This window comes from Capricornis sumatraensis, chromosome 2, assembly GCF_032405125.1.
Source record: "Capricornis sumatraensis isolate serow.1 chromosome 2, serow.2, whole genome shotgun sequence".
Lineage (NCBI taxonomy): Eukaryota > Metazoa > Chordata > Mammalia > Artiodactyla > Bovidae > Capricornis > Capricornis sumatraensis.
In genome coordinates this window covers 68,569,628-68,640,741 of record NC_091070.1, presented here as the reverse complement: position 1 = coordinate 68,640,741, position 71,114 = coordinate 68,569,628, and the positions used below count along the sequence as shown (strand labels likewise).

The following is a 71,114-nucleotide window of genomic DNA, read 5'->3' as shown; positions in this document are numbered from 1 at the left end:
CCTCGGTGTGTGTGCCCAGCAGTGGGATTGCTGGGTCATATGGCAGTTCTATTTCCAGTTTTTTAAGGAATCTCCGCACTGTTCTCCATAGTGGCTGTACAAGTTTGCATTCCCACCAACAGTGTAAGAGGGTTAAGAAAATTTTGTTAGAGAATTTAACACATAATAAAACAGCATCCCAAATCAGTAAGAATAGGTTTCAACAAATAGTTTTTGGACTTTTGAATAAAAGTAGCTCTGTACCTTGTACTCTTCATAGAAATTAATTCCAGATGGAAATCTGGATACATATAGAATTAACTTAGAAGAAAATACAGAATATGCTCTATCTATATTTAGAAATAAAAGTCATAAAAATATTTATCAATTTAACTATATATAAATATAAAACATCTGTTTAAAAAAAGACACCAAAAGCAAACTAAAGACAAGTGACCAACTGGGAGAAAATACTGAAATGGATGTAAAAGACTGATATCTATCCAAACTATATGAAAAACTCCTCCAACTAATCCATGAGATAAAAAGACAAATTATTCACAGAAAAATGAGCAGTGTTGGCAAAAGGCAATTCACATGTCGATGTCCATCTTTACTAGTGTTCAGTTCAGTCCCTCAGTCGTGTCCGACTCTTTGCGACCCCATGAATCACAGGACACCAGGCCTCCCTGTCCATCACCAACTCCCGGAGTTCACTCAGACTCATGTCCATCGAGTCGGTGATGCCATCCAGCCATCTCATCCTCTGTCGTCCCCCTTCTCCTCCTGCCCCCACTCCCTCCCAGCATCAGAGTCTTTTCCAATGAGTCAACTCTTCGCATGAGGTGGCCAAAGTACTGGAGTTTCAGCTTTAGCATCATTCCTTCCAAAGAACACCCAGGACTGATCTTTAGAATGGACTGGTTGGATCTCCTTGCAGTCCAAGGGACTCTCAAGAGTTTTCTCCAAGTTTTTCCTAAACATAATAAAAATGACAATTTTTCACATATTAGGTTAATTTTAAAAATTTAATCAAAAATCAAATGTCCTTAATTATATGGAGAGCAGGTACTCATTCACCACTGAGAAGGAGAAACTTTAAACTGCTGACAGCCATTTTGGAAGCCAAGGGCTTCCCTGTTGGCTCAGAGGTTAAAGCGTCTGCCTGCAATGCGGGAGACCTGGGTTTGATCCCTGGGTCGGGAAGATCCCTGGAGAAGGAAATGGCAACCCACTCCAGTATTCTTGCCTGGAGAATCCCATGGACGGAGGAGCCTGGTGGGCTACAGTCCACTGGGTCGCAAGGAATCGGACACGACTGACCAAGCGACTTAACTAACTTAACTCTGCCCAGCAAGTCAAAGCTTAAGCATACAATAGAGAAATCCTTATATGCATATAGAGTCATACAGGATGACACCCTTTTAGCATTGTTTGAAAACAACAAAAGAGGAAACTACCCTAGATTGTGGAACACTATACAAAAGTCAACAGTCTACACCCTTATTCTTAAGGGGTAAGGGGCCAAAGATTTCTTCTTCTGAAACTTCTTCCTGTTGGCCAGGAGGCTCAGACCCTAGCCTATCCTAGAAGTGTAGAAGTCCCTCACTGACTGTTCCAAGGACCTGTAGGGGCCTGGGCCACTTTCTGCTGAAGGGGCTGAATTCCTTGAGCTGTCACGAGCCTTACTTCAAACTATTGGAGCCAAACAAGGACTAAAAAGGAGAAAAACAAGGGCCATTAAAGGGCCTAGAAAGGGAAAGAACCAGGTTAAATTTGGGCTTCCCTAATTATTGACCAGACCAGGAAACCAATATTGCCCCTGCCCAAATTATGAAGCCACTCTGTCTTGTTCTGCCAGAAGTCAATCAAGGGCCAGAAGATTGTAAAGAACCACATCAGCCAAGGAAATGAGAGGTCCCAAGTTCCATTAAGGCTTCAAATAGGAACCAACCCACTACATCATTTTACTTATCTGTTGATGGTGCTTGTCTTTTTATTTCAAAATTCAGCCAAGACTTTACTGGGGCCCCTGCTGCAGCAGGGGAAAGTGAGAACAACCAAGAGTTTCCCTCTGGTGCTTGTCTTTTGAATAGGTATCTCAGATCTTCCACTGGCTCACAGGTATATAATGTTCTTCTGTTGCAACCTGTGGGGTTTCTGGGGATAAAATCTTTATCTGGACAATGTACCCAATTGGATATCCCTTGGAGTTTGACAGCAGTAGGGGAGTGGTTAAAATTACTTTATACATGTCCTTCCATTTTGGTAATAATTGGTCTTTGGAGGATCCTCTTTCCAGGTTTTAAGAAGAACTTGATCCCAGGGCTTTATCTATGAAGGAACTTCTTCCTCTGTAGTTCTAGTGGGACCCAGCAGTGAACATGTCCTAGATTAATAATATATCTCACGGCCTGGTTCATGTCCTTATCCAGTAGAATGTCACTAGTAAGTAAAGACCTCCCATAGATCATTCCAAATGGAATGGGCAAAGTCTTAGATCACTCTTGGGGGCTACATGGACCCTGAAAAGTACAACAGGAAGCACGTTGGTCCAGGGTTCATGAGTTTCTTGACAGAACTTTGCTAAGGTTTTCTTTAAATAATGATTCATCTTCTCTACCTTCCCTAAAGACTGGAGTTGTGTAGCTTGTAGGCTATCCCTAGGAGCATTATGAGCCCCTCTGTGATTTTGGGTATAAAAGAGGACCTATTCTCTCTCTAGAAGAACCTTGAAAGTCCAGATCAAGGAATTGTTTGTTTTAAAAGGGATTTACAGATGTCCATTGCCTTTTCAGATCAGGTGGGAAAGGCTTCAATTCATCCTGTGAAAGTATCAATAAACACTTGAAGATACTAATATCTTGATCATGGGGACATTTGGGTAAAATCTAACTGCCAGTCTTCCCCTGGATATGTCCCTCAGTATTGGATTGGCCTGAGGAGCAAAGGGTGAATTGAATGGGTCTGTGGGTTATTGTCGGCACATAAGTTGCAGGCAAGCATTACATTTATTTTTTTAATTGTTTTAAGCTTCCTCCCTAAAAAAGCTTTTTGCATTGAGTCCCATAGTGCATTCCTCTCATGGTGAGTGGCATCCTGTAAGCTCTTAGTGAGTTTCCATTGTTGGGCCTGCAGGATTTTTTAATACCAGCCTGTGCTTCCTTCTCATAGGCCCATTTCAGATCATCCTCTTGTTCATGTGGGGGCTACTAGGGGTGGCTCGGGAGTTGGGGTGGGGTGGGGCAATCACTAGAGCCATAGCTTGTTCAGGTTCCTTCAGTCGAGCTGCCTGTTTTGCAGTTTGATCAGCTTTGCTGTTCCCTTGGGTCACAAAGATTCCGCCCTCTGATGGCCCCAACAGTGGATTACTGCTACCTGGGTTGGAAGCTGCTCTGCTTCTAAAAGAGCCAGAATCAAATCTTTAGGTTTTATGGGGGAATTCTTAGCAGTTAAAATTCCCCCATTTTTCCTCTTTCCAAAAGTTTCCTCTTTCCATATGGCAGCATGAGTATGTAGTGCATGGAATTCATATTTAGGGATTTTATTCACTGATGGGTTTTATTCCCTGACTCATATTTAGAGTCAGTGAAAACGTTTAAATTCTTATATTTCCCTAATTGTGAAGCCTTCATTAATGCAACTAGTTCAGCTTTCTGGGCTGATGTCTGGAGTGGCAGGCCCTTGGATTCTATGACTTCATTTGGACTAACTATGGCCTACCCTGACTTTCAGGTTCCCATTTCTACAAAACTGCTCCCATCAGTAAACCATTCGACTCCAGGACTGTCAAGAGGCTCAGCTAGAAGATCAGACCTGCTGGAGTAAGTTCATTCTATGGTCTCTATACACTGATGAACCAAGTCCCCACTCTTGATTGCTAGAAGCAGAGTTGCCAGGTTCAGGGTTCGACATACCTTTAATGTCAGAGGTGTCCATTAAGAGGGACTGCTATCTTGTTGTTGTTTATTATTTTTGATTGTGCTGCGTCTTTTTGCTATTTGCTGGTTTTCTGTAGTTGCGGCAGGCAGGGACTACTCTTCGTTGCAGTGTGCAGGCTTCTCATTGTGGTGGCTTCCCTGGTGGCTCAGAGGATAAAGCATCTGCCTGCAATGCAGGAGACCTGGGTTTGATCCCTGGGTCGGGAAGATCCTCTGGAGAAGGAAATGGCAACCCACTCCAGTATTCTTGCCTGGAGAATCCCATGGACAGAGGAGCCTGGCGGACTACAGTCCACGGGGTCGCAAAGAGTCAGACACGACTGAGCAACTTCACTTTCACTTTCTCTTTTTGTAGAGCGTGGGTTCTGGGGTGTATGGGCTCAGTAGTTGTGGTACATGGACTTAGTTGCCCTGCAGCATGTGGAATCTTCCCAGACCAAGGATCAAATCTGTGTTCCCAGCATTGGCAGGCAGATTTTTAACCACTGGATCATGAGGGAAGTCTGGGCCTGATACCTTGTTAACCTTCCTCCAGTCAACCAATGATGTCCTTTGACTTCTGGCACACATCATACCTGATGAGGTGTTAACATCATTGTTAATTGTTGTCCCAGAGTGAGCTTGGAAACCTCATTAACCAACAGGGCTATGACTGCTGCTGCCTGTAGACAGCTTGGCCATCCCAGGGCCATTGAGTTCAGTTGTTTTGAAAAGTAGACCCACTGGTCTCTGATACAGTCCCAGCTTTTGGGTCAGGACTCCTAGTACTATCCCTGCCCTCTTGTGAACGTCTAGGGTAAAGGGCTTGTCCAAAGCTGGAAGTCCCAGTGCTCTGCTCAACTCAGTGTTTAGAGTATGAAAGTCCTGCTAGTGGTCCTTATTCTATTCAAAGAGTTCCTTTTCTCGTCCCTTAAGAGTCTCATAGAGGGGTTTGCTCTAAGGCTATAATCTGAAATCCAGATATGACAGAACCTGGGCTTCACTGGTGGCTCAGTGGTAAAGAATCTGCCTGCCAGTGCAGGAGATGAGAGCTCCATCCCTAGAAGATACCCTGGAGAAGGAAATGGCAACCCACTCCAGTGTTCTTGCCTGGAAAACTCCATGGACAGAGGAGCCTGGCGGGCTACAGTCCATGGGATCACAAAAGAAGCCACAGGACTTAGTGACTAAACAACAACAAAAAGACAGAATCCAACCTTCCTGAGAAGGCCTTAGAGTTGTGTCTTTATGGTTGGAGATGATAACGCACTGATTGCTGTTTTCCTATCTATGGCCAGGGGTCATGCCCCTGGGCTCAAAACAAATCCTAAATACTGAACCTCTCCCTGTGAGATCTGAGCCCTGGTTATATCTCCTTTTTGCCAGAAAATTGAAGACCATAATAATGTTTTGATCAGAATCTTGTTTGGTCTCACTTCTTACCAATAGACCATCAACAGATTATTGCAGAGTTCCCTTCTCAAGGCCCAGTTCCCTTGCCAAGAAGTTCCCTTGCCTTTCCAAGAAGATAGGGAGTCCTGAAAACCCTGCGGAAACACTGTCTATGTAAGTTGGGTAGCCTCTAGGGTATCGGGGTCCCTCCATTCAAAGGCAAAAGGATACTGAGAGTCTGGATGTAGGGGAATAAAGAAAAATCCATCTTTGAGGTCCAAAACAGAGAAATACTAAGGATTTCCTGACCCTTGAGTGAGGCTGGTTAATGAGTTTGAAACCAATCGGTGAAAAGTGATGCCTGCCTTGTGCATGGCTTGTATTATACAGGCCGATACATCCCGCTAGGCTTCTGAAGAGGCAGGATCTGGGTATTCCAATGGGATTGGCAGGGCTTAATGAGTCTTGATGAAAGTGAAAGAGGAGAGTGAAAAAGTTGGCTTAAAGCTCAACATTCAGAAAACAAAGATCATGGCATTCGATCCCATCACTTCATGGGAAATAGATGGAGAAACAGTGGAAACAGTGTCAGACTTTATTTTGGGGGGCTGCAAAATCACTGCAGATGGTGACTGTAGCCATGAAATTAAAAGACGCTTACTCCTTGGAAGAAAAGCTATGATCAACCTAGATAGCATATTCAAAAGCAGAGACATTACTTTGCTGACTAAGGTCTGTCTAGTCAAGGCTATGGTTTTTCCAGTGGTCATGTATGGATGTGAGAGTTGGACTGTGAAGAAGGCTGAGCGCCGAAGAATTGATGCTTTTGACCTGTGGTGTTGGAGAAGACTCTTGAGAGTCCCTTGGACTGCAAGGAGATCCAACCAGTCCATTCTGAAGGAGATCAGCCCTGGGATTTCTTTGGAAGGAATGATGCTGAAGCTGAAACTCCAGTACTTTGGCCACCTCATGCGAAGTGTTGACTCATTGGAAAAGACTTTGATGCTGGGAGGGATTGGGGGCAGGAGGAGAAGGGGATGACAGAGGATGAAATGGCTGGATGGCATCACTGACTCGATGGACGTGAGTCTGAGTGAACTCTGGGAGATGGTGATGGACGGGGAGGCCTGGCATGCTGCGATTTATGGGGTCGCAAAGAGTCAGACACAACTGAGCGACTGAACTGAACTGAATGAGTCTGTGTTTTAGGACTTTGTTGAGCAGCAGTTGGATTCTCCTCAGGGCCTCAAGCTTTAAAGGACATTATTTTTCCCAGGGTTATTTTCCCCAGGCCTTAACCTTTTTTTTTGCGGGGGGGGGGGGGGGGGGGCACAAACACATTTTTGTCTCTTCCAGGCAGCAAGGTATCCCAAACTTCAGGATCTACCTGTTTTCTAATTTCTTGAGGAATGACTTGGGAATATTTTGATGCCCAGCAGATGGGTCATCTGGCATTACTAGTAGATGCATTCTCTGTTTGGGTTCTTCTACCTCCTTGGGTAATATAGTAGCTCCTAATTTATTTAGTATAACTCTTCCAAGAAGAGGAAAGGACATTCTGGCATATACAAAAAAGGAGTAAGTAACAATAATGGACCCGACTCTGCAGGCAAGGAGAGACAGAAATCTCCTTCCTTTTGGCTGTCTATCAACTCCTGTCTCAGTACAGTCATGGTTGGAGAGGGGGCTGGCTGGCCAAGTCAGAACAGAACAGGTGGTTCCAGTGTCTACAGAAAATTCAATTCTCCTATCTGCCATGTTGAGGGTGACCTGATGGGGTAATGAGGATGGGTTGAGTGAGATCTGGAAGTGGGCAGAGACTTGGCCCCATCAGTCAGTGCAAGGGAATCTCTCATTTGAGAGAGATTTGCAAGGAATGGGGGCTGGTTGGGGTTGCCCCTCCAGCATCCCACAGAAGGGGCATTCAAGACATTCCCCCTGCCAGTCCCCTCCTTTCTGACAAAAGACACAATGATTTGGGCCTGGGTAGCTTCTTGGTGGCCTCTCCACCCTTCATCTTTTTCCTGTGTAACCTCTCAGACCTTATCATAATTCACAGACTTGGGCATACACCTTTTCATTTCTTTTGATAGACAAGTAATGTCTCATCCTAGCCTAGCTTGCATGATCTTTCATAGTCCCAGTGTGGGTCATGTCCTGGAATTGTATCTCCACCCCCTTGATAAATTTAATGGGGTGTGGTTTGGGAGCCAGTATTCTTGCCTGGGAAATCTCATGGACAGAGGAGCCTGGCGGGCTACAGTCCATGGGGTCGCAAAGAGCTGGACTTGATTGAGCATGCACACAAAACTTAACTATACCAAGAAAAATATTCTGTCAAAGAGTTGTGTTTACTAGTTTACCTGGGGATTGACAGACAAAGTTGTGTCCTATAGAGCAGTTTGAGTAATGGCGTTGGCTTCTGTTGTGAGAGGGAAAAGGAAAGTCTATCTCTGCTGTTAGGAAAGTACTAATTAAAGAGAAAAAGCTCTTATCTGTCAGTAACTCTGTATATTTGAATCTCTAGACCACGGGAGAAGATTATTCAGAGATGGCTTTTGGGCTGTGATCACACAAGAAAGAAAACGATAGTAACTAGACTCTGGCACTGATAAATCACGTTAATTCTAATAGTCAAGTATATTTATAATATCAGTAGAATTTCTTTTAAAAAAGAAGCATACAGTGAGCCTACCAGCAAGTTTTCTTCAGGGAGAATATACTTGAATGTCATAGGAATTTTTATTGGTCTTCATCCAAAACCTTTGAAAGTAAGCAAGGCTTTTGAGTCTTTAACATAAGGCTAAGCAGTTTGGTGGAGGAAAAAATGACAGATTTTTGTTCTCACAAAGACAAACAAATCATTTCCTTCTGGGAAAATAGACTTTATCAGATATAATCTTTCTGAATTTGTTTTCCTCTCTAATTGCTTGTTAGTGTTTCTCACAAGATACACATCATGATTCACAAAGTCCCTAAGAGGTATGGCAATCTTATAACATTGTCTATGAAGATTTTCTACAGTTGAACCAACACAGAATAGAATACTATCCTTCGTAAAGGCAGCATTGAGATTCGGAACTCAAAACGTTTATGTGCAGTGAGGTAAAAAATATGCTGAAAATGCTTTATATTGCATCATCATGATCAAAATCTTTATCATCATAAATTCTTGAAACTGAAAAAATGAAGTCAAAGCTTACTTAGCATTTTATAGTTGTAGAACATCATTTCTACCATTTAAAATAAGACTGCATTGCTAGCATTAGGTATGGATCAGGAAAAGAGTGTAGGTTGACTGGATAAAAATAATTGCCAGTTAATAACTTCCTAATGTGTGGAATAAAAGAGGGGAAAGTCTGCTTCTAACTTCATGATGTTTTTTTGTAATACCATTTTAAAAGATATTTATTTCTTTTATTTTTGGCTGCCCTGGGTCTTTGCTGCTGCACACGAGCTTTGTGTAGTCAAGGAGAGCAGGGGCTGCACTCTTAATTGCAGCGCGTGGGTTTTTTGTTGCGGTGGCTTCTCTCGTTGCAGAGTGAGGGCTGTAGGTTGCATGGGCTCAGTAGTTGTGGCTCACCGTCTTCAGAGTGCAGGCTGAGTAGTTATGGCACGTGGGCTTAGTAGTTATGGCACGTGGGCTTAGTAGTTATGGCACGTGGGCTTAGTAGTTATGGCACGTGGGCTTAGTAGTTATGGCACGTGGGCTTAGTAGTTATGGCACGTGGGCTTAGTAGTTATGGCACATGGGCTTAGTTACCCCACCGCATGTGGGATCTTCCCAGACCAAGGATCAAACTAGTGTCCCCTGCATTGCAAGGTGGATTCTCAACCACTGGACCACCAGGGAAACCCTGTAATACCATTGTTTATACTTCACGAAATTCAACATAATGTTATTAACAATTGTTTATATTTTCACTGAAAACTATAAGACATTGATGAAAGAAACTGAACAACATATTGAAATGCATGGTAAGATAGTCTGTACTCATGAATTAGAATTAATATTGTGAGAATGTCTGTACCACCTGAAACAATGTACAGATTCAATGCAGTATGTATCAAAATACCAATGGCATTTTTTTACAGAAATAGAACAATCCTAAAATTTGTGTGGAACAAAAGACCCCAAGTAGCCGAAGTAGTAACGAGAAAGAAAAGCAAAGATGGAGGCATCACACTTCCTGATTTTAAACTTGGCTACAAAGTTATAGTAATAAAAACAGTATTGTTGTTGTTGTTCAGTCACCCAGTTGTGTCCAACTCTGCAACCCCATAGACTGCAGTACGCCAGGCCTCCATACCAAAAGCAGTATGGTATTGCATAAAGGCAGACACATAGATCAGTAAAATACAGTAGAAACCTAAGAAATAAACTCATGCATGTATATCAATTAATTATGATAAAATGATTATTGCATATATGTTGTGTGTATACATACATAATGGATAATTGCATCTTTATCCATTGATGGACACTTAGGTTGTTTCCATGTGTTGACTATTGTAAATATGCTGCAATGAACATGGCAGTGCAGATATGTTTCAGAGTTAGTGTTTTTCTTTACTTTGGATATATTCCCAGAAGTAGAATTGCTGGATTATGTGGTAGTTTTATTTTTAATATTTTTGAGGAAACTCCATACTGTTTTCCGTAGTGACTGTATGAATTTAAAATTCTACCGCTAGTACAGAAAGTGTTCCTTTTTCTCCACATTCATACTAGCATTTTGTTATTGCTTATCTTTTTGATGCCTGCCATTTTAAAAGGTATGAGGTGATATCTCATTGTGGTTTTGATTTGCATTTCTCTAGTGATTAGTGTGGAGAAGGCCATGGCACCCCACTCCAGTACTTTTGCCTGGAAAATCCCATGGATGGAGGAGCCTGGTGGGCTATAGTTCATGGGGTCGCTAAGAGTCGGACACGACTGAGCGACTTCACTTTCACTTTTCACTTTCATGCATTGGAGAAGGAAATGGCAACCCACTCCACTGTTCTTGCCTGGAGAATCCCAGGGATGGGGGAGCCTGGTGGGCTGCCATCTATGGGGTCACACAGAGTCGGACACAACTGAAGCAACTTAGCAGCAGCAGCAGTGACTAGTGATATTGAACACTTTTTCATGCACCAGTTGACCTTCTGTAAATCCTGTTTGGAAAAATGTCTTTTCAGGCCTATTGCCTATTTTTTGATTACTATTCCATTATTGTTTTTGGTATTAAGTTGTATGTATTCTTCATATATTTGGAATAATAATCCCTTATCATGTATAGAGATTACAAATATTTTTTCCAATTCTGAAGATTTTGTTTTTTTGCTGTATGGAAGGAAGCTTTTTAGTTAGACATAATCGCACTAGTTCTTTTATTTTTTGGCTTGTGTTTTAGGTATCACATCCAAAAAGTCATTGCCAAGACCCATGTCAAGGAGATTTCTTTCCTGTATTTTCTTCTAGCAATTTCACGGTTTCTGGTCTTATATTTAAGTTTTGAATTCATTTTGAGTTACTTTTTGTGAGTGGTATAAGGTTAGATTAGTTTCGTTTCTTTACGTGTGCATATCCAAGTTCTCCTGGTATGATTTATTGATGGGACTGTCTTTTCTCCATTGAGTATTCTTGGCTCTCTTGTCAAGTATTAGCTAACTGTATATGAATGGATTTAATACTGGGCTGTCAATTGTGTTTTTTGGTCTATGTGTCTGTTTTGATTACTATAGCTTTATAATATAGTTTGAAACCAGGAAATGTGATGTCTCCTGCTTTGTTCTTCTTTTTCAGGATTGCTTTTGGCTACTCAAAGTCTTTTATGGTTCCATATAAATTTTAGGAATGTTTTTTCTACTTCTACAAGAAAATTTCACTAGAATCTTGATAGGTATTACACTGAATTTATAGGTAATCTTGAGTACTATGGATATTTTAACAGTATTAATTCTTCCAGTCTACATAGGATACCTTTATAATTATTCCTGTTTTCTTCAATTTTTTCATAACTATTTCATAGTTTTCAGTGTAGACATCATTTACCTCCTTAGTTAAATTTAGTACTAAGTCTTTTTATTGTTTTTGATGTTATTTTAAATGAAATCATTAAAAAGATTTTTCAGATAATTTGTTATTTATAGTTAGTTACACAACTGATTTTCATATGTTGATTTTTCATCCTGCAACTTTACTGAATTCGTTAATTCATTGAATAGTTTTTAGGTTGAGTCCTGAAAGTTAGTTATGTCATCTGTAAATAGTGACGATTTTACTTCTTCCTTCCCAATTCTGATGGTTTTTCATCTCTCTCTCTTTCCTAATTGCTCTGCCTAGGACTTACAATCCTATGTTAAATAGGAGTGTTAAGAGTGGGCTCCTTTGTCTTGGTCCTGATCTTAGAGGAAAAGCTTTCAATTTTTTACTATCAACCAAGATATTAGCTGTGGGCTTGCCTTACATAGCCTTTTCTTATGTTGCTGTATGTTGACATACGTATGTATGTTCTTACATTTCCTTCTATACCTAATTTCTTAAGAGATTTTAATCATGAATAGATGTAGAATTTTATCAAATGCTTTTTCTGCATCCATTGAGATAGTTATATGATTTTTTCTTTTATTCTAATAATGTGATGTATCACATTTATCAATTTGTATACATAGAACCATGCTTGCACCCTAGGAATGAATTCCACTTGATCATGGTGTATGATTCTTTTAATGGGCTGCTGAATTTGGTTTGCTGCCTTCAAATTTTTGCATCTAAATTTATTAGGAATATTGGCCTATTAGTCCCCCCCCCCCCCCCCGCAATGTTTTTTTTTCTTTTTTGGACTTTGTTGAGTTTGAAAGTGTTCCCTCCTTTTTTATTTTTTGTAAGAGTTTGAGAAGGACTCTAATTTTTCCTTAACTATTTGGTAAAATTCACCAGATCCTGGTCTTGAGCCTTTGTTGGGAGATTTTTGACTACTGATTCAATTTCCTTACAGGCATTTGTTTTTTTATATTTCCTTTTTTTTTTTATAATTATTATTCAGTCTTGCTGAATTTTTCTAGGTTGTTCAGTTTGTTCGTATACAGTTCATGATAACATTGAATGTTTCTTTGCGTATCTGTATGATTGGTCTCCTCTTTCATTATAATTTTATTGATTTAGGTCCTCTTTTTTTCCTTGACTAGTATAGCTGAAGATTTTTCTTTTCAAAGAACTCTTTAGTTTTGTTAATCTTTTCTATTGTTTTCTTGTTCTTCATTTTATTTATTTCTGCTCTAATCTTTGTTTCCTTTCTTATGCTAACTTTTGGCTTGATTTGCTGGTCTTTTTCTAGTTCTTTGAGACACAGAATTAAGTTATTTTACATATTTCTTGTATTCTAATATAGAAGTTATTGCTATGAACTCCCCTCTTCTGCTGCATCCCATGAGTTTTGGTAATTTTTTTTCCATTTTCATTTGTTTCAAGACTCTTTCCCCTCAAAGGCTTTTTTTAAAAGTGAAGTATCGTTGATTATAATGATCTGTTAGTTTCAGGGATTCAGCTATACATATCATACATATATGTATGTATATATATTCTTTTCAGGTTCTTTTCCATGATAGATTATTATAATATATTGAATATAGTTTACTGTGCTGTACAAGAGAAACTTGTCCCCACAGACTTTTAAAGGTGTTGCTTTGTTGTCTTAACCTTCAACATTGCTGTAGATATTTAATTCCAAATCATTTGAATGTAACCTTTATATTTTTAAATTAATTTCTATTGGCATTATAGTTGATTTACAATATTGTATTTCTGCTGTACAGCAAAGTGAATAAGTTATATATGGATATACATATACACACATGTGCACACACACACACACACACACACACATATATCCACTCTTTCTTTTAGCTTCTTTTCCCATATAGGTCATTATATTCAGTAGAGTTCCCTGTCTACATAGTGGGTTCTTATTAGTTATCTATTTTATATATAGTAGTATGTATATGTCAGTCCCAATCTCCCGATTTGCCTGGCTTGGTAATCATGAGTTTGTTTTCTATTTTCCTCTGTGACTCTATTTCTATTTTGTAAATAGATTCATTGGTACCACTTTTTAAGATTCCACATATAAGTTGTATCATGATATTTATCTTTGTATTACTTTATTTGGTTTGACAATCTCTAGGTCCATCCACATTGCTGCAAATGGCCTTTTTTCATTCTTTTTTATGGCTAAGTAGTATTTAACTGTATATATGTACCACGTCTTATTTATCCATTCCTCTGTTGATGAACACTTAGGTTGCTTCCATGTCTTGTCTAATGTAAATACTGCTACATTGAACACCGGGGTACATGTGTCTTTTCAAATTACAGTTTCATCCAGATATGTGCCCAGGAGTTGGGTTGCTGGATCATATAGTAGCTCTATTTTTAGTTTTTTAAAGTGGCAGTCCCCAGCCTTTATGGCACCAGGGATGGGTTTCCTGGAAAACGATTTTTCCACAGATCAAGGTGAGAATGTTTTCAGGATGATTCAAATATATTACATTTACATTTATTACATTACATTTATTGAAAAATTCTACTTATTACATGCCCTTTATTTTTATCATAATTGCATTGTGATACATAATTAAATAATTTTACAACTCACCATAGTGCAGAATCAGTGGGAGCCCTGAACTTGTTTTCCTGAAACTACATGGTCCTATCTGGGGGTGATGGGAGACAATGACACCCAAAGTATGTTGCTTATATCCAGTCTACTCCATAATCTCATTTTGATTGCTATCACTGCAGAAAACCCTGCTTCACAAAGATATTTTGCTGCAAATGGAAGCAAGATTTTCAGTGATTTGTGTCAATCTTGGGATATTCTGCCTTGACTTTAATCCGGAATGTATGGAGATTTGAAATTGATAGCTCAGTTGGTAAAGAATCTGCCTTCAATGCAGGAGACCCCGATTCGAATCTTGGGTTGGGAAGAGCCCCTGGAGAAGGGATAGGCTATGCACTCCAGTATACTTGGTCTTCCCTTGTGGCTCAGCTGGTAAAGAATCTGCCTGCAGTGCAGGAGACCTGGGTTTGATTCCTGGGTTAGGAAGATCCCCTGGAGAAGGGAAAGGCTACCCACTCCTGTATTTTGGCCTGGAGAATTCCATGGACTACAGTCCATGGGGTCACAGAGAGTCAGACACAACTTAGTGACCTTCACTTTCAAACTTACTTTTAAGGCTGCCATCATTTGTAGTTTCAAACAGTTGCTCTTCTAGCACAAAGTCAGTTCACCTGGCTTATTCACAAATGGATCTCGGATATATTCTTCCTAGTTTGGAGGTCTTGTGTGGTTGGGAAGTAATGTTCAAACACTTTTGAAAGCTGACATAGGTGATCATGTACCAGCTGGGAGAAAGAAGGCCCTTGCTCACTCTCTTTCAAAATATGTTAATATTTGAAACATTTCAAAAATCCTAATGTTCACCTGTCACCCTCATAATCCCAGTTTGGCTTTGAATGCAGTCACTTTATCTGCCAACTTATACATAGTTGTCATTCTCCCCTAAAGTGACAGATTGAGTTCATCAAGCAGGTTGAAGATGTCACACAACTAAGCAAGTTTGTGACCTATTCTGTGTCACTGAACTGTGCTGCCAGTGGTAACTGTTTTTCTAAAAGAAATCTCTGGAGTCGCTCTCATAACTCAAAGACTCTGGCCAGAGATCCATCTTTAGAAAGTCATCTCCCTTCTGTGTGTGCTCTGTGTCCATCTCCTCATAGAGCTGCATGAACAGATGTGAGTTAAGGGCATATCCTTTAATGAGGTTGATAATTTTAAATACATCCTGCAAAATGTTAAGTTCAGGTGACATTTTTCAGCTAGCCAGCATTTCTCTATGGATGACAAAAAGAATGAAGAGACAGAGATAAAGGAAAAACAACACCCAGTTGTGGGTGTGACTGGTGATGGAAGCAAGGTCCGATGCTATAAAGAGCAGTATTTCAAAGGAACCTGGAATGTTAGGTCCACGAATCAAGGCAAATTGGAAGTGGTCAAACAGGAGATGGCAAGAGTGAATGTTGACATTTTAGGAATCAGTGAACTAAAATGGACTGGAATGGGTGAATTTAACACAGATGGCCATTATATCTGCTACTGTGGGCAAGAATCCCTTAGAAGAAATGGAGTAACCCTCATAGTCAATAAAAGAGTCCAAAATGCAGTACTTGGATACAATCTCAAAAACAGAATCATCTCTGTTCGTTTCCAAGCAAACCATCCAATATCACAGTAATCCAATCTATGCCCAACAAATAATGTTGAAGAAGCTGAAGTTGAAGTTGAACAGTTCTATGAAGACCTACAAAACCTTTTAGAACTAACACCCAAGAAAAATGTCCTTTTCATTATAGGGGACTGGAATGCAAAAGTAGGAAGTCAAGAAACACCTGGAATAACAGGCAAGTTTGGCCTTGGAGTCCAGAATGAAGCAGGGCAAAGGCTAATAGTTTTCCCAAGAGAACACACGGGTCATAGCATAACATAGCATAACACTCCGGACATCACCAAATGGTCAATACCGAAATCAGATTGTTATATTCTTTGGAGCCAAAGATGGAGAAGCTCTATATAGTCAGCAAAAACAAGACTGGGAGCTGACTGTGGCTCAGATCATGAACTCCTTATTGCCAAATGCAGACTTAAATTGAAGAAAGTAGGGAAAACCACTAGACTGTTCAGGTATGACCTAAATCAAATCACTTACAATTATATGGTGGAAATGACAAATAGATTCAAGGGATTAGATCTGATAGCCTGAAGAACTATTGACAGAAGTTTGTACAGGAGGCAGTGATCAAGACCATCCCCAAGAAAAAGAAATGCAAAAAAGCAAAACAGTTGTCTGAAGAGGCCTTACAAATGGCTGAGAAAAGAGAAGACTCCAAAGGCAAAGGAGAAAAGGAAAGATATACTCATTTGAATGCAGAGTTCCAAAGAATAGCAAGGAGGAATAAGAAAGCCTTCCTCAGAAATCAGTGCAAAGAAATAGAGGAAGACAATAGAATGGGACAGACTAGAGATGTCTTCAAGAAAATTAGAGATATGAAGGAAATATTTCATGCAAAGATTGGCACAATAAAGGACAGAAATGGTTTGGACCTAACAGAAGCAGAAGATATTAAGAAGAGGTGGCAAGAATACACAGAAGAACTGTACCAAAAAAATCTTCACGACCAAGATAATCACGATGGTTTGATCACTCACCTAGAGCCAGACATCCTGGAATGTGAAGTCAAGTGGGCCTCAGAAAGCATCACTATGAGCAAAGCTAGTGGAAGTGATGGAATTCCAGTAGAGCTATTTCAAATCCTGGAAGATGATGCTGTGAAAGTGCTGTATTCAATATGCCAGCAAATTTGGAAAACTCAGCAGTGGCCACAGGAGTGGAAAAGATCAGTTTTCATTCCAATCCCAAAGAAAGGCAATGCCAAAGAGCACAAACTACCACATAATTGCGCTCATCTCACACACTAGTAAAGTAATGCTCAAAATTCTCCAAACTAGGCTTCAGCAAGACGTGAACTGTGAACTTCCAGATGTTCAAGCTGGTTTTAGAAAAGGCATAGGAACCAGAGATCAAATTGAAGATCCACAGGATCATCGAAAAAGCAAGAGAGTTCCAGAAAAACATCTATTTCTGCTTTATTGACTATGCCAAAGCCTTCGACTGTGTAGATCACAATAAACTGTGGAAAATTCTGAAAGAGATCAGAATACCAGAACACCTGACCTGCCTCTTGAGAAACCTGTATGTAGGTCAGGAAGCAATAGGTAGAACTGGACATGGAACAACAGACTGGTTACAAATAGGAAAAGGAGTATGTCAAGGTTGTATATTGTCACCCTGCTTATTTAACTTCTATGCAGAGTACATCATGAGAAATGCTGGACTGGAAAAAGCACAAGCTGGAATCAAGATTGCTGGGAGAGATACCAGTAACCTCAGATATGCAGATGACACCACCCTTATGGCAGAAAGTGAAGAAGAACTAAAGAGCCTCTTGATGAAAGTGAAAGAGGAGAGTGAAAAAGTTGGCTTAAAGCTCAACATTCAGAAAACGAAGGTCATGGCAATCCAGTCCCTTCACTTCATGGCAAATGGATGGGGAAACAGTGGAAACAGTGGCAGACTTTATTTTGAGCTTCCAAAATCACTGCAAATGGTGACTGCAGCCATGAAATTAAGACACTTGCTCCTTGGAAGGAAAGTTATGACCAATCTAGATAGCATATTAAAAAGCAGAGACATTACTTTGCCAACAAAGGTCCATTTAGTCAAAGCTATGGCTTTTCCAGTCATAATGTATGGATGTGAGAGTTGAACTGTAAAGAAAGCTGAGTGCAGAAGAATTGAAGCTTTTGAACTGTGGTGTTGGAGAAGACTCTCGAGAGTCCCTTGAACTGCAAGGAGATTGAACCAGTCCATCCTAAAGGAAATCAGTCCTGAATGTTCATTGGAAGGATTGATGTTGAAGCTGAAACTCCAATACTTTGGCCACCTCATGTGAAGAATTGACTCATTGGAAAAGACCCTGATTCTGGGAAAGATTGAAGATGGGAGGAGAAGCAAGCGACAGAGGATTGAGATGATTGAATGGCATCATGGACTCGATGAACATGAGTTTGAGCAAGGTCCAAGGGTTACTGATGGACAGGGAAGACTGGCGTACTGCAGTCCGTGAGGTCACAAAGAGTTGGATACGACTGAGCGACTGAACTGAACTGATGATCTGTCCTAGGGAATGTTCCATGTGTGCTCAAGGAAAACGAGTTTTCTGTTGCTCTTAGATGGAATATCCTAAATGTTTATTAACATGTCTGGTCTAATGTGACATTTAAGGCAATGTTAATGTACTGTTTTCCTGTTTGGATGACCAATCCATGTAGGGTATTAAAGTCCCCTCATGTTACTGTATTGCTGTTTGTTTCTCCCATTTGATCTGTTAATATTTGTTGATCTGCTTAGGTGCTCTTACATTTGTTGTTCTTCAGTCACTCAATTGTATCTGACTTTTTGTGACCCTGTGTACTGCAGCATGATAGGCCTCCCTGTCCTTCATTATGTCCTGGACTTGGTTTAAACTCATGTCCATTGAGTCAGTGATGCCATCCAACCATCTCATCCTCTGTTGTCCCCTTCTCCTCCTGCCTTCAATCTTTCCCATCATCAGGGTTTTTTCTAGTGAATCAGTTCTTTGCATCAGGTGGCCAAAATATTGGAGCTTTAACTTCAACATCAGTCCTTCCAATGAATATTCAGGACTCATTTCCTTTATGATGGACTGGTTGGATCTCCTTGCAGTCCAAGGGACATTCAAGAGTCTTCTCCAGCATCATGGATTGAAAGCATCAGATATTCAGTGATCAGCCTTCTTTATGGTCCAACACTTACATCCATACATGACTACTGGAAAAACCATAGTTTTGATTATATGGACCTTTGTTGATAAAGTGATGTCTCTGCTTTTTAATATGCTGTCTAGGTTTGTCATAGCTTTTCTTTCAAAGAACAATTATCTTTTAATTTCATGGCTGCAGTGATTTTGAAGCTCCAGAAAATGAAATCTGTCATTGTTTCTATAGTTTCCCCATCTATTTGCCATGAAGTGATGGGACAGGATGCCCTATTTTTATTTTTTGAATATTGAGTTTAAGCCAGCGTTTTCACTCTCCTTTCACCTTCATCAAGAGGCTCTTTAGTTCTTCTTCACTTCCTGCTATGAGGGTGGAATCATCTGCATACCTGAGGTTATTGATATTTCTTTTGGCGATCTTGATTCCAGCTTGTGCTTCATCCAGCCCAGCCTTTTTCATAATGTACTCTGCACATAAGTTAAATAAGCAGGGTGACAACATACAGCCTTGACGTACTCCTATTCCTATTTGGAACCAGTCTGTTGTTCCATGTCCAGTTCTAACTGTTGCTTCCTGACCTGCATACAGGTTTCTCAAGAGGCAGGTCAGGTGTTCTGGTATTCCTATCTCTTTCAGAATTTTCCACAGTTTATTGTGATCCACACAGTCAAAGGCTTTGGCATAGTTAATAAAGCAGAAATAGATGTTTTTCTGGAATTCTCTTGCCTTTTGATGATCCAGCGGATGTTGGCAATTTGATTTCTGGCTCCTCTGCCTTTTCTAAATCCAACTTGAACATTTGAAGTTCAAGGTTCATGTATTGTTGAAGCCTGGTTTGGAGAATTTTGAGCATTACTTTACAAGTGTGTGAGATGAGTGCAATTGTGCAGTAGTTTGAGCATTCTTTGGCATTGCCTTTCTTTGGAACTGGAATGAAAACTGACCTTTTCCAGTCCTGTGGCCACTGCTGAGTTTTCCAAATTTGCTGGCATATTGAGTGCAGCACTTTCACAGCATCATCTTTCAGGATTTGAAATAGCTCACCTGGAATTCCATCACTTCCACTAGCTTTGTTCGTAGTGATGCTTCCTAAGGCCCACTTGACTTCACATTCCAGAATGTCTGGCTCTAGGTGAGTGATCATACCATCATGATTATCTGGGTCATGAAGATCTTTTTTGTATATTTCTTCTGTGTATTCTTGCCACCTCTTCTTGCTATCTTCCAGGTCTGTTAGGTCCATATCGTTTGTCTTTTATTGTGCCCATCTTTGCATGAAATGTTCCCTTGGTATCTCTAATTTCTTGAAGAGATCACTAACCTTTCCCATTGTATTCTTTTCCTCTACTTCTTTGCACTGATCACTGAGGAAGGCTTTCTTATCTCTCCTTGCTATTCTTTGGAATAGCAAGTGATCTATGCAAAGAAATAGAGGAAAACTTGAACCCACATAGCTGGGACTCCCACCCAGCCCAAAGGCATGGTTTTCCAGCTGAGATCACAGACCTGGTTTCAGGACCAAATGAAGCTCAGGTTCTTGATGTCTCATTACAGAAAGAATTCAGTAAATAACAAAGTGATAGGGAAAAATGTGAATTTATTCAGAGAGAAACATACTCCACAGACAGAGAGTGGCCCATCACAGAGAGCAAGTGTGGCCTCAAGATGTGGTGTGGTTAGCTTTTATGGGCTGGGGAATTTCATGGGCTAATGCGTGAGAGCATTATTCTAACTGTTTTGGGGGAAGAGATGGAGACTTTCCGGTCTAGTCAGTTGATTTGTCTTGGACCTATTTGATTCTAATCAGTTTGTGTTGTGTCCTCGGGCTGTCTCATTCTTTCAAAGATTGTGCCCTGCCCCCTTACCCTTGTTTCACTATTTGTCTTTCTCTTTCTGATTTTCAGCATTTAGTGTGATAATCTCTAGTCGTATCTATATCACTGCAAATGGCATCAAATGGCATTATTTCATCTTTTTATGGCTGAGTAGTATTGCATTGTGTATATGTGCAGGAAAGCCTGGTATGCTGCAGTCCATGGGGTTGCAAAGAGTCAGACGTGACTGAGCGACTGAACAACAATATGTACCACATATTCTTCATCCATTCACCTATTGATGAACATTTATGTTCTTTCCATGTCTTGGCTTTTGTAAATAGTGCTTCTGTGAACATAAGGATGCATGTAGTTTTTGAATTATGGTTTTCTCTGGATGAATGTCTGGGAGTGGGATTGCTAGATCATATGGTAGCTCCGTTTTAGTTTTCTGAGGGACCTCTGTAGTGGCTGCATCTATTTACATTGCTATCAACAGTGTAGGAGGGTTCCCTTTTTGCCACACCCTCTCCAGCATTTATTCTTTGTAAAGTTTTTAATGATGGGCATTCTGACTGTCATGAAGTGTTAACTCATTGTAGTTTTGATTTGCAATTTTAATTAATTAGTGACGTTGACCACCTTTTCATGTGCCTCTTGGCCATCTGTATGTCTTCTTTGGAGAAATGTCTATTGGTCTTCTGCCCATTTTTTGACCAGGCTGTTGTTGTATGAGATATTTGTATGCTTCAGATATTACACCCTTGTTGGCTGCATCATTTGCAAATATTTTCTTCCATTCTGTAGATTGTCTTTTCGTTTTGTTTATGGTTTCCTTTGCTGTACAAAAGCTTGTAAATTTGATTAGGTCCTATTAGTTTATTTTTCATTCCAGCCTTGGGAGACTGACCTAAGGAAACATTGGTACGATTTATCTTAGAGAATATTTGCCTGTGCTCTCTTCTAAACTTTTATGGTGTCATGTCTTATGTTTAAGTCTTTATGTGGTTTTGAGTTTATTTTTATGTATGGTGTGAGGGTATGTCCTAACCTCATTGACTTACATAGAGCTATCCACTTTCCCAGAACCTCTTGCTGAAGAGCCTTTTCCCCATTTTATATTCTTGCCTCCTTTGTCAAAGACTAATTTATTGTAGGTGTGTGGGGTTATTTCTGGGCTCTGTCTTCATGCCAATATCACACTCTATTGTCTGAAGTTTGGGAGAGTTAGGTTTTTCCCTCAGCATTGCTTTGGCAATTCTGGATCTTTGATGGTTCCATGTAAAATTTTGGATTATTTGTTCTAGTTCTGTGAAAAATGTTATGGGTAATCAATAGAAATTGCATTAAATCTGTTGATTGCTTTGCGTAGCATTGCCATTTTAACAATATGAATTATTCCAATCCAAGGGCATGAGATACCTTTCCATTTCCTCGAGTCCTCTTTAATTTCCTTTTATAATGTTTTATAGTTCTCAGCATGTATTTTTTCACTGCTTTGGTCAGGTTTAATCCTAGGGGTCTTTTTGTTTGCTTGCTTGTGATTTTATTTTTGTTTATGGCTGTGTCTGGTCCTCATCTCTGTGCCTGGGCTTTCTATAGTTGCGGCAAGTGAGGGCTACACTCTAGTTGCGGTGTGTGGGCTTGTCATTGCTGTGACTTCTCTTGTTGTGGAGCCTGGGCTCTAGGGTTCCCAGGCTTCAGTAGTTATGGTGTGTGGGCTCCATAGTTGCTACTTGAGGACTTTAGAACATGGGCTCAGTAGTTGTGGCTTTGTTGCCCTGTGACATGTGGGATCTTCCTGGACCAGAGGTCAAACCCAAGTCACCTACATTGGCAGGTAGATTCTTAACCATTGGATCACCAGGGAAGTCCAAGGTGACACTTGATTTTAAAAGAGAAAACTGAAGTGTAGTTTGTACAGCAACAATGACAATGACCTGATAATGATGTGGAGTAAGGTCCGGTGGGCCTCCTGGACATGGAGGCCTTTTTGTCCCCCATTTCTTATAGGCAAGACTCCAGCCTCTAAGACCTTCTTTGAATTCCAAACAGCAGGTTCAAACAGTTGCTAATCAAGGGGCCACAAAACTGCCAGAGGCAATATTAAAGAAATCAGAGAAATTCAGAGACCCCCACCACCTAAAACCCTGCTGCTGCTGCTAAGTCGCTTCAGTCATGTCCGACTCTGTGTGACCCCAGAGATGGCAGCCCACCAGGCTCCCCCGTCCCTGGGATTCTCCAGGCAAGAACACTGGAGTGGGTTGCCATTTCCTTCTCCAATGCAGGAAAGTGAAAAGTGAACATGAAATCACTCAGTGTCAGAACCTAAAATCCTGCACACACCCTAATCTTGTTAGCAAACCCACCCATCCTATTGAAATTTTGCAGAAGAAAGAAGAATGCAAGACTGTTACTTCCTTGATCCTTATCACATACCCCTGCCTAACTATATGTTACTGTTGTTGTTCAGTTGGACTCTTTGCAACCCCAAGGACCGCAGCCCACCAGGCCCCCCGTCCCTCACCATCTCTTGGGAGTCTGCCCAAGTTCATGTCCATTACACTGATGCCTTGTGGCGAAAGGGCTTGCATAACTCAATGAAGCTATGAGCCATGCTGTACAGGGCCGCCTAAGACAAATGGGTCATAGCAGAGAGTTCTGACAAAACTTGATCCTCTGGAGGAGGGAATGTCAAACCACCCCAGTATACTTGCCACAAGAGCCTCATGAACTGTGTAAAATGCCTGACAATATAGCCTCTCTCTATTCCAGGGATTGGAAGTGGGAGTTGCACAGTTCTTGAGTTGCTAGCCTACTTTGTTCTTCCTTTTTCTGGCAAAGAAATAAAGCCACTCCTTCTCCTTCATAACTCTGTCACCGTATTTCTGTACATAGAGAGTCAAGATTTTGGCAGCAATGACCTCTCCAGAGATTTTTGTCGGCATCTGCTGGTGCAGAGAGGTTGGTGGCAGCAGTAGGTAAAGGTGCCACTTTAAAAGGGGCTATTTGTGGACATTCCCTTTCTAATATTTCTTTAGTTGGTGTAAAGAAATGCAACCAATTTCTGAATGTTGCTGAATTAATTGATTAGATCTAGTAGTTTGTATGTGGAGTCCTTATGATTTTCTATGTATAGTATCATGTCATCTGCCTATAGTGACAGTTTTACTTCTTCTCTTCCAATTTGGATACATTTTATTTCTTTTTTTTAATTTATAGTTTTTATTGAAGGATAATTGCTTTATAGAATTTTGTTTTCTGTCAGACCTCAACATGAATCAGCCATAGGTATACATATATCCCCTCTCTTTTGAATCTCCCTCCCCATCCCACCCGTCTAGGTTGATACAGAGGACCTATTTGAGTTTCCTGAAAGTGAGTGAAAGTGAAGTCGCTCAGTCATGTCCCTGTTTGCGCCCCCATGGACTGTAGTTTACCACACTCCTCTATCCATGGGATTTTCCAGGCAAGGGTACTGGAGTGGGTTGCCATTTCCTTCTCCAGAGGATCTTCCAGACCCAGGGATCGAACCTGGGTCTCCCACATTGTAGGCAGATGCTTTACCATCTGAGCCACCAGGGAAGTTGAGACATACAGGAAATTCCCGTTGGCTATCTATTTTACATACAGTAATGTAAGTTTCCATGTTTCTCTCTCCATACATCTCATCCTCTTCTCCCCTCTCCCCATGGCTATAAGTCTATTCTCTATGTTTCTCCATTGCTGCCCTGTAAATAAATTCTTGAGAACCATTTTTCTAGATTCTGTATATGTGTATTAGAATATGATATTTATCTTTCTCTTACTTCACTCTGTATAATAGTTTCTAAGTTCATCCACCTCATCAGAACTGACTCAAATGTGTTCCTTTTAAAAAAATATGGAACGCTTCACGAATTTGCATGTCATCCTTGCACAGGGGCCATGCTTGCCTTCTCTGTACTGTTCCAATTTTAGTATATGTGCTGCCGAAGCGAGCACCAGTTTTTCTTTTTTATGTCTGATTGCCTTACTGTTTTGAATAGAAGTGGTAATAGTGCGCATCCTTTGACCCAGATTTTAGTGGGAAGGCTTTTAGCATTGAATATTATATTGGATGTGGGTTTGTCATAAATGGCTTTCATATGTTGAGATATGTTCCTTCTATACCCACTTTGGTAAGTCTTTATCATGAATGGATGTTGAATTTTGTCAAATGCTTTTTCTGCATCTTCTAAGATGATCATATGTTTTTGACTTTTGTTGCTGTGGTGTGTTACATTGACTGATTTGCCTATGTTGAGCCGCCCTCGTGAACTTGGGATGAATCTTGCTTGGTCATGGTGTATGATTTTTTTGTGTGTGTTGTTGGATTTGGTTTACTAATATTTTGTTGAGCATTTTTGCATCTATATTCATCAAAGATATAGGCCTATAATTTTTTTATTTGGCAATATCTTTGTCTGGTTTTGGTATCAGGGTGTTGGTGACTTCATAGAATGTCTTTGGGAGTATTCTCTCTTCTCTAATCTTTTGGAAGAGTTTGAGAGGGATGAATATAGGTTCCTCTTTGTATGTTTGGTAAAATTCACCATGAAGCTATCTGGTTCTGGACTTTTGTTTGTAGGGAGTTTTTCTTTTAAGTCATAGGTTTCAAATTTAGTTATTGGTCTATTCAAATTATCTGTTTCTTCTTGATTTAATATTGGTGGTTTGTATGATTTTAGAAAGTTGTCTATTTCTTCTATCTTATCAAATCTGTTGGCATGTTTTGGTATATTGTCAGTTGAGATTTATCCTTTTTCATATTTTACTTTATTGATTTGAGTTCTGTTTCTTTCTTGCTGAGCCTGGCCAGAGGTTTGTCAATTTTGCTTACCCTTTCAAAGAGTCAGCTCTTAGTTTATTGATTTTTGTTTTCTATTGTTTTTAAATTTCTATTTCTTTATTTCCTCCCTGGTCCTTATTAATTTTTATTTCCTTTTTCTGACTTTAGTTTTGTTTGTTCTTTTTTCTAATTCTTTTAGGTTGTATGTTAAGTTTTTTATTTTTTCTTACTTTTTGAGGAAGGCCTATCTTGCTATGAACTTCTAAGCTTTAATTCTAAGAACTTCTTTTGATACATCCCATAGATTTTCTATGGTTGTGTGTTCATTGTGATTTGTCTCAAGGTATTTTTAAATTTCTTTTTGATGTCCTTGTTGACCCATTGGGTCTCATTTCTTTTCCTGTGATTGATTCCTAGTTTCATGCCATTGTGGCCAGAGAAAATGTTTGAAATAATTTCTATCCTCTTACCTTTTTTGAGGTTAATTTTGTGCCCTAGTATGGGGTCAGTTGGAGAAGGCGATGGCACCCCACTCCAGTACTCTTGCCTGGCAAATCCCATGGATGGAGGAGCCTGGTAGGCTGCAGTCCATGGGGTCGCTAAGGACTGAGTGACTTCACTTTCACTTTTTACTTTCATGCATTGGAGAAGGAAATGGCAACCCACTCCAGCATTCTTGCCTGGAGAATCCCAGGGACGGTGGAGCCTGGTGGGCTGCTGTCTATGGGGTTGCACAGAGTCGGATACGACTGAAGTGACTTAGCAGCAGCAGCAGCATGGGGTCAATGGCACCCCATTCCAGTACTCTTGGCTGGAAAAATCCCATGGAAGGAGGAGCCTGGTAGGCTGCAGTCCATGGGGTCACGAAGAGTTGGACACGACTGAGCGACTTCACTTTCACTTGTCACTTTCATGCATTGGAGATGGAAATGGCAACCTACTCCAGTGTTCTTGCCTGGAGAATCCCAGGGATGGGGGAGCCTGGTAGGCTGCCGTCTATGGGGTCACATGAGTCGGACACGACTGAAGTGACTTAGCAGCAGCAGCATGGGGTCAATCCCAGGGAATATTCCATGTACACTTGAAAGAATGTGTATTATGGGTTTTTTTTGGGGGGAGGGGATGTAATATCCTGAAAATGTCAACTAAATCAAACTGTTCTATTGTATCATTTAGGATCTGTGTTGCTGTATTGATTTTCTCTCTAGAAGATCTATCCAGTGGTGTGTTAAAGTCTCCTGCTATGTTCCCATCACTTTCTCCCTTTTTGTATTTAATATTTATTTTATACATTTGTATTCTCCCATATTAGGTACATATACATTAATGCCAAAGAAACTTTAAAAGAAAAATGTATTTTCTACTTGATATACCTTTCACAATGTCCAGTGATCATAGCTTCTACTTCACCAGGCAAATCATGAAAGCTTTAACAAAAATCTTGCAAACTTCTTGAAATTATAACTGTTCCTTTCACTTTCAGTCATCAGACATGGCCAGTGAACTAATAGAAAAACTACATTCAAGCATAAGAATTAATTGCATGAGACTGAATGAACTGATAAATATGGTTATAATTTTTTATGATTTGGTCTAAAATATTACTGGTTTTTAATCATTTGTTTCCCAGATATAAGGAAAATTTTTTGTAAAACTTAAAACAATTTAGTAAATTAAAACCTTGTAAGCAGAATTGAAACATTTTTCTTTTTCTCCTTGATTTCTCAAGAATTCAGAACTCTCAAATTAAGCCCTTTTCCTGAAGCTAAATGACTTGATATAAACTTCAGAGAACTTGACACAGCTCATATTTAAACAGTCCTCGTGAGCCACTTCAGAAAGTTTACTTGAATACCTGATGGTATCATTAGAGGCATTTCAAACTGCAAAGGAAGCTTTCACTCTGACATCTAGACATCCTAATTGTCTCTTGGACCCAGAAACTGGTTTATAAGTTGCTCCAATTATGAACCATTGTTTTTCTTTTATTTCCATGAAAGTGCCTCTTATTAAATACCTGATTGCACCAGGGGCCTAGTTTTGGGAGCCCAGTATATTCATCACCTCCTACAGTGAGATGTAGGCCTTAGTTGTTCAGTCAAGTCAGACTTTTTTGCAGCTCTTTGGACTACCAGCCTCCTCTGTCAGTGAGATTTTCCAGGCAAGAATACTGCAGTGTGGGCATGTGTGGTCATTTCCTCCTCTAGAAAATGAGATGTAACTATTTAACTAAATTGACCTGTTCTCAGAACTGAAAACTGGTTCAGACAAATGGAGGACTCTTCTAAACCATTGTTTCTTCACAGTTACCAGCTCATCTTTTAATATGTGAAACTTTTAGAAATGTTTTAGAAGATGGCGCTATTGTGGACCTAAGCAAAAGTGAAAGTCACTCAGTTCAGTTCAGTCGCTCAGTTGTGTCTGACTTTGTGATCCTATGAATCGCAGCATGCCAGGCCTCCCTGTCCATCATCAACTCCCAGAGTGCACCCAAACCCATATCCATTGAGTCGGTGATGTCATCCAACCATCTCATCCTCTGTCGTCCCCTTCTCCTCCTGCCCTCAATCTTTCCCAGCACCAGGGTCTTTTCCAGTGAGTTAGCTCTTTGCAAGTATTGGAGTTTCAGCTTCATCAGTCCTTCCAATGAACATCCAGAACTTATTTCCTTTAGGATGGACTGGTTGGATCTCCTTGCAGTCCAAGGGACTCTCAAGAGTCTTCTCCAACACCACAGTTCAAAAGCTTCAATTCTGCATTCAGCTTTCTTTATAGTCCAACTCTCACATCCATATATGACCACTGGAAAAACCATAGCCTTGACTAGATGGACCTTTGTTGACAAAGTAATGTCTCTGCTTTTTAATATGCTGTCTAGGTTGGTCATAACTTTTCTTCCAAGGAGTAAGTGTCTTTTAATTTCATGGCTGCAATCACCATCTGCAGTGATTTTGGAGTCCCCAAAAAGTCTGACACTGTTTCCCATCCATTTGCCATGAAGTGATGGGACTGGATGCCATGATCTTCATTTTCTGAATGTTGAGCTTCAAGCCAACTTTTTCACTCTCCTCTTTCACTTTCAACAAGAAGCTCTTTAGTTCTTCTTCACTTTCTGTGTAAGCATGGTGTCATCTGCATATCAGAGGTTATTGATATTTCTCTCAGCAAGCTTGATTCCAGCTTATGCTTCTTCCAGCCCAGCGTTTCTCATGATATACTCTGCATAGAAGTTAAATAAGCAGGGTGACAATATACGACCTTGACATACTCCTTTTCCTATTTGTAACCAGTCTGTTGTTCCATGTCCTGTCTACCTGTTGCTTCCTGACCTAAGTACAGGTTTCTCAAGAGGCAGGTCAGGTGGTCTGGTATTCCCATCTCTTTCGGAATTTTCCACAGTTTATTGTGATCCACACAGTCAAAGGCTTTGGCATAGTCAATAAAGCAGAAATAGATGTTTTTCTGGAACTCTCTTGCTTTTTCAATGATCCAGCAGATGTTGGCAATTTGATGTCTGGTTCCTCTGCCTTTTCTAAAACCAGCTTGAATATCTGGAAGTTTACGGTTCATGTATTGTTGAAGCCTGGCTTGGAGAATTTTAAGCATCACTTTACTAGTGTGTGAGAGTCGTGTCCAACTCCTTGTGGCCCCATAGATTGTCCATGGAGTTCTCCAGGGCAGAATACTGGAGTGGGTAGCCTTTCCCTTCTCCAGGGGATCTTCCCAGCCCAGGGATCAAACCCAGGTCTCTCCCACATTGTAGGTGGATTCTTTACCAGCTGAGCCACAAGGGAAACCCATAAGTAGGCTACCCCAAAATATACCTTAATGGCATATTGATTCTTTTGAATTAAAATTACTTAAGAAACAGCCAATGCAAGAGGGCCATTCTCATCCACCTTTCTGTCTCCCTGAAAGCAGGAAATAAATCTGCCATGTGAAAGGTACACCCCCACATCTGGCAGTAGAAGGACACTCCTATCTCCAGAGATCGAAAATTCAGGCCGAGAAGCCTATATAAACAAATATATCTTTAAATTACTTTCCCAAACCCAAACTCTGTTAAATGTAAGCAGTTGTAATTCTGGTTATTGTAACCAAGTTTCTTTATTGATTATATTATAACCAGATGTTTAACCATGCCTTTTAAGTCTTGTAATTTATGAACAGTTATATTGTATTCTGATGCTGTTGCAAAAGTGCTTCATCTTCAAAACAATTCATAGGAAGACTATAGAAGCAGTTACAATAGTTCCACATAAAGAGGATGTTTATGCAAGGATTCCGCCCGTACGGACTTAACACAGGAGCTGTTCTGCTCATGGGGCCTGTAAAGCAGGTATCCAGAGGTTTTTACTCCCTGATAGGCAGGGTCAATGCCCCTGCTTAGCCTTGAAGCAGCTATAGGAGACACCGTCTGTCACCTCTCTGTTTCCGTCTGTCACCTCTCTGTTTCCCATACAATTATGGGAGTAAAATCTCTGAAGAGGGAACGAGACAAGGGAACAGGGTAGGGCAAAACCATTAAGAGAATGACACAACTATTGAGAATATGACAAAAACCGGTTAAAACCAATTAGGTCAGAAGAATCGACTTCTGTAGACCTTGAGCCTGATCATACACTCACTGTAATATATTAGCTAAATGACACACTGCAGGCACCATGACAGTTCTGAGGCTGACCATAAACACCAAGAAGTGAGTGGTGGCCAAATTCTGGAAATTTCCACCTCTTCCGTAAAATAGTTGGAATAATCTTCCCTCTTATCAGCCTATGAAATTACTCACCCCATAAAAACCAACCACCCTCCACACCTTGGGGCTCCTTGCTTTCTGAGGGGGTCCACACTCTGTATACAGAGTGTGGTGTCTCCTAGGGCCACTCTCACCTTTTGAAAGAGACTTCACTCTGTCTATGGAATGTGTGTCTCTCCAGGTATGCCTGCTTTCCCACTTAGAGCAGCCTTGCCTGGCCCCTGGAATCTTTCACAAGTGTCCTGTGTTAATAAGTCTACTCCTTGTCTGGAACTTTGGCTCTCACAGAATTCCTTCTGTGTTGTAACACACAAACCCTGAGCTTTAGTAAGTCCTGAGACCGGGTGTGTGATTTCAGCTGAGAGATTGTGGGTTCAAGTCATCTGAAATGTGACTGTGTTCAAGTCCCAAAATGAGGTGTGTGGTTTCAATTACATCCCCAAGGGATCAACTAACTTTGATGGTAATCAAAACATAACCTGCTTGAGACCATAACCCTCTGGTCTGTGTGCTCAAATGTGACCCGAGCCTAGAATGTACGCTTCTTGTCCCTCCTCCTTGCAATGCAAATTTCCTGGGCCAAATCCATCCCAGCCCTGAGGAACTCAATAGATCTGGAGCAGGTTATTAGCTATTTTGGCAATGAAAGGACCTAACAAGAAAAAAATGGCTCATCAGTGCTTTCCAAAGGAAAGAATTCAATGATAACATATTTAAGATCAGTTAAAAATTAAATGGCGTAACTGGGGTTTTGTTATCCAAAATGGAGCTTGATGGCCATTGTGGATGTGTTTTCAGACATGTTCCTGCATCACTGAGAACTTGAATTTTCTGAGCTGTGTCACAGTCAAGGATACCACCAGCCATTTTCAAAACAGTATCTGCCAGCAGCTGCCAGCTGCAACCTTCTGGTCTCAAAATCTTTCCCTGAAACTGTGCAGCTATTTTGGATGCCAACTAACCTTGCTTAACAAGCATTCTTCTTGCCGACTCCAATCCTACTTCCTGACAAACAACTTCTGTAACTTTGTGGGTTTTGCCTATTTAAGCCTCCCTCTTTTTTGTGGTAGTCAGGTGTGAACACAGTTCAAGTGCTTCTTGAATCTGTGTCTCCCAGGCTATGGTCCTCAGCTTGGCTTGATTAAAATGCTCTTCTATTCCTTAAAATAGATTGTTTATTGATTTTTGTGTTGATGATAGCATGAGGTAGAGGCCATGATTTGGATATCCCATTGCCCAGCACCATGTATTGAAGGGGCCTGAACTACAGTGGTGGCTTTGTCATCCTCAGGTGGCTGTGTAAGTGCAGCTATCTTTTCATGAGAGGAACTGGTCTATAAATTCTTTTTAATAATGTTTGTATTGATTTTTTTAAAGATAATGTTGTCCTCATAAAAAGCATTGCAAAATACTCCATGTTTTTCTAGTCTCTGGAAAAATTTATATAAGATTGGTGTTATTTCTTTTTGAAGTATTTGGAAAAATCAGGAAAACACTTTGGGCTTGGAGCATTTTTTGTTGGTGGTTTTTAATTTGTCATACTTTAATAGATATAAACTATTCATTTAAAAAATTTCCTTGTATCATTTTTGTTAAATAGTGTTTCTCAAGGAATTTATCAACTTTAAATTTTCAAATTTATTGGCATGAAATTATTCATAACATCCTTTTAACTGTCTAATATCTGATGATGAAGTACCTGTGTCCTTTTTTTCATTCCTAATAATGGATGTTTGCTTCTTCTTCTTTTGTACTTATTTATTTTTTCCTGATCAGCTTGGCTAAAGTTTTGGCAATACTATTAGTCTGCAAAAAGGCTCAAATTTATCTTAATTTCTTTATTGTATTTTCTCTCATTTCTGTTTCTTTGGATATAATTGTTTTGCTTTTCACCTTCTTGCAATTGATGCTTAGATAATTAATTTTCAATCTTTTGAAATTGAAAAATCTTCTAATATGTGCATTTAATGTTATATATTTTCTTTTAAGTGTGAGTCTATCTGCATCCTTCACATGGTATTTTTATGGTTATTCAGTTCAAAAATATTTTCTCATATCTTTTTTTTTCTAGTTTAATTCCTAGTTTAATCTGATTATTCAGAAGTAGTGCATTGCTTAAATTCTGAGCATTAAATGTTTGGGGATTTTTTTTAAATTTTCTTTTTTTATTGATTCACTGTTTAATGTAAGAGAACATACTTTTTATAATTTTGGTCTTTTGTTTAAAAAGCATTCATTTATTTATGACTGCATCTGGTCTCTATTGACTTCCCTAGTGGCTCAGCAGTAAAGAATCCTGTGATTCAGGAGATGTGAGTTTGATTCTTGGGTCAGGAAGATCATCTGCAGAAGGAAATGGCAGCCCACTCCAGTACTCTTGCCTGGAAAATTCCATGGACAAAGGAGCCTGGTGGGCTACAGTCCATAGGGTTGCAAAGAGTCAGATGCTTCTGAGCACGCATGGTGGTCTTGGTTGTGGCACAAGGGTTCTCTCTAGGTACCGAGGCTCAATAGTTGTTGTGTGGATATAGTTACTGGGTGGCATGTAGGATCTTAGTTCCTGACCAGGGATCAAACTGCTTTCCCTGCATTGGAAGGCAGATTCTTAACCACTAACCTGCAAATAATTTTATACTTAAGCCTGGGTATATGGTAGAGGAGTCATTACTTTTTTAAAATTTATTTTTAATTGAAGGATAATTATAATACTGTGTTGGTTTCTGCCATACATCAACATGGATCAACCATAGGTATACATATATACCCTCCCTATTGAGCCTCCCTCCCACCTTCCTCCCCATCCCACCCCTTCAAGTTGTCACAGAGGAAGAGTCATTATTGAAAGTTATTCAAATTTATGGGTAAACTTCTCTGTGGGTTTTATAAATTTATTGGCAAGCTCTTTATTAGTAACAATGATTAGGTAGGTGAGAACATAACTGACTTCAGTGGACTAGGGCCAAAGATGTTACACCATTCTGTAAGGCTTGGGACAGTCCTTTAAAAGGATAAATTGTTATGTGTTTATTTGGATATTTATTTGGGAGATACAGCTGTTAATGATTTTATGCTCTATGCTCACTCTCTTTTATAAGCCTTAAAATAATTGTGTATCCTCTAGACACTGAATTCTCCATAAAAAGTATACAGAGGGAATACTGTTGTTTGTTTTTTAGTTGTGACCTATGGGCTCTAGTTCCCTGACCAGGGATTGAACCTGGGCTCCCTGCATTAAGGGCAGGGAGTCTTAGTCACTGGACCACCAGGGAAGTCTCACACTCACCTATATTTTTTCAGCTGTGCAATAGTCTGCATATGTTGAAGAGGATTCTACAGATAGATGCAAGCATCTGATCATTTCTTTGATCTATGTTACATAATGAAACAACATTTTGTTATACATCTCCTCTATTTATTCTTTAAAGTTGGAGCTTTATTGTGTATTTGAGTTAAAAATTATGTGTAGGCACATGATACTCCGTACAATTTTAGCTCAAGGTAATATTTTATTTCGGGATTTTTGTTATAAAAAGAGGGCAGGAATCTGATCAAAACAATAACGATGCTTGATAAGACACAACTCAATCCTTTTTATTACTATTATTTGTTGTTGATATCATTTTAAAAAGCTATTATTGTATGTGTAAATAACGTCGTTTTAGGCAGAACAGCCAGTTGCCTGCAGGTCAGGAACCTTCCTTTACCCTTCCCAGGCAGTTCAGGTTGAGATCTGGCCGGAACCTTGGCACCGCGACGCCGGTTTCCGGCGGGCTCTTTAGAGTGAGGAACAGCTTCGGGCCGAAGGACCATGAGAGGGCCGGATCCGGGTCCCGAACCTACGATGGAGGGGGACGTGCTGGATACTCTAGAGGCGCTGGGGTGAGTAGTCCTGGGATCGCCTTTCCCCGGAAAACGTAAGCTGTCTCTCTCCGTGGATGCCGCAGTCTCCCCCATGTGGGCCTCCGGTGGGCTCCTGCGGCTCGGTGCAGGCCTCCTTCCCTGCCTCGCTGCCTCCGGCGCCGACGGAGTTAAGAGGGAGGCGGGAGAGAAATCCGTTTGAGGGGTGGAGCAGGCCTGAAAAGCTAGGGCGCGTGGCCCCCTTTTCCGAACTCCTTGTTTCGAAACTCGGCAACGGGGACCCACGGCGAAGACGCGGAGGGGCCCGGCTGGCAGCACTCCTTTGGGAGACAGTGTTGCTGCCTCGCGGGGGCTATTTTTCAGAGGCTCTGGAAGTCCAGAGCACAGCTGTTGTCTCCTACCTCTTACAACGTGTGGCTTAATTAGGGCCCCGGGGCAAATCACTCCTGCTTCCTTGACCAGAGGTGTTTTTAATTCAGTGTGAATCCATTCATTCAACTGTTTCTTCCATCCATTAACAACATATTAATTTGATGTTAACTTGTATTCACTAATGTGTATTTTATGTGCTAGGCCAAGGAAAAAGAGTTTTCAGATTACTAGTAGCTTAACTAGTCGTGAAGTGTATAGTCTGCTGGTGTTTGCAATTCAGAGTGGTGAGTGCTGTGAAAGCTCCTGGAATGATGTTAATACTTAAAGGCATGGGAATAAATACATGCAAGATAGATTCTTCCTCAGCCATAATCCTGTTTTTCTTCACAGCCTTTATCCCTGTTCCAGATTATCTTGTCCTTCACATTTGTTATTGTCTCTTGAACATCCACCCTCTCCACTCGCTAATACACACGCAAAAATCAGCTCTGGGAGAACAGGTGCTTTACCTGTTTTGTTCCTCAGAACATCTTACAGTCAGGTCTAGTACAATAAATAGTGGTTGAATGAATGGTGCTTTTGAACTGTGGTGTTGAAGAAGACTCTTGAAAGTCCTTTGGGCTGCAGGGAGATCCAACCAGTCCATTCTAAAGGAGATCAGCCCTGGATGTTCTTTGGAAGAACTGATGCTAAAGTTGAAACTCCAATACTTCGGCCATCTCATGCAAAGAGTTGACACATTGGAAAAGACTCTGATGCTGGGAGGGATTGGAGGCAGGAGGAGACGGGGATGACAGAGGATGAGATGGCTGGATGGCATCACTGACTCGACGGACATGAGTTTGGGTGAACTCCGGGAGTTGGTGATGGACAGGGAGGCCTGGCGTGCTGCGATTCATGGGGTCGCAAAGAATCAGACACGACTGAGCGACTGAACTGTACTGAATGAAGAAAGGTTCAAAGCACAGAGTGCACAGAGGTAGGCATAGGGCCAGACAGTTGAGGGTCAAAAAAGGGAACTTGAGGTAGGCTGATACAGCTGGAGGGCAGAGAGCAGGGAGCAGTGTTGAAGACTGGATTGATGAGATTTAGGTGAGGCACAGGGCTTGCAGCACCTTTTAGGCCATAACAGAAGTGCAACATGATTAATGAATTTGAAAAGGGGAGTGTTTAGATGTCTAGTTTAAAAAGTTCTGTCAGCATGGTAGAGAATAGATTGGAGAATTTTTTAGTAGTCTAGGCAAGAAGTGATGCTTGCTTAGTGGCAGTGGATATAGAAAGAAGTACATTACTCGTCTTGGGCTCACCAGGTGGCACCGTGGTAAAGAATCTGCCTGAATGCTGGAAATGCAGGTTTGATCCCTTAGTCGGGAAGAAGTAGGAAATGGCAACCCATTCCAGTATTCTTGCCTGGAAAGTTTCATGGACAGAGGAGCCAGGCAGGCTACAATCCATGGGGTTGCAAAGAGTCTGCACACCTGTACACATTACTGGTCTTAGTGATTAATTGGATTAGATATTAGAGCTGAAGGAGATGATGATATTGATGATTCATTGATAAGTATTTATTGAGCAATAAAATAAAATGATACACTTTGGAATCTCAGTTGGACAGGGAAGAAAGTGAAGACAGCCAGGAGCTAGTAAATACAGAGAATACAGAGGAACCATAGAAACAGAGGTCGAGATGGTACCAAGTGTGGTCAAAAGAGCAAGTTGGAAGGTAGAATAAGTAGGCTGTGGTCAGGGAGTGACTTGTTCAGATTCGTGATTTCGGATGTGGTTTAGTTCCAAGTGATGGTGTAGCTTATTAATGTGTAGTGGCAAAGGTTGGAAAAGAGGCTGAGAACTCAGGGTATTGGAAAGGGTATACATATGGATTTTGAAGAAACTCAGTGTCATTGAAAGACAGTAGGAATGGAGAGGAAACTGAGCACAGGGAATGCTGATGAGCATCCAAGAGATTGATCAATGAAAACCGTGAGAGAAAGAGGGTGGCACATCTGGCAGGCCTGGGCCTGGAGCGAGCAGGGGACATTCACGAGAAGATGGAGCCAGTCAGAAAACAGGCGGATGCTCTAAGTAGATGTTTCTCCAGGGAAGACATGCACACGACCAGAAAGTACACGAAAAGTGCTCAACATCGTTCATTATTGGAGAAATGTAAAAGCTACAATGCAGTCACCTTGCACTGGTCAGAATGGCCATCTTCAAAAAGTTTACAAGTAATAAGTGCTGGAGAGGATGTGGAGAGAAGGGAGGCCTCATACGCTGTTGGTGGGGATGTAAATTGTTAAAGCCATTGTGGAGAACAGTATGGAGGTTCCTTAAAACAAAAAATAGAACTTCCATATGATCCTGCATCCCACTTCTGGGCATACATCTGGAGAAAACCGTAATTTGAAAAGGTATATGAATGGCAGCGTTCATTGCAGCACTATTTATAATAGCCACAATAGGGAAGCAACCTAAATGTCCATCGACAGAGGAAATGGATAAAGATGTGGTGTATTTATACAGTGGAATATTACTTAGCCATAAAAGAGTGAAATAATGCCATTTACACAACATGGATGGACCTAGAAATTAAGTGAAATAAGCCAGTCAGTGATAAATATCACATAGTATTGGTTATATGTGCAATCATATAAGTGATACAAAAATGAACTTACGTACAAGACAGAAGTAGACCCACAGGATGTAGAAAACAAACGTATGGTTGCCAAAGGGGAAAGATGTTGGGGGTAGGGGTAAATTAGGAATTATATATATAAAATAAACAGGGACCTACTATATGGCACAGGGAACTATACTCAATATTTTATAAAAATCTATATAGGAAAAGAATCTGAATAGAAAGATACGTTTGTACATATAGCCGAGTCACTTTGTTGTACATCTAAAACTAACAGCATTGTATAACAACTTTTCAATTTAAAAACAGATAGGAGCAGTGAGTGATATGGGATGCTGTACTGGGAAGCAAGGAGAGCAAAACCCCACTGTTTGACGTTTAGGCACTTATGAGAGAAATACCCAAAGCTTGGAGTAGTGGTTATAAATCTTTCTGAGAAGACATGACAGAATAGGAGAGTTGTTCTTTATGGTTGGAACATAGAGGAAGAGTTTGGGAAATAGGAAGAAGTGGAGAGCTGAGTCAGAGACAAGCCAGTAGGGTGAGTAAATGACAGGGTGGGGGGTGGGGGCAAAGGGGTCTCGTATTTTATATGTTGACTTATGAAAACAGAAAAAAGAAAGTAATTGAGACCTTGACTGTGTCCTTTTGAAGATCTGCCAGTGGCCCTACTGGACTGAATTTGGTTCACCCAGCTTAAAGTAGTGTCATATCAGCAACTGTGGTTCCACTGTGTATGGCCCTGGGGGAGTCTAGGCCTAGGGGAGTTGTCTCCAGTGTTTGGAATTAGAGTGGCACTTTCCTAATTGAACAAGTGATAGAACAAACTGGGCATGATAATACCTCTCTTATAGGATATTATTATAATGTGTTAATACACATACAGCATGTAGCACTGGCCTAAGATTAGTTTATAGATGTTAGTTGCTATTATTATGATTGTTATTAACTATTCATGTTAAATGCATTTATTTTTCTTTTTTACTTTTGCCTGTTTTAATGAGCTGAGGCATTAAGGATTGTGTATTCAAGATTTAGTATTTTGGGTGATTTAGTAAATTTTTGTTGAATTTTACAATTGGCATTTCAGTAAAAGTAACATCACTAATAATATAAATTAGTTAAAATTTTTTTGAGAGCCCATGATTGTTGCTTTATTGCAGAAATGAAAGCAAGTAGGGAGAAACAAGATGCTTACTATGAAATCTGAATGAGAGGCTCTGTAAGTCATGGTAGAAAGGTAACACCAGGGGAACCAGTCTTGGTTAGAGGAACAGAGAGATGGTCTAGTGCTAGCTGACTGCATTGCCTGGCCAGGTTATTTACTTTGTTTCCTTGTTAGTGTGGACAGAAGTTTGAGTTCACATGGCGCATCATGGGTCAAATCTGGTTTTAAAACAATGTCATCACTTGTTTATCTTCTGATATTACCTTGTGTAGTATAGTGTTAGTTGCTCAGTTGTGTCTGACTTTGTGATCCCATGGATTGTAGCCTGCCAGGCTCCTCTGTCCATGGGGATCCTACAGGCAAGAATATTGGAGTGGGTTGCCGTTTCCTTCTCCAGAGGATCTTTCCGACCCAGGGAGTGAACCCACGTCTCTTATGTCTGCTTCCTTGGCAGGCAGGTTCTTTACCGCTAGCGCCACCTGGGAAGCCAGAATTAAGATAATTTTAACTTTAAAGCATTACTGTAAAGAGGGGATGATTGTAATATTCCTCTGGCCTGCTGCATAAGGCAGGTATCCTAACTTCATTACGCCCTAATTTCTTATCTGCGAAAGGGGACTTGAAAAAACCCTTCCTAAAATATGACCAGAGAATTTAGAGAAAAAGAAATGCAAATCACCTTTAAATGTATGAAAAGGATACAGTCTTGCCATAAGAGAAATGTAAATTAAAACTATATTGAGAAAACCATATGGTCAACAATCCAAATGTTTGGCAACTTTGGTGAGTTATGGGTAATGGATACTTTTGTATTTTAATTGTATAATCCTTGTATAGGAAAACTTTATAGTATCCAGCAAAGTTACATATCCATTTACCCTTTGATCCAACAATTGCACCTCTAGGAATCTGTCCCAGATATACAGTGACAAAAATTTGCCCTATTTTTTTTCTTTGTCTAATTTTTGATAATAGCAGAGCACTACAAAAAAACAAACTATCCTTCAGTGGGCGGATAGCAAATAAAATATGGTACAGTCCAGACAGTGGAGTACTGTACAACCATAAGTATGATTGAATAATATCTTTGATTTCCAATATATATAGATATGTGTGTGCATGTATATATGTTTAAAAAAAGGAATAAAACAGTAGATAGTAGGCTGCCTTTTATCTAAACAAGTACATGTTTGGGTGTGTGCATGCATGTATGGACTCCCCAGGTGGCGCAGTGGTAAAGAATCTGCCTGCCAGTGCAGGAGCTTCAGGAGACGTGGGTTTGATCCCTGAGTCGGGAAGATCCCCTGGAGAAGGAAATGGTCACCTTCTCCAGTATTCTTGTCTGGAAACCCCATGGACAGAAGAGCCTGGTGGGTTACAGCCCATGGGGTAGCAAAGAGTCAGATGCAACTGAGTGACTGAGCACTCACGTGTGTGTGTGTGCCTGTGTGCATGTATATACATTTTTTAAAACATGATTTGACTCCCCAAATTAATCCATGTGATTTCCTGTGAGGAATGGAGGAAACAGCAGAGGGAAGAGCATTAAGATTACGAGCTAGATTTGTCTGAATGTGCCATGTGTTGTTTTTGACATTGAAGCCATATAAACGTTTTACATAATGATAAAGCAAACCTAGAATGAAATCAAAACATAAAAAGACAAATCTCTTTTAAAAAAAAAGCAAAAAGAGAAAACTCTGTCAATATATTGTGTAGGATTTAATCACATGGAAAGAAATTGTTTTCCTATACACCGAAGAATTGATGCTTTTGAACTGTGGTGTTGGAGGAGACTCTTGGACTGCAAGGAGATCCAGCCAGTCCATTCTAAAGGAGATTGGTTCTGGGTGTTCATTGGAGGGACTGATGTTGAAGCTGAAACTCCAGTACTTTGGCCATCTGATGTGAAGAGCTGACTCATTTGAAAAGACCCTGATGCTGGGAAAGATTGAGGGCAGGAGAAGGGGACGACAGAGGAGGAGATGGCTGGATGGCATCACAGACTCGATAGACATGGATTTGGGTGAACTCCGGGAGTTGGTGATGGACAGGGAGGCCTGGCATGCTCTGGTTCAGGGGGTCGCAAAGAGGGGGACAAGACTGAGCGATTGAACTGAACTGGAATGGATAGAAACAAAAATATAAATTGTTTTCAGTAATTTTATTAGTAATAATGCTGTTTTTTCTATTCTGAAGCTATGTAATTTATATTTTTATATTTGTTGCTGTTTAGTCACTGAGTTGTGTCTGACTCTGCGACCCTCATGAACTGTAGTCCACCAGCTCCTTTGTCCATAGCATTTTTCAGGCAACAATACTGGAGTAGGTTGCCATACTAGGATTCTATGTCATAAGAAACCAGAATTTGCATTGTAAGAGAAAAACAGATTAAAATGTAAAGCAAAATAGGTAAAAACCCTATAATTCTAAATCTGAATTGAAAATAGCAGTGTGAACTCCTGATGTAATTTCTCTTAAAAAGGTACAGTTGCAGTGACTAACCTTGACTGCCAGATTATGTACTCTAAATAAATACCATTGAAGAGAATCAGGGCTTCTTGGAGAAATGGCCAGTTGCAGGTAAAAGGCAAGAACATATTGTCATAGAAATCAAGAAAAATATTCAAAGAATTCTGGGAACTAGTCAGAGAACTCATTGACTAACATGAATGGGCTCCCACTAATCAGAGATAGGACAATTTGATTATCAAATGAAAAATAACTGCAGTGGGTGAAAACCCAGCAGATGTGCTAAAACTTAAAAAGTTTGTAACGTGGGGGGAAAAAAGTTCAGGTACACTAAGAACAATAAAAGAAAACTGATACAAATTCAATTAACATACGTAAAAGTGGTTTGAAAATTTAAGGTTCTATTCAAATATACTTTGTAGCAGTGTTTAAAAGTATAAACTTATAAAAGAAATAAGAGTAAAATAATCTCATACATCCCTTTCGGCTTTATGTTTTTAAATTTAAAATTTGCATCCATTCTCCTTTAACTGTTACTTTTTTCTTATTCCTGTAACTGGTATAGTTATTACTCTGTTTGACTTTGTTATATGTAATATTTATCTTAAAATAGGTTGATAATTTTACTAAAAAACTTTGAAACAAAAAATGAAATGTTAGTTATGTAGAGCAGAAACCAGCAAACTATTTTTATAACAAACCAGAGAGTAAAACTTTTAGGTTTTGCTGGCCATGCTTTCTCTGTCACAAATATAGGGAAACAGTCAGATAGATGGATACATTTATTGTCTGTGTTCCAATAATATTTTATTCACAAAGACAAGCAGCAGACTTTGATTAAAAAGTATTACATGTATTAGGGTTTTGCTTATTGTTTTAATCTTTTATATTTTCCTTTTTAGGTATAAGGGACCACTGTTAGAAGAGCAAGCACTTACAAAGGCAGCAGAGAGTGGACTGTCTTCACCTGAATTTTCAGAGCTCTGTGTTTGGTTAAGCTCTCAAATAAAATCACTGTGCAACTTGGAAGAAAGTATCACTTCAGCTGGTATTGCTATTTAGTTTTATTTATTTTTCTGTTTACTAGTAAAATTAAATGATAGGTTTTGATTTACAGTTTTATCTATAATGTGCTCACCGTACAAAGAAAAGTCGTTAATACAAAGAACTTCAGTATGTGATTTAAATATCTTTCAATTTAATTTCATATTGATTAACCCAAAATTATTTCTTAAATTTATACAAAATTATAAATATTGTTTATCTGCTGTCTTGAACTTAGTATTGAATTTGGTTATTAAAAAGTTTAGTTTTTGAATACTTCATTTTTGGAATTAAGGTGGGTTTTTTTTGTTTTTTTGTTTTTTCCTGTAAAGTATGTGTAATCCCTAATTTAAGTTGTATTACCAAACCTATAACTCAGGACATGGATTCACATAGGAATACATTTATAAAAAATTCCTCTGCTAGTTTACAAGTTTTAATTCATTACTCTTGGTAGTTGGAATTCTTGTGGGTCTTTGGTAGAAAATAAAAGTGTGTTGGGCATTTGCTATCAGATAAAAGTAGCATTCCCTTCTGATGCTATTCTTACTTTTCAAATTTTTTTTTTCCTTGCCAAATCTAATAGAATTCACCTGAAGTAAAGTAAAATAAGCTGCATCAGAACTTATGATACAAGTTCCCACATAATTCGATTATGAAAGAAGGACAGGTGCTGAGGTTTAATTAGATGATTGCATTTATTATCTAAACCCATAGAAATACAATAGAAATGGATCATTTGCTCTGAAGCCAGTTGATAATTATAGCCATAATAATGCTGTAATATTTCAGTTACTAACATAAAATATTTCCATTTTATCAGCTTTTATGGAAAGCCCTTTGGAAGATACTTATCAGAGATTTAAATATAAGAAGATTTACAATTTCATGATTAGATACTTATGTTCTTGAATTTAAGTGTCACTTTCTATATGTAGAAATATGTTTTGGTTACTTTAACCTAAGCTTACCTAATATGTTACTTTTGGTCACACATTTAAGGATTTAATGTTGAAGTGAAAATTTAGAATTGATATAAAATTAAAATCAACTAGTAGATTTGATAGTATCAGATTATGTCGTAAATATTTAGTAAATGTTTTATGCCTCTTCTTTTTTAAAGGGAGAGATGATCTAGAAAGCTTCCAGCTTGAGATAAGTGGCTTTTTAAAAGAAATGGCATGTCCATATTCTGTACTCATATCTGGAGATATTAAAGACCGCTTAAAAAAGAAGGATGATTGTTTGAAACTACTGTGTAAGTTACATTTCTTTGAACAGTTTAAATGCCTGTGTTTGATCTGGTTTGTGTTATTTTCAAGTCAAGATTTATGAACTATAATTAATGAAGCATTAGACATTTTGTGTATTAGGTTTTAATATTTGGCTTAAAATGTGAAACTGACTCAGATATTTGTATCAATGTAGGATAAATTCTACTAATGTACTCTCTAAGATTTCCATAACACTTATAATTTATTTGGCCAGTGTAGATTACCCTTTGTTTATGACTAGTACTTTAGCAGTTTTTCCTTCACCTAATTCATCCCTTGACATTTATTACTAGTTGGCTAAAGTGGTGATCTCCAAAGTCCTGTTTAATGTTAAAACTCTCTGAAATTAGGCTGCTAAGCAAATTATTAGACGATAGGCACTTAGTGATAGTTCAGAAAATTTATTGATCACTTTCTCTTGTATTAGAAACTGCTCTAAGCATTAGGGATATATCTGTTTAAAAGAAAATTGTGCCCTTGTGCCACTTGGATTCTGGTGCATGTGGCCTGTGTTTCATCAGGGATGAACTTGAAGTACAGATTACCCTATGTCTAAACAGTTACTATAAATAACAGATGCATTTGTTTACATTGGGTCCCTTAAATTTTTTTCAAATTTAGTTAGTTTAATTTCATGCTATTTTGAAAGTTCTACAAACTGTGATCTCTTGAAAGAATTTTTCTAGCATCTTCTATTATTGAAGATTTCTGTTATTTTAGGCTGTACCATTTATAAAAAGATGCGCATGATCTATTCCTTTATGCTCTAGTGTTAAGATGTTAATTTCATTACAGCAGAAATCATGTTTATGTGTTTAGTGGTTATAATCAAAATCTCGACAGTTGAATTATCTTGTGCGTTGGAGAGAATGAACATTATGTGCCCCCATTTCTTACACTCTTTCCTTGTCTTCCTCCCATTCAGTGTGAGTCACTGACTTAATGAACCATTATTAATGGGAGGGCACAATAACCCATAAGTGTATTAGGACAAAAGGAAGCTAAGAAGCACTGGCTATGAGGAACTTGTATACTCTTTATATTAGTCAATGAGAACTATGTAAATCATGTTTCCCTTTTTGCCTTTGCTTCTAAGAAGCTCAGCAATAATAGTACTGTAAGTTTCTGATCCAAGTAAAGTATAGAGGAACTATAAGAGAGGTTGGTATAGTTTTTTTTCTGATTTATAAAAATACATGCTTGAGAGGTAGGGTGAAATGGAGAATTAGTGTAGGGAGAATTAGTGTAAATGAGTACAGAGTTTCTGTTAAGGAAAATGAGAAAGTTCTGGAGTTGGATGGTGGTGATGGTTAAACAGCTATGTGAATCTACTTAAAGCCACTGTATACTTAGAATAGTAAATTTCATGTTACTTGTTGGAAAATTATATTCTCATCATAGGAATCTTAGAAAGTAGATAAATATGTAAAAAAAATAATTATCATTTCACTCCCCAGAGACAGTCATGAATAACTTTTCAGTGTATTTCTTTTGCCTTCTTTTTCCTTTGTACACACATGTTTAAAAGATTGAGATTTGTTTCATGTGTAATTCTTGCTCTTCCTCTTTTTCATTTAATGTATCTATTTTCCCATCACTTAGTATTTTTGAAAAAATGATTTAAATTGGCTACATAGCTTTCTACACTATCGACATTTTTATTTAATAGATTTCAAATTTAGAGGTATTTGGATTTTTTATATTTTAAGTTAATTACTTTGTTCATATTTTTGGATGCTTTTACTTAGAGATTATGAACATTAAAAAAATTCTGTCTGGATATATATTGCCATATTTTGTTCCAGAAAGATCCTTTTAGCAATCTTACCAGCATATATTTCATCTTTAGTTTTACTACCTTTAAAACATACTGCTTTAATAAGTGGCATGTTCTTAGAATTGTTGGCATTGTGTGTACAACTAAAAGGGCCAAATTGCTTACTATATGAAGAGCTTTTATAAAGATAAAAACTCACTGGGAAAATATGTAAAGTACATAAGGCATGAAATGGCATCCTACAGAAAAAAGTTTTTTAAAAATTGCTTCTAAGCATTTAAAGATGCACAAAGTTAGAGTTGCAAAAAAAAGAAATCATTTTTCACTTACCAGGCTAGCAAATACCAGGAAAAAAAAAGTCGTAAGGAAGCATTCTCATATGCTACTTCCAGGTATTGAAGTGTGGTGGTAGAATAATTGGGACCATCTTTTTGGAAAGGCAAATTTTCAGTAACACAGGTAAAATTCATCTGTTCTTTGAACTGGCAGCTCAGTGACTAGTAGTTCATCCTGAGTGTACAGAGATATACGAAAAGTGTTCATTATGGCATTGTTTATTGTTAAATAGAAATAGTACATCTTCGAGTGATACCATGGATCAGTTCAGTTCAGTAGCTCAGTCGTGTCCGACTCTGCGACCCCATGGACTGCAGTACACCAGGCCTCCCTGGTCCATCACCAATTCCCAGAGTTTACTCAAACTCCTGTCCATCGAGTCAGTGATGCCATCCAACCATCTCATCCTCTGTCATCCCCTTCTCCTCCCGCCTTCAGTCTTTTCCGGCATCAGGGTCTTTTCAAATGAGTCAGCTCTTCGCATCAGATGGCCAAAGTATTGGAGTTTCAGCTTCAAAATCAGTCCTTCTCGTGAACACCTAGGACTGATTTCCTTTAGGATGGACTGGTTGGATCTCCTTGCAGTCCAAGGGATTCTCAAGAGTCTTCTCCAATACCACAGTTCAAAAGCATCAGTTCTTTGGCGCTCAGCTTTCTTTACGGTCCAACTTTCACATCCATACATGACTACTGGATAAACCATAGCCTTGACTAGAGGGACCTGTGTTGGCAAAGTAATGTCTCTGCTTTTTAATATGCAGTCTAGGTTGGTCATAACTTTCCTTCCAAGGAGTAAGCATCTTTTAATTTCACAGGTGCTGTCACCATCTAGAGTGATTTTGGACCCCCCCAAAATAAAATCTGCCACTGTTACCACTGTTTCCCCATCTATTTGCTATGAAGTGATGGGACCAGATGCCATGATCTTAGTTTTCTGAATGTTGAGCTTTAAGCCAGCTTTTTCACTTTCCTCTTTCACTTTCATCAGGAGGCCCTTTAGTTCTTTTTCACTTTCTGCCATAAGGGTGGTGTAATGCCACCCTGATACCATGATAGAGCCTTTAGAATGAGAGTAGATAAAATGTGTAAATATGGAATGATCTCTAGAATATATTGGCAAAGAAATACACAGAAGATGTATACTCTTGTTTCTGTAGTAGAAATAAAAGTGTATAGATGGTAGAAACATATACTAAATATACATATATGGTTAAAAAGATACCCAGAAACTAACATTGGTTATTGCTTTGGGGTGAGGAGTCTGAGAATCTGTATGAGAAGACTTATCACAGTATTATTGTCCATCTGCGTGGATTAGCATTTTAAATACTAGACTGAACTCTTGTTTGTACTCTTATGTACAACATGTTTCTGTAGAACGAAGACAGACTTCAGCCGTGGTTCCAAAATATAAATTTTTGAAGAACGGTGATCTGTTTTAATGAAGTTTTAAAATCAGAGGGACCTTGGCATAGTTGTCATAAGCAAAGTTTGATATGTATTGGTCTTAGCTTTTTGTGGATTCCTTAGACTATTATGTGTAGATTACATGGAAAAACCTTAAATTAGTGGCTCTCAATCCTGTCCGAGAGAATCACCTTGGCTCTAAAACCATACAGATTCCCAAATCGAACTTAAAATGTTCTGGTTCAGAATCTCTAAGGGTGGGATCCTTGTACTTTTAAACAGTTTCTCAGATATCTTTTCCTGCTCTACTGAAGTTGAAACTATTATATTAAATTGTGTGTGTATAAATTTAACTGAAATGAAAACAAATGAACCCCCAGTATCTGTCTTTACTGTTCTGAAAGTTAATTTAAAAAAGACTAATGATTTAATTTTTTGCTTTCCAAAATGATGTGGGTTTTTTTTTTTTTACTATTTTTTAAAATTGAAATATGATTCATATAAATATTATGTTAGTTTCAGGTGTACCACATAATGATTTGACCTTTGCATATGTTGTGAAATGGTCACTGTGGAAATTGTAGTAGGCATCTGTTTCCATAAAAAGTTATTACAATATTATTGACCGTATGCTTTAAATTATATATTACATCCCCGAGGCTTATTTCTTTTCTAAGTGGAGGTTTGTGCCTTTACCTGTTATACCCCCACCTCCACAGCCTGCTCTCAGCCACTGCCTTTTACTTCTCAGTATGTGAGAGTCTGTTACCGTTTTGTTGTATTTTTTCTATCTAAGATTTTTGAGTAATTTTTAGAAAGATGACTGTTGAAAGGATGAAATGGTGACTGTGAAAGGACTTGTGAACAGTCTGGAGTGGTCTGTCCTAAAGGCGGTTTTACAGATTGCTCTCTCTGCTTATAGATCACTTAAAGCTATACATTCTCCCTTGGCTTGAGCTCTGCATATCAGAGAGAGAGTAATTTTTCAGCTCTATACATTCTTAAAGATTTTAATGTTGTTCTTTTACTGATGGGTCCCTCCTACTAGACTTTAGACTCTGAATAGGCACTATTTTTAAAATTTCTTTCTGCCCTTTTTTAAAATTTCCTTCTGCCCTCTTTATTATTTCTTTTGTGATAAGAATACTCAATGTAAGATTTACCCTCTTAGCAAATCTTTAAGTATACAACACAGTATTGTTAACTGTAAACTGTTACAATGAAACTGTTAACTGAATATAATACAGTATTGTTATGCTGTAAAGTAGATCTCTAGGACTTATTCATCTTATGTAACTAATATATGTCAGACTTTGCTTATGAGGACTGTGCCAAGATCCCTCTGATTTTGAAACTTCAATAAAATGGATCTGCTGTTCTTCAGAAATTTGTATTTAACAAATATCCTGTTTCTTGCCTAGATTGGTGACCACCATTCTACTTTCTGTGTTAGGAGTTTTAGATTCCTCATAGAGATGGCGTCATTAGTATTTGTCTTTCTGCATCTGGCTTGTCTCACTTTGCATTTTCCAGGTTCATCCATGTTGTAACAAATGACTGGATTCCCTTCTTTTTAAAGCTGGGTAATACTCCATTGTATACACATACCACATTCTCTTTATCCATTCAGCTGTTGAAGGACACTTAGGTTGTTTCCCTGTCTTGGCTATTATGAACAGTACAGCAGTGAATATGGTAGGGAAGACCTCTTTGAGATCCTCACTAAAGGTCCTTTGCGTGTATACCCACAAGTGGGATTTTTAAAGCATTCTTGTGCATTTTAACATTATTTGTTTTTCCCTTTTTTTATTATAGTATTTTTAAGTACAGAGCTTCAAGCTTTACAGATACTACAGAACAAGAAGTGTAAAAATTCTCAATTAGATAAAAATAGTGAAATTTATCAGGAAGTTCAGGCTATCTGCGATACCCTTGGGATTCCCAAGTCAACAACTTCTGACATTCCGCTTATGCTAAACCAAGTGGAATCAAAGGTATTGTATTTGTTTTATTTTTTATTTCCCCCAAATTCAATTAAATGCTAACATGTAACGCTGGCATGCTGCAGTCCATGGGGTCTCAAAGAGTCAGACATGGCTTGGCGACTAACCAACAGCAGCAAATGTATTAAACTTTATTTATTTATTTTTGGCTGTGCTGGGTCTTCATTGCTGCGCAGGCTTTTCTTTGGTTTTGGAGAGCGGGAGTTATTCCCTAGTTGTGGCATGCAGCCTTCTCATTGTGGTGCACAGGCTTCTCATTGTAGTGGCCTCTTGTTGTGGAGCATGGGCTCTGAGGTGCATGGGCTCAACAGTTGCGTTGCACAGGCCTAGTTGCTCCATGGCATGTGGGGTCTTTGTGGATCAGGGATCAAACCTGTCTCTCTCGTATTGACAGGCAAATCATTTACCTCTAAGCCACCAGGAAAGCTCCTGTACATGTATTAAGGATGAAAATACAGTTGACCTTTGAATACTGTGTGGATTAGGGGTGCTGATCCTCTGTGGAGTCAGTAATTAACATACAGCTTCACATTTGGCCTCTGTATCTTCAGTTGGTATTTGTAAATTCAACCACCTGTAGATTGGATGGCACTGTAATCGTTTTTAGTGAAAAAAATTCATGTAGAGGCGAACCAGCACAATTCAAACCCATGTTGTTCAAGAATCAACTGTATTTCCTTTAAGTACAAAATATACATTCTAATTAGAGAGACAATTATCTTCGTGTAAAGCTAAATTTTTCACGTAAAACTAAATAGTAAGCTTTTGACTTTATTTGCCTATTACTGGTATTCAGGAGGGAGAAGGCAATGGCACCCCACTCCAGTACCCTTGCCTGTAAAATCCCATGGACGGAGGAGCCTGGTGGGCTGCAGTCCATGGGGTTGCTAAGAGTCAGACACGACTGAGCGACTTCACTTTCACTTTTCACTTTCCTGCATTGGAGAAGGAAATGGCAACCCACTCCAGTATTCTTGCCTGGAGAATCCCAGGGACAGGGGAGCCTGGTAGGCTGCTGTCTACGGGGTCGCACAGTCGGATACTACTGAAGCGACTTAGCAGCAGCAGTATTCAGGAATCAGGTCTTAATGACGAAGTGCTAGTCTGAAAGTTTGCTGTTTGCCCTGATAGAAATCTCTCTGCAAATTTAAGGGTCCAGTTTCTAACCAAGGTTGAATTACAGTATAATGAAAAAAGTAGAGTTTTTCTTTAAAGGCAAACTGAATTTCTTTTTAATGGATGCTGTTAATAAAATTTCAATGTGATTGTCTTTGGCAGTGAGCAAAGAAATCTGTAATTTCTGATGGATAAGTGTTTAGGAAATGTTTGTTGTATAGTTGATAAATGAATGAGTACCTTGATGGAGTAATTAAGAACAACTAATTAACAAGTAATTAACAACAACAAAATGATATCTCTAGCTTTTGAATTTTTTTTTCAATTATAAAGCTATCCTCATTCCCAGTCAAGGCATAAATTAGAGAGAATACTGCCCTTGCAGACCAAATTCTAGCCTAATTTCTAGGTTTTGTAGGAGTCCTCTAGGAGAATAATACAGGATTCATTTTTCAAGGAAAAGAAAATTTTCACCCTCAAGAATAGGCAGTAAAACTGTTTTTAGACTTGCTGTTTTAAACTATATTCTTGAATAAAGTACTCTTTTGCACTGATAATTTATGAGCTGAAAACAAAATTTGTCTTAATGAATGTAAGAGAATTTTAGTATCATTAAGATAAAACACAGTATTAAAAAGTTTTGTTTTGTTTTTAGAACTAGCAAACCAAAAAATAAGCCTATGAATCCCAGCTCAAGAATATTGTTCTGTAGTTCATAAATTGCTCTTCAGAATTTGTTTCTCTGGATTAAGAATTATCTGGGGTTGCCTAATACCTGGGGCTGTTTCAGATTGAGACAGATTTCTAGACTCTTCCTAATCTTCCAATGCATCCACATACTGATCCAAAAGATATAATTGAAGTGCCATAAAGTATGCCCATTTAAGGTGTACAATTCAATGGATTTTGTTTATTTACTTGTACGTCATCATCAAAATCTAATTTTAGAATATTTCCATCATTCTCAAAAGAAGCCATGTACCCACCACTTAACAGTCACTTTGCATTACCACCACCAATTTCCAAGCTAATTTTGTGTTCATAATCTTTAATTCTTTTTGAAAAGAGATCCCCCAGTATTAAGCTTCATATTCCTCAAATGTGACCTGTTCCTATTTTCTCTATTATATTATAAACTAAGCAACTGTATATATTTCATCCTGTTTAAATGACTTCTGATATTGCTAAAGCAAAAACAAATGTCTAAATCTTGTTCATCAAAAATAAAAATGTTTCAGTTCAAATCAGTGGCTTTGCAAAAGTGATGAAATGTGCTGCTGCTGCTAAGTCGCTTCAGTCGTGTCCGACTCTGTGCGATCCCATAGATGGAAGCCAACCAGGCTCCCCCATCCCTGGGATTCTCCAGGCAAGAGTACTGGAGTGGGCTGCCATTTCCTTCTCCAATGCATGAAAGTGAAAAGTGAAAGTGAATGGTGACTAATTGAGGGCTTACTCTCTTTCATTGTCTTGGTGAACAATGGAATGTGTACAAAATATTTAGTTGAGTAAAACCAACATACTCGGGGCTTCCCTGGTGGCTCAGACGGTAAAGAATCTGCCTGCAATGCAGGAGATCTGGGTTCGATCCCTGGGTCGGGAAGATCCCCTGGAAAAGAGAACGGCAGCCCACTCCAGTATTCTTGCCTGGAGAATCCCATGGACAGAGGAGCCTGGTGGGCTGTAGTCCATGGGGTTGGAGAGAGTTGGACACGACTGCAACCTACTCAGCAAAGGTTTTATTTATTTATTTTTTGTCAGGATGTAAGAGTGTGCTGTCCTAAGAATATGAATTTATTTCACATGGAACTTAGATTCTCATAATAAAGTCTTTTGGTAGTTACTTCAGTTGTCTATGTACGTTATTTCTTACTTTGGAAAAGGTGTGCTATAGCTTGGATTAATGTAACTTGCTTCCTTGAGGAAGATACTCTGCATTGTAGTGAAAATCTTTCTTAGTACGTGAAGTGAAGTTGCTCAGTCGTGTCCAACTCTTTGTGACTCTGTGGACTGTAGCCTGCCAGGCTCCTCTGTCCATGGGATTCTCCAGGCAAGAATACTGGAGTGGGTTGCCATTTCCTTCTCCAGGGGATCTTCCCAACCCAGGGATTGAACCCAGGTCTCCTGCATTACAAGCAGACACTTTATCCTCTGAGCCACCAGGGAAGCCCTTAGTATGTGAAGGTATGTTTTAATGATTTCTTGCTAACATTTGATTAATTCTCTGGCATTCACAACATTTTAAGCACGAATAAGATTGTTTTAAATTGGGGATATACATTTTCACAATCTTCTATGTTTAATTTTAGGTGAAAGATACTCTCTCAAAAGTCCAGAAAAATCATGTGGGAAAACCACTGCTGAAAATTGATTTAAATCTGGAACAGGCGGTAAGCCATCCCCCCTTTTTCATTAGTTTTATGTAATTAGCTATATTAATATAGCTTAATTTTATGAATGGACATCTAGATTTTTGCATGCTTTTTAAAAAATTTTATATATATGTTTTTGCTTTAAAAAAATTCATTTATTTTAATTGGAGGCTAATTACAATATTGTAGTGGCTTTTGCCAAATCGACATGAATCAGCCACGGGTGCACATGTGTCCCCCCATCCTGAACTCCCTCCCCACTCCATCCCTCTGGGTTGTCCCAGAACACCAGCTTTGAGTGCCCTGCTTCCTGCATCGAACCCGGCATTGGTCATCTGTTTTACATATGGTAATACACATGTTTCAATGCTTTTCTCTCAAATCATCCTGCCCTTCCTTTCCCATATAATCCAAAAGTCTGTTCTTTACATCTGTATCTCGTGCTGTCTTGTCTGTTCAATTCAGTCGCTCAGTCGTGTCTGACTCTTTGTGACCCCATGGACTGCAGCATGCCAGGCCTCCCTGTCCATTGCCAACTCCTGGAGCCTACCCAAACTCATGTCCATTGAGTCAGTGATGCTGTCCAACCACCTCATCCTCTCTTGTCCCCTTCTCCTGCCCCCAATCCCTCCCAGTATCAGGGTCTTTTCAAATGAGTCAGCTCTTCACATCATGCGGCCAAAGTATTGGAGTTTCAGCTTCAACATCAGTCTTTCCAGTGAACATCCAGGACTGATCTCCTTTAGGATAAACTGGTTGGATCTCCTTGCAGTCCAAGAGACCCTCAAGAGTCTTCTCCAACACCACAGTTCAAAAGCATCCATTCTTGGTACTCAGCTGTCTTCACAGTCCAACTCTCACATCCATACATGACCACTGGAAAAACCATAGCCTTGACTAGATGGACCTTTGTTGGCAAAGTAACGTCTCTGCTTTTTAATATAAAGTCTAGGTTGGTCATAACTTTCATGGCTGCAGTCACCATCTAGAGTGATTTTGGAGCTCAAAAAAATAGCCACTGTTTCCTCTGTTTCCCCATCTATTTGCCATGAAGTGATGGGATTGGATGCCATGATCTTAGTGCCGTCTTGTAGATTTTTTATATTGGAGAATTAAAATGCATTGATATTCTAGAGCAGTAGGTCCTAACGTTTCTTCATTCAGATTTTTAATTTAAAAAAAAATTGACCAAAAGTATTTACGGTGCCTAATATGTTAACATAGTTGTAATTTGAAAAGTATAGTAGCTCAGTGTTAATAAGATGGGAAGTTATTATTTTCTTTCCTTACTGGTCCAGACTACTTTGCAAATATACCTTTCACTTAAATTAATATATTTGATTGAAGATCAGATAAACTAAAAACTGTTGAGTTTAATTTGCATGTTTGATATCTGTTGAATATCATGAATGTTCTATCAATTATCTTAATTATTTAAACAATTTACTGTTAGGTCTTATGGGACCAAGTACCATCTTTTGAATTAGTAGGAAACATTGACCACAATTTTTAAAATTCTTTTATGTGCATAATTTTAGGAAAAACTGGAAAGAATCAATGATGCTCTTTCAAGTGAATATGAGTGCCGCCGGCGGATGTTGATGAAACGATTAGATGTGACAGTGCAGTCCTTTGGGTGGTCTGATAGAGCAAAGGTAAGGCTGTTTTCCCACTTGTGTCCTGTAGGTGGTACTCTGTGACAGCTCATCAGGCTCTCTCGTCTGTTATGTAATGATGCTGCATTTGCACTTTATTGCTCTATCTGAAGTTCTGCCTAGAGCAACTACTGGTCTTAAATAATCCTGGTCTCTGTTCATAGATATGTTCATTCCTGAGTGTATCTCTCACATTTATTTAAAACTCAGTTGTTATGATTTATGCAAGGATACGAGGAAGTCTGGCGTGCTGTAGTCCATGGGGTTGCAAACAATTGTACACGACTGAGCCACTGAATTGAATTGAACTGATACATAAAAGAAGGCATCATATGTGGCAGTGAGATAGATATAATGAGCAACTGGTCAGTTAGGCAGCACTGATGTCTGAACAAATCTTAAAGGTGTCTTAAGGCTGTGAACTGTGTTCCAGTTGAAAAGGGTTGCAGGGTGGGAGCATTCCCAAGTATGAATCTCTTCAGATAGTTTTCTGGAGAGCTGTCATCCATCATTCCCTTTTTATGCCTTTAATCTGTACCCAGGCTTCATCTGGGATCATCCACCCCACCCTGCACTACAGTCTGGAATCACTCCAGACAGTAAGCTGGGACAAATACAGGAAAACATTTGCTTCTCCTCTTAGAGGGATAATTGTCCTATGCTTCTGGATATCCAGTGTCTGAAAATCACTGGTTCGTGTGGATTGTCCAGTTTTATAGTTGTTTCAAGTGACAGGGTAAATCTGTGCCTGTTATTCTGATACTATTATTACATTCTTTAGGTAAGTGGGTGGTTCTTCTGCCCCATATTGTATCAGCTGAGGTCACTTGCGCAGCCTCATTCAGTGGGTACCTGGGCTGGGGTGGGTTGAAACATCTAAGATGGTTGTCTTGCATGTCTGGGTTCTGCTGGTAGCAAGGGGTGCCTCACTTGTCATCTGTGCTCTTAGGTGGTCTTTCTCTCCATTTGGTGCCCTATATTGGTTTCCTGTGGTTGCTGTAACAAACTACCGCAAATTTAGTGGTTTAAACAATACACATGTATTCTCTTACAGATCTCAACATCAGAAGTCCTAAAATGAAGGTATTGGCAGGGTTGCACCTCCTCCCAGACACTGCAGGGGAGATTCTGTTTCCTCGCATTTCCTACTTTCCAGATACCACCTGTGTACCTCAGCTCTTGACCTGATTCTCCATCTTCAAAATTAACTGTGGGATCTTCCAGTCTTTCTCTTTCTGCTTCCATCGTCATATGCCTTCTCCTGTGTCTCGCTTATCAAGATCCTTGTGATTACGCTGGGCTCACCCAGATAATTGATCTCAAGATCCTAACTTAACTTGCATTGGTATCTGCAAGGCAGCATATTCACAGGTTCCAGGGAGGATGGAGACATCTCTGGGGAGCCATTCTATTTACCAGATGTTTTATCTTCCTTTTAATTGATTTTTTTTTTTTCCCCTGCATTGTATTTCTTTACCATATGCTGCTGCTGCTTTTTTCTTCCTTTCCTTTGTTTGTTTTTAAAAATCAGGTATTCGGATGAGTCCTTTTTTTCTGTATTCTTTCACTCTAATGGCTTGTATCCTCCTATTGCAGTTTGGGCCACTTGCATGCCTATCCTTGGGTACTCCACTATTTCCTGGATCCCATGCTCTTCTCTTTCATTGTTTTTTTCCCTCAACCTGCCACAGTAAATGCACAAATAGGGGTGTTTTTCTGAATCCTTACATTATGAAAATATGTTTATTCTGCTGCCACATTTGATTGATAGTTTGGATAAACATAAAATTCTAGGTGGAAAACATTTTTCTCGAAGAATATTGAAGGCATTGCTTCATTGTTCTCTAGCATGTAGTGCTGCTGTTGAGAAACCCAATGCCATTCTCCATTCTTTTGGATGAGCTTTTAGTTTTCTCTGAGAGCTTTTAGACTCTCTTCTCTCTTTCACAGCATATGACAGTCAGGGTCTTTTTTTAACTCATTGTGCTAAACATTAGGTGGGCCTTTCAATTTATAAACTCAAACTTCTATATTTCTTTTATATTTTCTCTTTCTGAAACTCTTATTCAGATATTAGACTTTTTGAGTAGATCCTCATAAGTTGCTTTATTTTTTTTCTCATTTTCGCTTTTCCTTTTTGATTCACTTTCTTGGAATTTTCCTCAATTTTATTTTGTGCTTGTCATTAAATTTTTGTTTCTGCCATCATTTTTTCCTTTGTGGGAATTTTTTTTTCTTCTTGAGTTTTCCTTTCACGTGTTTGTTATTTTTTCTTCTTGTTTTATGACTGTGCTATCTTCTTAAATGGGGATGAAAATTTTTTATAAAAGGTATTTTGTTTTGTTTTTTCCGCTTCAATTATTTCCTATCTCTTCCAGGGCTATTTTTGATTTGTTTTTCTTGGTCTTTGTCTTGTGCAGGCTTTCTTCAAATGCATTATGGTCTTTCGTTGTCCATATTTAAGACAAGACACTGAAAAACTGATTGGGAACTAGTCATTGATCAGGATTGTTGATGTCAGGTTTTGGGGCTGGCTACTGTGAACCGGAAATTTCTAATGCTCACTTGTAGAAGTGTGACTGCTCATTTTTTTAAAGAAAGGAAGCCTCATTTTTTCTGTCCATTATTCTCATTTGGCCAGGGGAGGAGTGGCAGCATGGCAACAATGGTTGGAAGAATAGATTATTCCACAAATAGACTGAGTTAACCCCTATTTTTGGCTCTTGATCTCATTTTCTAATATGTTGGTTCTCTTCTTACCTGTATCCTTCTTTCTAGTCTCTTTATTGTAGTATATGTGTACTTTTTAAATTTAGTATGTGTAATCTGACTCATTTACCTAAAAATACTCCCTGATGTATATACATAGTTTCCTTCCAAACACCTAGCAGACAGATACAAAAAAAAATTAGAGTGATTAGAACAGGATTGTTGGTGAACTATTGTTATTTCACAGGAAAAAAAAAATTTTTTTTAGCATAGTAATAGAATAGCTGTAAGGGAGAGTTGAGTACTGTCTTATGTGTATTTTCTTTCAATAAATATTTACTTAGCACCTCACATTGTTGCACACATTACAATGTACCTGGTTCTGGATGAGCATCTCATTACCTTATATGATGAGATGTAGAACATTTTTAGAATATTTCAGTGTCTGTAATATCAAATTGGCTTCTCAGAAGATTAAAACCTGTTTCTCTTCTGCATGCATACCAGGATAAATTTTAGACATGTGTGTCCATGTGTTTGGAGTAACCGTTGTATGTGAGAAACCTAGATGTTACTCTAAGAGGTCTGAGTTACCAAAGAAGTAGATGACATGATTGCTGACTTAAAGAAAGGAAATAGAATTTAGATATATGCAAAGTATGAGTTTTACTGACCCCTGGAAACTTAATAGAGGTTGTATACATATTGGGTATCCAGTTTAATCTGCTAGAATTTCAATGAGAAAAGGAATTTAGGAATATAAAGAACATTGTGAAAGGTACTGCATTAAAAGTATCTTTAATATACTAAATTGGAGGATATTTTCAGTGTTGTCCTTAAGCTTATAGAAGAATCCAAAATAAATGAGTTTTGCCATGCTGTTTGACCATTCAGAGTGGCACAGACTCATGGTAATGTATACTCTTGACTAGCCTTAAACTTAGAGACTTTGAGAAAATACTTTTAGGAAATACCTTGATATTTTTATCTTGGTGTTTTTGCATCATGTTTTAGGACAAGGAGATTATGTTTTCAGTTTTCTTAATTTTGGAAGATTTTTTAAATGTTTTTTTCTTAGATTATGATCAAATTTTGGCCTTTCATGTCATCCTTTTAAATTGTATATAAGGAGAAGGAAATGGCAACCCACTCCAGTATTCTTGCCTCTAGAATCCTGTGGACGGAGGAGCCTGGTGGGCTACTGTCCATAGGGTCACACAGAGGTGGACATGACTGAAGCGACTTAACATGCATGCATGCATACGCATTTATACCCTGAGTTTTCTTGTTAAATTTAATGTATCTTTATATTATTCTTCCTATTTCATGTGTCTGATATTGTTGAATGATTGATCAACTGTTGTTCTACTGTGTTTAAAATCTTTCCACATTTTATCATATGGATATACTCTATTGATTTTGAGGTTTCCTTTGATTTTGTCTTCTTTGCCTATAATGAAATCCTTGACAACTACATTTTTGTTCATGTACATGATATATTCCTTAAAGTGTAATTTCTTGATCAAAGAATATGCATTTAAAAAATACTCTTCATACACCCTGTGTAGAGTTGCCCTTCAAGAAGATTATACACATTTATTTGTATGGTTAATCTGGTTTCTCTATTACTTTGCTAGTATTGAAATAAAAGTATAATTTTATAGTTTGATTTTTTTTTTTTTTACTGAATATAGTGTGATCATTGTCCCATATCTCTAAAAGTTCTATTTCAATATCCTTTTTTATATTAATTTTTAATTGAGATATAATTCACCATCTTAAAATGTATAATTTAGTGGGTTTTAGTATACTTTATTGGAGAAGGTGATGGCACCCCACTCCAGTACTCTTGCCTGTAAAATCCCGTGGATGGAGGAGCCTGGTAGGCTGCAGTCCATGGGGTCGTGAAGAGTTGGACACGACTGAGTGACTTCACTTTCACTTTTCACTTTCATGCATTGGAGAAGAAAATGGCAACCCACTTCAGTATTCTTGCATGGAGAATCCCAGGGACGGGGGAGCCTGGTAGGCTGCCGTCTATGGGGTCACACAGAGTTGGACACGACTGAAGTGACTTAGCAGCAGCAGTATACTCTCTGAATTATGTAACCATGATCTAATTCTAGAACATTTCCCTCAACCCCAACAGAATTATTCCTTTCAGTGGTCATTCACAGTACCCTCACCTTCCTTTCAGTTCAGTTCAGTCGCTCAGTTGTGTCCGACTCTTTGCAACCCCATGAATTGCAGCATGCCAGGCCTCCCTGTCCATCACCAACTCCCGGAGTTCACTCAGACTCACATCCATCGAGTCAGTGATGCCATCCAGCCATCTCATCCTCTGTCGTCCCCTTCTCCTCCTGCCTCCAATCCCTCCCAGCATCAGAGTCTTTTCCAATGAGTCAACTCTTCGCATGAGGTGGCCAAAGTACTGGAGTTTCAGCTTTAGCATCATTCCTTCCAAAGAAACCTTCCTTTACTATAATCTAGTTTGTCTCTCTTTGGATTTGCCTGTTCTGTGTATGTCATATATATAAGGAATTATACAATGTGTGGCTTTTATGTCTGACTTCTTAGCATAATGCTGTCAAGTTTCATTCATGTTTCCCCACATAACTGCACAATCAGCCTTTTGTGTCTGCAGATGTGAAACCTGTGGATTCCTAAATGGAAATTCACTGTGTCAAAGGTTATGACTCTTAATGGTCTTGATTCACATGGCCAGATTGTTTTTTAGAAATTTTGTATGAATTTAAACTCGTACAAATAAGGTCAATGCCATTTTGGTTTCACTTTAGCCCCTTTAATATTTAGAATATTGTCAATTTTATGGCTAACTTAATGGTTAAAAATGACTAAATTGTTTTCATTTGTTTATTTGTCTTATTAGTAAAGTTGAACTTTTTTTCATAAGCTTATTAGTCATTTGAATTTCCTATTTTTTTGAAATTTCTATTCATGTCTTATATTTTTTTCCCCTGAGGCCTTCCTGTTTTCCTTCTGATTGAGCTTTTTATATATTAAGGAAGTTAGCTAGTTGCTTTATTTGTTGAAAATATTTTCCCCAGTTGTTTTTTCTGTCTTTTGATGTGCAGAAATTGCAGTCTTTGTAACATAGTTAAGATTTTCAGTTTTAAAACTTTAAAAAAAAATAACTCTTTTAAAAAATTTTTTACTTTTTTTTTTTTGGAGTACAGTTGATTTACAATGTTGTGTTTCTCTTGTACAGCAAAGCAAGACAATTATACATATGCCTACATCCAATCTTCTTCAGATTCTGTTCCCATAGAGATCATTATAGAGTACTGAAGAGAGTTCCTGTGTTATATGTAGGTTCTTACGAGTTGTCTGTTTTATGTACAGTAGTATGTATATGTCAGTCCCAGTCTCCCAATGTATTCTTCCCTCCCTTCGTCCTTAATAACCATAAGTTTGTTTTTCTACATCTGTGACTCTATTTCTGTTTTATAAATAGGTTCATTTGTATGATTTTTTTAGATTTCATGTATAAGCAGTATCATATGATACTTGTCTTTCTCTGTCTGACTTAACCTCACGTAGTATGATAATCTCTAGGTCCATCCATGTTGCTGCAAATGATACTAGTTCTTTTATGTGGCTGGGTAATATTCCATTGTATATATACACCATACCTTCTTTATCCATTCCTCTGTTGATGGACATTTAGGTTGCTTCCATGTCCTGGCTGTTGCAAACAGTGCTGCAGTGAACATGGGGGTGCCTGTGTCCTTTTGCATTACAGTTTTCCAGGTATATGCCCTGAAGTGGGGTTGCGGGATCATGTGGTAGCTCTACTTCTAGTTTTTTTAAGGAATCTCCATACTGTTCTCTATAAAGAAAGTGAAAGTTGCTCACTCATGTCTGACTTTTTGCTACCCCATGGCCCATGTAGTTCATGGAATTCTTTAGACCAGAGTACTACTAGAGTGGGTAGCCATAGTAGTGTTAGATTAATTTACATTCCCACCAGCATTGAAGAGGGTTCCCTTTTTTCCATACCCTCTTCAGCATTTATTGTTTGTAGATTTTTTGATGATGGCCATTCTCCCAGTGTGAGGTGATAGCTCATTGTAGTTTTGATTTGCATTTGTCTAGTAGTTAGTGATGTTGAGCATCTTTTCATGTGCTTTTTAGCCATTTTTATGTCATCTTTAGAGAAATGTCTCTTTAGATCTTCTGGCCATCTTTTTTTTTTTCATGTTGAGCTGCATGAGTTGTTTGTATATTTTGGAGGTTAATGACTTGTTCACATTGTTTGCAAATATTTTCTCCTATTGTGTGGGTTTTCTTTTAGTTTTGTTCATGATTTCCTTTCCTGTGCAAGCACTTTTATTTGCCATTCGTTAATTTTTGTTTTCATTACACTTGGTGGTGGAACAAAAAAGATCTTGTTGTGATTTATATCAGAGTGCTCTGCCTGTGTTTTCCTTTAAGAGTTTTACAGTATCCAGTCTTACATTTAGGTCTTCAGTTCATTTGAGTTTATTTTTCTGTATGGTGTTAAAGAATGTTTTAATTTTATTCTTGTACACGTAGCAGTCCAGTTTTCCCAGCACCACTTCTTGAAGAGACTGTCTTTTCTTCGTTGTGTATTCTTGCCTTCTTTATCATAGATTAGATGACTGTAGGTGCTTTCTATCTGTTTGATCTATATACCCTACTAGTTAGCATTGTAGTATAGTCTGAAGTCAAGGAGCCTGATTCCTCCAGCTCTGTTTTTCTTTCTCAAGATTGCCTTGACTTTTTGAGGTCTTTTGTGTCTTCAATACAAATTGTAAGTTTTTTTTCTAATTCTGTGAAAAATGATATCAGTAATTTGTTAGGGATTGCTTTGAATCTGTAGATTACTTTGGGTGGTATAGTCATTTTGAATATTGATTTTTCCAATCTGAGAACTTGGTATATCTTTCCATCTGTTTGTGTCATCTTTGATTTCTTTCATCTGTATCTTACAGTTTTCTGAGTACAGGTATTTTATGCTTTTTGTGCTCACTCAGTCATGTCTGACTCTCTGTGACCCATGGACTGTAGCCCAAAGGCTCTTCTGTGCATGGGATTCTCCCAGCAAGGATACTGGAGTGGGTTGCCATTTCTTCCTCCAGGGGACCTTCCCATCTCAGGGACTGAACCTGCATCTCTTATGTCTCCTGCATTGGCAGGCAGATTCTTTACCACTAGCACCACCTGGGAAGCTCTTAGGCATTTTCATGTGATGGTAAATGAGATTGTTTCTATAACTTCTTTTTCTAGTCTTTCATTGTTAATGGATACGAATGCAAGAGATTTCTGTGTATTAATTTTATATTCTGCAGTTTTGCCAAATTCTTTAAGCTCTAGTAGTTTTCTGGTTGCAGCTTTAGGATTTTCTATGTATAGTATTATGTCATCTTCAAACGTGACAGTTTTACTTCTTTTCCAATTTGGATTCCTTTTATTTCTTTTTCTTCTCTGATCGCCATGGCTAGGCCTTCCAAAACTATGTTGAATAAAAGTGGTGAGAGTGAACATCCTTGTCTTGTTCCTGATCTTAGAGGGAATGCTTACAATTTTTCACCATTGGGAATAATTTTGCTGTGGTTTTGTCATGTATGGCCTTTATTAAGTTGAGATATGTTCCCTCTGTATCCACATTCTGGAGAGTTTTTATCTGAAATGGTGTTGAGTTTTGTCAGAAGCTTTTTCTGCATCTGTTAAGATGATCATACGGTTTTATTCTTCAGTTTGTTAACGTGATATATCAAATCGATTAATTTAACCTATGTTGAAGAGTCCTTGCAGCCCTGGGATAAATCCCACTCAATCATGGTGTCTGATTGTTTTAACGTGTTGTTGGATTTGGTTTGCTAGTATTTTTTTGAGGATTTTTGCATTCATGTTCATCAGTGATATTATCCTGTAATTTCCTTTTTTTATGGTATCTTTGGTTTTGGCATCAAGGTGCGGTCTCATAGAATGAGCTTGGGAGTGTTCCTTCCTCTGCCAAGTTTTTGAAATAGTTTGAGAAGGGTAGGTGTTAACTCTTCTCTAAATGCTTGATAGAATTCACCTGTGAAGCTGTCTGGTCCTGGACTTTTGTTTGTTAGAAATTTTTATATTACGATTTACTAATTCTGATGATCTGTTCATATTTTCTGTTTCTTTCTGGTTCACTTTTGGAAGGTTGTATCTTTCTAAGAATTTGTCCTTTTCTCTAGGTTGTCCATTTTATTGGCATATAGTTGTTCTAGTTAAACAATGAACTTTTGTTATATTTGGAATCCCTTGTTATAGGTTATGCATTATTACTATTACTTTACAAATAGACAACAGTTCATTCCAGCACCATTTAAAAAAATGTTTTCTCATTGATCCTTTTTTATGTTTTAATATTCTTTATTTTTTAGAGCACTTTTAGGTTCATAGCAATATTGAACAGAGGGTTCTGAGATTTCCATTTAGCCCTTGCTTGCACACATACTTAGCCCCATCATCAACATCTGCCACCAGTGTAGTAAATTTTTGCAGTTGATGAACCTACATTGATACATCATTATTATCCAAAGACTGTAGCTTACATTAGGTTTCACTCTTGGTGCTGTACATTCTATGGGTTTGAAAAAATATGCAAAGATGTATATCTACCATTATAGTATCATACAGAGTATTCTCACTGCCCTAAAAATGTTCTCTTCTTTGCCTATTCTTCCTCCCTCCCCACAACCTTTAGCAACCCATTGATATTTTGTATTATCTCTATAGTTTTGCTTTTTTCAGAATTTCATATAGTTGGAATCATACAGATTATTATTTTCAGATTAGCTTCTTACATTTAATAATGGGCATTTAAGTTTCCTCCATTTCTTTTGTCTCACTGATCTTTGATGCTTCCTCTATCATTTATTGTATTCATACATTTATGAGGCCGGGAATCTTAACTGCCTCTTTTGTTTCATTAGTTCATTCCCTCCCCTCAACAAGTTCCATTTAATTAGAGTGAGGTAGGATAGTGTACCTGTACAACCACTCTAAAAGGATGTTTTGAGGATTAAAGAAATGATATTAAATGAAGAATATCATGGCACTTTTAACAAGTCGTCAGTGAATGTAAGTTGTTAAGGCAGTGATGAATAATTTCATATTACCTGTTAATAGATGATAAAACTCTTTACAAAATTGTTTTAGTCATTTCGTACATATTTCATTTCTGAGTTAACTGTAGGTATCCCTTACCTCCCTGCTCCACTAAAAATACATCCCAAGACAACTGCGGTAAATTGTATAAGTTAATTTCAAGGAAGACTGGCAGTACTCAGTGTCCCCATTCAGAAACGTGGTGTTTCTCTCCATCTGTTCAGGCTCTCCCTTTGTTTTGTAGGTTTACTAATGTTTTCTTCTTAAAGTTTCTGTATGTTTTCAGTAGAGCTATTTTTAGGTATTCTGCTCTTTGTTAATATGAGTGGAATCTTTTTTGTGTTACTTTTAAAATGAGTTGTTACGGGTAGTTACATAGTCTTGTAGCATTTGTTGGTCTTTTTTCCCCCTTCATTCTACTTACAGATTATCAGATATTTGAATGTTTTGCTGTTTATTTCTTTGCTTGTGTTTTATCTTTTTTTTTTTTTTCCTGAAGATTGATTGCCATTGCTCTTTCATTGAAATGTTCTCTGGTTCCTTTTTCCCCTGACTTTTGTCATTTAGTTAAAAACAGATGACATAGCAAGAATTTACCAACCTAAGCGTTATGCTTTGTCACCCAAGACAACAATAACCTTGGCACATTTACTTGCTGCCCGTGAAGATCTGTCGAAGATCATCAGGACAAGTAGTGGATCTAGCCGGGAGAAGACAGCATGTGCCATTAATAAGGTTGGTTTTTCTTTTAATACAGTGGAGAAAGAATTTATAATAGCCTTGATTGATGTTTTTACAGATTTAATCCATTTTTCATCCCAGTGAACTCTTAGAAAAGAGAATCAGTTTAGGCTTACTAATGTTTTCTATGTGCATGTTTATTTGAATTTCTGTATTCATGAATCACAGTTTTATCTGAATTAGAGGAATTAAGAATTATTTTTATCAGTATCATTAGCCAGAATTATTTGCCTTCTTTCCAATAATCTTACCATTTTTTGTCAGTAAAAAATCGGTAGGAGTCATTTTGTATACTCACACGTACTCCTTACATCTTTGGTACAGAGGAAAACGTATGTGCTTTGGAGTCATACAGGTTTGGGTTCACATCCAAACTCTTCTGTTTAGTTAGAGAAATCACTTCTGCAATTTAGAAATTGCAAAATCTCTTGGATGTTCCATTTCCTGATTCAGAGTATAGATCCATTTCTCTGACAGTGGTCTTAAATCAATTCGGAGAGTCTGAATTTTTTCCTTTACAACAGTGGCAGCAACAATAAGATAATTTAGAATGTTTATATCAGCTTGTCTAGTATATACTCTTCAGTTAGAGCACTCTATGACAAACTTAAGAGCCAAAAGTCAGAAGTATGGGACTTGGGTAATTTTACAATATCAATTCTCAGTGCAGTGAGAAAGGTGTCCTGTAGCAGAAGATGGTTGTATATAAAGTCAGTTTGCTAATTATCGTTAAGTTAGACACCAGTGTTTGGGCCTTCCTGCTTCCATTTTAGATCAGCCTCCTCTATTCTGAAAGTGTTCTGTTTTTAAATATGTTACTTATATCTTGCATCAAGGTCTTTCTGGATCAAGAGTTCTCTTAAGTGATATTGCCCATCTCTTTTCTGAGTTTGTAATTGATAGTCTAATTATTTGAGGGCAATCTTATTATCGGATCTTGGAACAGCATCCCTGTATATCCACCAACATTGAATGTTTGGTGGAGAGACCAATGAGGATAACAACCAAGAAAAGCTGTTTTTTGGATTTGGTAATTAGGACATTATTGCCAACTTTATAGTGTACTTTGAAGAATATATGTGTACTTTGAAGCTTGTCCAACAGTGAGGAATTTGTACTTTTTTGTCTTCATTTATGATATAAAGTAGTAAAACATGATTTTGATTAGAGGATCAGGAAAGTAGAACACAACTGATTCATAGGTCATTTTGCCTGAGGCACATTTGGCTTTATCTTTACTGAAAGACACTAGCAGGAAATGATTTGCTTCCTATTGGTCTCTGTTCATGGACATATGAAATAGCTCCTTTCTACAGAAATTAAGGTACTTGAAGCAAACTCTTCCTTAGTTTATCCTGTGAAATATTATGAAGCATGGTTAAGGAAGTATATTGTCTTTATTTTTTTAATACTATAGTAACTAGTATCATTGAAAGTTAGCTTAAGTTTCTCATAAAAAAGGGAATAGTTCATTGAAAATCCTTATAGCTCTTTGCAGTTGATAACCTTTGTCTCTGCCTGTATTACACCCACGTGTTATCATATGTACTTCATACTTTGTTGAAATAAAATGTGCTTAGAAATAGTCTTTTATGAGATAGTCTATTACCAAACCAGTGGCAATAGAAAGTCCAGAGTTGTGTGAGTGAATATGGAGTTAAGTTGTATAGGGTATGAAGTTTATGTACATTGTAAATGTTTTGCTAAAAAGTTTTCTTAGTGTGATGGGTACTACATTTGTTATAAAATTTACTAAAAAGGTTTAAACAAGTTCTTAAGTTTCATAAATATTCTCTCACACTGTTTAAAAAACAGCACATTGTGAGCAATTTGTCACACATCACTTTTATATTTTCAATATTAGTTCATATTGCCATGTCTGGTACTTTCATGTCCTAAAATATTTGGCTTCTGTTTCTTTATTAGAACAATAACTTCAGTGTTGCTTGCATCCTTTAAGTAAATTTTGACTTTTGCAATATTGGAAACTGAAAGAAAATATTTCTTTACACAGGTGCTGATGGGAAGGGTGCCTGACAGGGGAGGACGGCCGAATGAAATTGAACCACCACCCCCTGAGATGCCGCCTTGGCAAAAGAGACAGGAAGGCGGTGGAAGGGGTGGTTGGGGTGGGGGAGGTGGCAGAGGAGGTGGTGGGAGTGGGAGAGGTGGTGGAGGGGGGTGGGGAGGTGCTGGGGGAGGGGGCGGGGGGTGGGGAGGTGCTGGGGGAGGGGGTGGTAGAGGAGGAGGTTTCCAAGGCAGGGGAGATTATGGTGGGAGGGGAGATTATGGTGGAAGAGGAGGCTATGGAGGAAGAGGAGGCTATGGTGGAAGAGGTTACGGAGATCCGTATGGAGGAGGTGGTGGTGGATATAGAAGATACTAAAAGCCACAAAATTTAGGTAGCAGTGCTTACTTCTTGATAGGTACATTAGGCATAGTATTCTAAACAACTACTTGAGTGTCATCTTTGAAGTAAACACCATGTTAGATTCCCTGATGGTATCATTCTTGAATTGGCTTGACTATGTAAAAGAACATTGTTTTATATTACTGTTTGATCTCTTAGACAAAGTGATGATTTTTTCCACACTCTGTGTACTCTTGAGCATGTTCTGTCTTTTTAGAAAAGAAAAAAAATGAGGAAAAAATATTTTTAAAAGTGTAAATATATTATTACCATCAAACTTGGAAAATGGAAAGTATTTTATTGTCATGATTGAATTTAGATTGTTACCTGTATTTTATTCAGGTCTGAGACACATAAATGACCCCACTTGTAGTGGAAAGGAATATAAACTTATTGCCTCATCTGTAGTCCTGTGGCTGTTTTGTATTTGTTAATTCTCTTTTACAAAATAGGAAAAGAGACTGATAATTGTGTTCAGTAAGTTGTCATGACTTGTGTTTTTCTTTTATTCTGAGCAATTCCTCTGGCCAGGTTTCTGTTAAAATTCCAGTAATTGAAGCCCAAGTCTATTTTTTGCTACACATATTTATTTTCCAACTGGATTTGAAATCTGTATGATTTTGTTTGACAGAGCAGAATTAAAGACTGAGGTCAGGATTACTGTAAAGGAACAAAGACATGAACCAATTTTACATGGTGTTGTGAGAAAAATTTCTGCAAATTGGTTTCTTCATTTGTGGCATCGCTTTAGGTATCCAAATATTAAAAGGCAAGTTGCTCTGTGCTGTACAGGATTAGGACACTTATATCCAGTTTTATCGATCAAAGGTAGGGCCATGATATCCTTTGGTAATTATGATTCACAGTTAGATTTGGGAAACACAGGGTTAGAGGATGTTTAAATGTGATTTGTTGGTTGGAGCAGTCAAAGGCTTGGGAATCAGGAGTTGTGAATTTAAATCATGGCACTAGCCCAGGGCGCGGGCTGTAGGCTTAAATGGCCATAGCTCTCAGAGATTAATTTGTCTTCTTTTTTCAAACAAGGAATGCGACACTTGAGCCTTCTCAGGTTGTTTTATAAAGACCTAAGTACAAGTCCAATTTGTTGAGAGTTTATAGAGGCCTGTTGTGAAAGATGTAAAAGGTGGCCCAAGTAATGCATTTTTCATATAGTATATAAAGAGAAAAAGATGTAGTCATATAAATTTTTTCAGTTCCACTTTAAAATCTGTAGACTCCTGGTGTAGTAACAACTTTCTGTAGTCTAACCAACTCAAAAGATAGAAAGCTGAGTACCTGTGGACAAATGGATTTGGCAGTGTTACTCTTGTTTTACAGTAAACCCCATGGTAAAATCTAAAATGTTAAAACTTTAAATATTGTGTATACCATAGTCTTGGACATGTCTTTTTCAAGCTAACCCTTCAAAGAAATTTGTTCAGGAGAGGAAAACATAAAATTATTTTATTTGTAAACTTAAAAAAGATTTATATTTATTGAAGAGAGAATTTCATTTGTGATAGTTGAAGAAAAAGTCTTTCCATATAAGGAGCTATGAACTCTGAAAAATGAATAACTTAAAAATATATAAGCAAAGACCGCTGGAGTAAAATATTTCAAAAAATTATTAGTTAAAATATTCATTTAAAAGCTTTAGATTTCTGTTTCATTTCTTTTCAGGAGCTTTAGTCACTGATACAGAATGGGTTTACAAGTACATTCAGCTTTTTTTAAAATCACTAATGGTAGAAAGATTAGTTTATTAATTTCTGTAGGATTTCTTTGTACCTGCATAGGCTTGCTGTTGGGTTATCTGCTTCTCACTGTAAATCTTATCCAAGTTTAGCTCTTGGCTCCTGGAATCATGTTCAAGCTGGAACCACTCTTATTTACACATTCTTAAAAACTTTACTTGAATGAAAAGTAAAGTGGTCCAGACCCTAATATCTTTTTCTTTCCTGTGGGGTAGAGTTTTCATGATAATCTTCTCTTAGCAAAAACTTCTTTTGTAGAAAATTACTAGTAATATCTAGAATAGCAATAAGGTAATTTGGGGCCTTAATGTTATAGGTCATAATGTGAAAATGCTTTATAAATTGAGTGCAGTCAAATGTAGAGTATGGTGAATGGCACTTATATACTTCCTGAAATCTAACACTTTTTTCTGTGCTATCTCATCATCATTCTTTTTGCCTGGTTCTTAATTTTATTTTTTCCTGCCACCTCATTTTCCCTCCCCACTTTTCTTCTCCCTGCCTTGGTCTATCCTGTGGTACCTAATAGCACCTGTAGACATATTATTGGGAGTATCTAGATTAAAGAAGTAACTGATGTCTACCCATGCATAACTACTGCACTGTTACACATAAGCTCTCAAAGATGGAATGAGGTATTTCCTTTTAACCCGTTCCCTTGTTTTTTGCAGATCAAGTAAATCTTGCCTCACTAAACAGAAAAAAATGTTTTAAACCAAAACTATTTCATTACCTTTTTGTGTGTCAAAAGAAGGTATGGCTAACACCCAAAATATTTGAGATGGAAAATGTTCTGAGCAGTGATGCCATCTGTTCCTTGTCAGGGACACAGGGGTGGAAGTATTTGGAATGGGAATTGGAGACAAAGGAGGGGAGGTAGTTTAGTCTCTCCTCTTAAGGGGCAATTGTTATTGTAACTTGATTATTTTCTATGAAGTGTTGAAGTATTGAATTATTTTCTATGAAGATTTGAAAAGACACAAAAGGCAAAGGAGAAAAGGAAAGATACTTTGCATTTGAATGCAGAGTTCCAAAGAATAGCAAGGAGAGATAAGAAAGCCTTCCTCAGTGATCAATGCAAAGACATAGAGGAAAACGATAGAATGGGAAAGACTAGAGATCTCTTCAAGAAAATTAGAGATACCAAGGGAATATTTCATGCAAAGATGGGCACAATAAAGGATAGAAATGATATGGACCTAACAGAAGTAGAAGATTTTAAGATGTGTTAACAATACACAAAAGAACTATACAAAAAAGATCTTCATGATCCAGATAACCACAATGGTGTGATCACACACCTAGAGCCAGACATCCTGGAATGTGAAGTCAAGTGGGCCTTGGGAAGCATCACTACCAACAAAGGTAGTGAAGGTGATGGAATTCCAGCTGAGCTATTTTAAATACTAAAAGATGATGCTGTTAAAGTGCTGCACTCAATATGCCATCAAGTTTGGAAAACTCAGCAGTGGCCACAAGACTGGAAAAGGTCAGTTTTCATTCCAATCCCAAAGAAAGGCAATGCCAAAGAATGTTCAAACTACTGCACAATTGCACTTATCCTACACACTAGCAAAGTAATGCTCAAAATTCTCCAAGCCAGGCTTCAACAACACATGAACCACGAAATTCCAGATGTGCAAGGTGGATTTAGAAAAGGCAGACGAACCAGATGTCAAATTGACAACATCAGTTGGATCATAGAAAAAGCAAGAGAGTTCCAGAAAAACATCTGCTTTATTGATTACGCCAAACCCTTTGACTGCGTGCTGCTGCTGCTAAGTTGCGTCAGTTGTTTCCAACTCTGCGACCATGTAGACGGAAGCCCAGCAGTCTCCCCCGTCCCTGGGATTCTCCAGGCAAGAACACTGGAGTGGGTTGCCATTTCCTTCTCCAATGCAGAAAAGTGAAAGTGAAGTCACTCAGTCCTGTCCGACTCTTTGTGACCCCATGGACTGTAGCCTACCAGGCTCCTCCGTCCATGGGATTTCCCAGGCAAGAGTACTGGAGTGGGGTGCCATTGTCTTCTCCGTTTGACTGGGTGGAGCACAACAAACTGTGGAAAATTATTCAAGAGATGGGAATACCAGACCACCTGACCTGCCTTTTCAGAAATCCATGTGCAGGTCAAGAAGCAACAGTTAGAACTGGACATGGAACAACAGACTGGTTCCAAATAGGAAAAGGAGTACGTCAAGGCTGTATATTGTCACCCTGCTTATTTAACTTATATGCAGAGTACATCATAAGAAATGCTGGACTGGATGAAGCACAAGCTGGAATCAAGATGGCTGGGAGAGATATCAATAACCTTGGATATGCAGATGACACCACCCTTATGGCAGAAAGTGAACAGGAACTAAAAAGCCTCTTGAAGAAAGTGAAAGAGGAGAATGAAAAAGTTGGGTTAAAACCCAACATTCAGAAAACGAAGATCATGGCATCTGGTCCCATCACTTCATGGCAAACAGATAGGGAAACAATGGAAACAGTGACAGACTTTATTTTCTTGGGCTCCAAAATCACTGCAGATGGTGATTGCAACCATGAAATTAAAAGATGCTTACTCCTTGGAAGGAAAGTTAGGACCAACCTAGACAGCATATTAAAAAGCAGAGACATTACTTTGCCAGCAAAGGTCCATCTAGTCAAAGCTATGGTTTTTCCAGTGGTCATGTATGGATGTGAGAGTTGGACTATAAAGAAAGCTGAGCACCGAAGAGCTGATGCTTTTGAACTGTGGTGTTGGAGAAGACTCTTGAGGGTCCCTTGGACTGCAAGGAGATCCAACTAGTCCATCCTAAATGAAATC

The 71,114-nt window shown here is 38.6% G+C and overlaps 1 protein-coding gene and 1 non-coding gene across 2 annotated transcripts; one reads left to right on the top strand and one right to left on the bottom strand.

Annotated features, from left to right (window-relative positions):
- Positions 1-24,382: 24,382 nt before the first annotated feature.
- Positions 24,383-24,489, bottom strand: LOC138074651 (U6 spliceosomal RNA). Its single transcript, XR_011144482.1, has one exon. It is a non-coding gene; the product is annotated as a U6 spliceosomal RNA (small nuclear RNA).
- Positions 24,490-33,872: 9,383 nt separating this feature from the next.
- FAM98B (family with sequence similarity 98 member B) lies at positions 33,873-66,895 on the top strand. The gene is made up of 8 exons (XM_068965799.1): positions 33,873-33,950; positions 41,479-41,624; positions 42,744-42,878; positions 48,230-48,408; positions 51,840-51,920; positions 53,441-53,557; positions 63,965-64,132; positions 66,153-66,895. Exons 1-8 carry the CDS (start codon positions 33,880-33,882, stop codon positions 66,522-66,524), a joined length of 1,269 nt encoding a protein of 422 aa, XP_068821900.1. The 5' UTR covers positions 33,873-33,879; the 3' UTR covers positions 66,525-66,895.
- Positions 66,896-71,114: the final 4,219 nt, after the last annotated feature.

Coding starts and splice junctions, on each gene's coding strand:
- FAM98B (XM_068965799.1), top strand. CDS start 33,880: ATGAGAGGGCCGGATCCGGGTCCCGAACCTACGATGGAGGGGGACGTG. Junction 41,625..42,743: donor AGAAAGTATCACTTCAGCTG/GTATTGCTATTT, acceptor TCTTTTTTAAAG/GGAGAGATGATCTAGAAAGC. Junction 48,409..51,839: donor TAAACCAAGTGGAATCAAAG/GTATTGTATTTG, acceptor GTTTAATTTTAG/GTGAAAGATACTCTCTCAAA.